This window comes from Apium graveolens, chromosome 5 (assembly GCF_009905375.1).
Source record: "Apium graveolens cultivar Ventura chromosome 5, ASM990537v1, whole genome shotgun sequence".
Lineage (NCBI taxonomy): Eukaryota > Viridiplantae > Streptophyta > Magnoliopsida > Apiales > Apiaceae > Apium > Apium graveolens.
In genome coordinates, this window is record NC_133651.1 from 243,390,419 (window position 1) to 243,462,507 (window position 72,089).

General features: G+C 36.9%; 1 non-coding gene across 1 annotated transcript; it reads left to right on the forward strand.

Annotated features, from left to right (window-relative positions):
• The first annotated feature begins 12,023 nt into the window (after positions 1 to 12,023).
• Positions 12,024 to 12,130, forward strand: LOC141662373 (small nucleolar RNA R71). Its single transcript, XR_012550493.1, has one exon. It is a non-coding gene; the product is annotated as a small nucleolar RNA R71 (small nucleolar RNA).
• Positions 12,131 to 72,089: the final 59,959 nt, after the last annotated feature.

Sequence of the window (72,089 nt, forward strand, 5' to 3'; positions counted from 1 at the left end):
AGAAAGTTTAGAGTTGATTTTCTTCTCTTGAACAACTGATAAGGAGTCATGCCTTTAGCTTGATTGATCAAAGAAATATTCTGAGTGAAGCAGGCACAATTAACAGCTTCAGCCCAGAAATATGTTGGTAACTTTGATTCTTCAAGCATTGTTCTGGCAGCTTCAATTAAAGATCTGTTCTTTCTTTCAACAACCCCATTTTGCTGAGGTGTTCTTGGAGCTGAGAACTCATGCATGATTCCATTTTCTTCACAGAACAGCCTTAATGTCAAATTCTTGAATTCAGTTCCATTGTCACTCCTGATATTTCTAACCTTCAAGTCAGGATGATTGTTGACTTGCCTGATGTGATTGATAATGATTTCACTTGCTTCATCCTTTGATCCAAGAAAATAGACCCATGAGAACTTTGAGAAATCATCTACAATCACTAAGCAATATCTTTTTCTTGCAATAGACAATACATTGACTGGTCCAAACAAATCCATATGTAGCAGCTGTAATGGTTCATCAATTGTTGTTTCAAGCTTCTTTTTGAATGATGTTTTCCTTTGTTTGCCTTTCTGACAAGCATCACACAAACCATCCCTTGAGAATTCAACTAGAGGGATTCCTCTAACTAAGTCCTTTTTGACTAGATCATTCATTGTCTTGAAATTCAAGTGAGATAGCTTCTTGTGCCATAGCCAACTTTCAACTGTGCTTGCTTTGCTGAAGAGACAAGTAATGGATTCTGCATCTGTAGAGTTGAAGTCAGCTATGTACACATTTCCTTTTCTAACTCCAGTTAGAACCACTTTGTTGTCTTTCTTACTAGTGACAACACAGGCTTCAGAATTGAAGGAAACTGTATTCCCTCTATCACATAGTTGACTGATGCTCAGTAAATTGTGCTTGAGACCATCAACTAATGCAACTTCATTAATGATGACATTCCTTGTTGAAATCAAGCCATATCCCATAGTAAACCCTTTGCTGTCATCTCCAAAGGTTATGCTAGGGCCAGCTCTCTCCTTGAACTCTGTGAGCAGGGAGAAATCTCCTGTCATGTGTCTTGAACAACCACTGTCCAAGTACCATAGATTTCTTCCATTTCCCTGCACACCATAAAATCAATCAATTTGATTTTGGTACCCAAGTTTCCTTGGGTCCATTCTTGTTAGCCTTTCTCCTAGACTTCATTCCTCCTGCATCTTTAGACTTAGGTAAGTTTGAGTCAACCTTGGTCTTAGATGTAGTTGGTTGAGGTGTAGGGTTAGTCACAGAATCATTTAGCACATTTGTAAAATTATTAGGCATTGATTGTGCAAACATGTTATTCCATATGGGCATATTGTATGGCATTTGAGGCATACTAAATGCAGCAAGATAAGGATTGTTAAAATATGGCATGTTTACAAAATGTGCATAAGGATTTTGTTGAGACATAACAGGCATAGCATGCAGAGGTGATGCAGACATATTAGGCATAGAAGAGGGTACATTTATGGGAGTCTTCTTAATGGATTTACAACTAGCAGATAGATGATTAACACTACTACAATGCACACAGCTTTTTCTAGGAGCATACCTATCAGGTGTGTAATTGTTGTGTTTATTAACTCCTACCTTCCCATTTCTGTTGGATTTTCTTTTAGATTCCTTTTTATCCTCAACCATCTTGAGCCTATTATTTAACTGTTCTAAGGTCATGTGCCCTACATTCACCTTACTGACATCTTTGGATGTGCTTGCTTCTTCTTTGACAAAGTTCTTTGAAGTTGAACCAAACTTTTTGTTGAGTTTCTTTAGATTCTCTCTTTTAGAAACATCTGCCTGTTTTGATTGAGGAACCTTCAACGGATGCTCCTTTTCTTCCTTCAACGGATAACTTTCATCATCCGTTGATTCCACATCCGTTGACAGCCCATCAATTAATTCCAGTTTCTTTTTATTTTTATCCCAGGCAGTTTCACAGAATGATTCAATTCCTTGGACCTTAGCAATTTGAGCACTTACATCCCTAGATGTCTTCCAGGCTTTAATCACCTCTTGCTCTTTCTCTAATTGATTGGAAATTATTTCTACTTTCTTAACAGATTCAGCTAGTTCATTTTCAACAGATATACAATGCAACTTTGTTTTCTCTAGGTCAATCATCTTATCTTCTAACAAAGCATTTCTATTACTTAAAAACAGATTGTTCTCTCTAATCCTACTATTTTCTTTAGCAAGAGATTTAAGAGACACACGCAAATGATACAATTCGGTAGACATGTCATTAAAAGCATCATTGCACTCTTCTTTAGTAAGCTGTGTTAAGTCAGTAGTGATTACCTGATTGCTTGATGAACTAACTTCATTTTCTTCAGAATCAGCCATGAGAGCAAGGTTGACATACTCCACATCTTCATCCTCTTCATCTCCATTAGCTGCCCAGTCCCTTTCTTGAGTAATGAAAGCCCTCTCCTTTTGCTTGAGTAGATCAAAATATTTCTTTTTGTAATCTACTTGTTCAAATTTCTTCTTTTCAGAAGTTGGCTTTCTGCACTCACCTGCAAAGTGTCCACTTATACCACAATTGAAACACTTGAACTTGGATTTGTCCACAGTGTTTTTGTGAGGTTTAGTGGCTCTAGTGTTTTTCTTGAATTTCATCTTTGCAAATCTTCTGGACAGAAATGCAAGATGCTCATCAATACCATCTGAGTCATCTTGGCTGGAGTTGTCTTCATGTTCAGCAACTTGCTCTTTCCCCTTGCTTGATTCCTGATTTCTTATACCATCTTTGGAGTTTGATGTAGATCTCGCAGTTTCTTGTCTGCATTTCCTCTCATCTTCAGCTACCAATGCAACTGAACTTCCTTTCTTTCTCCCCTTCTCCAATACCTCATCCTGTTCCAGCTCTAGTTCATAAGTCTTCAAGATTCCATACAATCTTTCAAGAGTGAAGTCCTTATAATCTTGAGAGTTTCTTAAGGAGACAGTCATGGGTTTCCATTCCTTTGGCAAGGATCTTAAAAATTTAAGATTTGAATCCTTCACCTGGTACACTCTTCCATACAGCTTCAGTCCATTCAACAGCTTTTGGAACCTATTGAATGTTTCATTTAAAGATTCATTTTCTTCAAAATGAAAGTATTCATACTGTTGAATGAGAAGCTGCATTTTGTTTTCTTTCACTTGTTCTGTACCTTCACACAGTAGTTGAACTGTGTCCCAAACCTCTTTGGCAGTTGTGCAATTTATCACATTATCAAACATATCCATGTTAAGACCATTAAACAAAATGTTCATAGCCTTCTTATCCTTGTGGACTTCTTCTGTGTCTTCCATTGTCCATTCTGCTCTAGGTTTTGGAATGGATTGACCAACAGCAACTGTGGCTGTAGCAACTGTTGCTACTTTGTGGGGAATGTGAGGACCATTCTCAATGCAGTTTACATAACCTTCATCTTGGGAGAGTAGATGAAGGTGCATTTTCACCTTCCAATGGTGATAACTGTCTTTGTCAAGAACTGGGATCTTTACTCCAATATCCTTCTTACTCATCTTTGTTAGATTCCAAGATCTTTAAACTCTTTGTATGTCAAGAGCCTGCTCTGATACCAATTGTTATTCCTAGTGGACTAACAATGAGATTTACAGAAGGGGGGTTGAATGTAAATCTCAAAACTTTTTCAAGTTTTGAGCAGTTTATGAAAGTTGTGTGTTCAAGAAGAACAAGTGTGTGAATTGCTTTAAGCTAATACAGACAGATATATATTCAAGCACAAATGTAAAGAACACAACAGACCTTAAAAACTTTTCTGGTGGATTTGTTGTTCCACCAGAGATGGTATTTTTAGAAAATCTGTGATTAAACAATGTTGATCACAGCTGCATCCTAGTACAAACTAGATGAATTTTCTCTCAATATTTTTCTAAACAGCTCTGGAAAATCTCACATCTAATTACTAGCTTCTACTTGGTTTATATATTACCAAGTGTACAAGTGAAGAACAATATAAAATATAGTAATAAAATAAGATCTTCACTTGCTTCTTTTCCTGTTCACTCCAGTACTTTGTTGACTATTGCATCTTTGTACTAGAGAAGAACGACTGCTTTTTCTGTTGTTCCTGAAATTCGGCTACCACATCTCAGTTGTCTCTATCAACCCATGTGCCTCTGTTTGTAGGTACAACTACCCCTTATCAACGGCTAATCATCAGAACATCCGTTGAAGCTTTCATCCGTTGATGCACTCATCCGTTGAAGGATGTTATCCGTTGAAGCTTTCATCCGTTGATGCACTCATCCATTGAAGGATGTTATCCGTTGATGACTTTATCCGTTGAAGCTTTAGAGACATCCGTTGAAGCTTAGCTTCTCATCCGTTGAAGGTCTTTAAGTCATCCGTTGATACCACTTCACTTATACAAAATTACAAGGCATGAAGTATTTACAATTGGCCTTCCTATCTGCATATCATCTAGTAGTCAACATGACTCATAGTTTCTCTCAACTTCCAAGAATTACATTTTAAATACAGAGACTGAAATATGCTACAACACTAGACTTATTTCTAAGTAAAGCTACACCATCAACGGATAGCCAAAGTGGTCTTATCCGTTGAGGCTACAGACACTAAATTTCTACTTAAGTATTTTGTTAAACATATCATCAAACTAATGCACATACATTCCTAACAATCTCCCCCTATTTATGTCTATAAGAATTGTAGGCATAAATTCAGGGTTAACTTGATGATAACAAAACACTTAACAGATATATGAATTGAAACTAAGTAGAAATTTAAAAATGCTGCAAAAGTGTATGTACTAGGAGATAATTGAAGATTTACAGTGTTTCCAAGGACACTCCTTTAGTCTGAGCAAATCATCTTTTTCTTCTTTGTTCCCTGGTTTTCTTTCCTAGCCTTTTGTCATTTTCCTCAATTTGGAGTTGGAGTTGTCTGAAGAATTCAGCTTCATCTTCAACACTGACATCCAACTTAGATTGTATTTCTTTGAGAGTTTCATTGCTGGCAATCTTGAGTTGGTCTTCAAGTCTGAAAAATCTTCTGACTCCTTTATCATCTCTAAATTCCATCAACCAATGAGGTGATTTGAGAATTTTCATTTCCCTTTCTTGAATGAGTAAAGTCCTGGGTAAAGCATTGGGCTCCCTCCAAGTTTTCCTTATATTGGCTATCTTGTTGAGAATTTCAGTCTTGGCAGTTCTGGTAAAGCCAGAATCCTTTTGTATAGCTGAATAGACTCTAATCAAGGTAGAGTAGCCTTCATCCAGAATCCTGTGGAGAGGCCATGTTCTTTCCCCAGCTCCTTTATATCTGAACACTAATCTCTCTGGTAACTGTCTGTAGGCAGCTATTCCCCTTACATCCTCCAGCTCATCCAGATAGAGTTCAATGTCTGAAATTTCTTTTATGTCACAGATGTGAACATAATCATCTTTAGAAATGGGTGACTTAGGCTTAGGTTTTTGTTTTTGAGTGAATTTCTTAGAGGTTAAGGGAGGTGTAGATTTTGGTTTTCTTTTCTGTTTCTTTGGTAGTGGAAGAGTGGTTAGAAAGGTAGGCAATTTGATAGTGTCCCAATCAATAGGTTCCTCTTTTGGAATGATTGGTTCACCATGGATGTTTATTGTGGGATCAGCAACAAGGGGTTCAGGTATGGAAGGTAGTGGTTTAGATATAGATTTGGTTATTTCAGTGTTATCTCCACTCCTTTTATGTGCCTTGGCCTTTCTTCTGTTTCCCTTCTGCCATTCCTCTCTTTCTTCCACACTCTCACCAAATATACTCCCTAAAACCTCATCTAGGTTTGTAGTCTTGTCTTCACCCCTGACTTCAATCCCTTTTTCTTTTTCAACTAGACTTGACTTTAGCTGTTGTTCAAGCTTTGCTTGTGCTCTTTTGTCAGCCTTTAATTGCTTGTCTTCTTCCTTCTTGGCTATTGAGAATTTGGGATGTCCTTGCATCACACATATGCTCTTTCCCTCTCTAATGATAATAGCTCTATTTCTCCTTACAGCCTCATCCATGGTCTTTTTGAGATAAGCAATACTTCTGCCTAAAATCTTGTTCTCATCAGCTTTTGGAGGAGGAAAGTCCACTTCTTTTAAAGGATTCTTTGTTGAGTCCTTATTGGATCTTTCATTGGGCTTGAGAATTATAGCTTGTAGTTCTTTGGAAGAAGCTTCTCCATCCTTATGACTCCCTACTGGCATGAGCTCCATGTTGATTGGTTCAATTTTTGTGCTGTATTTCACAGATGTTGATTTGTCTTGTGTAGAACCAAACAACAGTTGCAACCTTTCATCAATTCTCCTCCTTTGCTCTTTCACTTGAATTTCAGCTGCTGCTAGCTGAATCAAATCAATTCCATCAGGCTTGCCCTTGATTTGAATGATTGGAGAAGTAGTGATATAGTGGATTGTGTTCTCTGTAAAATTTGCAATCCAGTCGTATAAGTTTCATGAATCAACGAGGTCTGTAGAGAAGGGAGTTGTGTTTTGAATATTTCTGAAGTTCGCCGGAAACTGGCAAACTTCACGGCCAAATTCCGGCCAACTCAGGGATTGTTAGATCAATTTGATTGCTTGGTTATGTTCCTGGTAATCCGTAGATGTGATCTGGAGCTTGTGGCAAGGTGAGGAGGCCGGAATCGTGTTCTCCGGCCACCCCTGTGTTTTCCGGCGACTGGACTGCAAAATTGCAGTTTAGTCCCTGTAGTTTTGTAGATGATGAAGTTTAGTCCCTGAAGTTTCCAGACTTTGCAAAAATTGGATTCCTGTTTTAAAAATGTTTAAAAATCATATTTCCTATTTATTTTTATTATAAAAATCCGTTTTTAATTTCGGAAAATTCTAAAAATTATTATTTTAATTCCGAAAATTATTTTTAATTCACAAATAAATCTGAATTAATTAGTTAATTAATTTTAGTTAATTTTTAATTGATTAATTAGTCAATTAATTCAAAAATTAATTGATTAATTGATTTAATTAATTATTAATTGATTTTTAATTAATTATTTAATTAGATTTAATTATTTAAAAATGATTTAAAAATTTCGAAAAATAGTTTCGAGCTTTAAAATATTATTCTAAATTATTTTCAAGGCTCGATAATTATTCTAAAATTGTTTCGGAGCCAGAATTGGCCAACCGAACCCTGTTTATTATTCCGAAATTGATCCAACGACCCGTTTTAATTCCGAAAAATGTTTTAAAAATCATTTAAATACCAGAAAGCCTATTTATGACTCGAAATGTCTTTATAAATGATATGTCATTGATTACGTGATGTATTATGTGTGACTTATTGATTGACTGTCGGTTTATATATTCGATGATTACTGTTTATGGCATAACTTTCAATCCGTTAATCGGATTTGGGTGAAACGAAGGGTAGATAGAAGTATGTGTTGAACAGAATCGTATGAGTGGAATATTGATAGATACTTATGATGCCTAGCAGAGTAAGCAAGGCGTAAGAAAGAGAAGTAGGTGATCAGAAAATAGAATTGACATGTAGAAAATACAGCAAGTGAGCAGAGATTAGAAGCGAGGCATAGGAGAAACAGATGAATGGTGGTTGAATAGAGTCGTAGACAAGTACAAGTGAGGTTGGAATCAATTATGATAAGGCAAGTACTTCTAAACCTTTCTCGAGATTTATTGCAAATATTTCTAAATTCTCTTGTGACCTATTGTTAATATTCAAAATAGCTCTCTTTTATATTGGAAATACTTTGAATCCTCCAGCCTTGAACCTGAGCCACATCATTTGATCTTTGAGCCGTAAGCCTTATTCTTTGTGAACCATTTCTTGTGGATTTACCAAATATTAAACCACACAAATACGATACTACTCCACAAATATATATCCATCATATACCAAACACTGGAACAAAATTGTTTATATATACAAAAACTTTTATACTTAACCATACCTTGTGATATCAAAGCTCTAAAACTTTGGAAAAACAATATTCATCTAATACCCGATTATCCTGCCGGCTGGAGGCCACTTCTTTTATGTATTTTGACATACCCTTTTTGGTAACTATGAACTTTTACCATGCTCTTGTACAAATGTTTTATGGTTATTGATTATGATCTGGTTTTATTAAACTCTATTGTTTATCATATTGAAATGCTTTAGAATTGGATAGTTTTCTTTGTATGGACCAGATTCGTGGTCAGACCATATCGATGGTCAAGTTAGGCCAATGTGTGCCTTGGATCCAGTAGTTAGAGCAGTGCTGTGTGCTTTGCTCGGGGTTAGTGCGTGACTGATCAGCAGCCTAACCTTGGTTTTAAAAACTTAAAATGAATATCCAATTCTATTGGTTGTTTAACAAGAAACTTGATTCCTTTGAATCATCTCATTTATTATTGTCTAACCTCAGTTATTGATAATATGACTTGCTGAGCTAGTTAGCTCACTCTTGCGAATCTTTTTATATATTCTACAGTTAAGAAGGATACGGTTGATAGCAAGGTTTTCTAGTTCAATGTTCGAGCTAGGATTCCCGATTATGATTGATCAAGCTAGCAGGAGCTTATGGCAGTAGTGAGATAGCAAGGTTGTAAGAATGATTTTATTATCAATTGTAAGTTAAATTAGTTGGGATTTGGTACGATGTAATAATTAAGATTGTGGCTTGTTTTCATACTTTAACCTGTTGCGATTCGTGGTTTTGTGAAGCAGGGTCATTATAAATAATATTTCTTATACAGGTTGATATATTGTGTTTATGTTGTGGACCCCAAACTTCTGACCCGGGTTTGGAGGGCGCCACAAAATGAATAAGCCAATGCCTCTAAAAATGCAATAACTTGAAACAGAGTTCGAATAAATCCCACAAACCAAATCACAAACCAGAAACGTGCGTGTGTGGATGCTTAACAGATATACTCTCGATACTAGATCAATAACCATAACTTATATATCATCGAAACAATCAAAGTTTATAAACAGAATAGACAATAAACGCATTATGACTCACAACACCTCCTTTCTACTAGAGTTATACAAGGATTCACACTATTATTGAACACATAGCAAAGATGCTTATTTGATCGTGCAATGAATGAGGTCCCAAAAGATTTATACAATAATACCCATGTAGCGAGCGTTAGGTTAGCGAATCCCAGACTATAAAAGCCTTAGGTCACTAGGCACAAAGTCCCCTAGAACTTAATAACTCGAGTATTAAAGAGCTCACTCTTGATCAATTGTGCATAAACACATACTTTTTTCTTTCTTTTTTTACTTTTTTTTTCTCTTTTCTTTTTTTCCTTTTTTTTCAACAATTTCTGAATGAGTGTGTTTCGCTCCATCTCATTCAACCCTATACTACTCATAAAAATATGAGCCGGCTACTAGCCATTTGACGCCTAGCCTTACAACAACTAGCAATGAAATCCAAGTTTTTCTCCAGATAAAAAAAATCAGTGTTTTTACGTCATTACGAGAATATCACAAATTCTAAATATAACCAAGTGATTAAATCTCAACAACAAACAAGTATGATCATGATCTAGATCAAAAGCAACCCTATAAGACTTTGTGAAAATATTTATTTCCGGCATGCAAATCAATTCATTAAGACTTAATCATCCCTCTATTCCTCATCACCACACTCAAATCAACATCAACTTATCCAATATCATAGTTCATCTTAAGGGATCATGTTAAATATGCATGCAAATGCAACTATATGAAATTACATAAAAACAAACAAATATGTCCTACATGAACAATCATGCAAAAATATGAATGAACTACAACTAAACATGCAACATAAATCTATATGAATCTATATGGACACACACTACTAATCCTTACATTATCACCCCCAAACTTAAAATTTTCAATGTCCTCATTGAAGGTAATAATAAGGATTTCAGGCATACCTAGTCGTCGGAAAGATCACCCTCTTCGGGTGGAGGATCAGGTGGCCAATCAACCTCGCCACCAGTGTCTCGAAAAATAGTACCGAAAGTGTGTGTCAAATCTTCAGCAAAATGACGGTGAATGTCGTGCATGGCCTCCATACGCCTAATTACTCGCCTGTACTGCTCGTCACCAACACCAGTCCTATCAACTACCTGCTGCACATGAGAAGAACCCTCTATAGGCACTGGAGGATCCGTTCGGCTACCCTCTACATCATCAAAGATATATCCCAACCCCTTGTCAGGGGGTGCACCTAAGAATGAATAACTCAAGTGATTTGGTAGTGGGTTGAGCTCAAGTGTAGGAGCATCTTCAATAGACGACTCGAGACGATCCTGAGAAATTTTCAGCTCTGCTAACCCAAGAGAATCGAATGGCACATCCAACTTCCTCTTCCACAGAGGTGCATTCAAAACCTGAATTTGCTCTACTTTAAAGCACTCCTCTTTAGCTGTGGGTAATTTTTTTTCCTTGAACACATTGAAAGTGACCTTCTGATCATGAACCTTCATCGTAAGCTCTCCTTTTTGCACATCGATCATAGTTCGGCCTGTAGCCAAGAATGGTCTTCCCAAGATAACGGGAATCTTCTTATCTTCCTCGAACAAAGTCAGCAGGGAAGAAGAGTTTATCCACCTTGACCAAGACATCCTCCACTATACCTCGTGGATAAGCGATGGAACGGTCAGCTAGTTGCAATGACATGTATGTTGGTTTCGGCTCAGGCAGACCAAGCTTTTTGAAGATAGATAAGGGCATCAGATTGATGCTAGCTCCTAAATCACATAAACACTTGTCGAACGACAAGTTTCCGATGGTGCAAGGAATAGTGAAGCTTCCAGGATCTTTAAGCTTCGGAGGCAACTTCTATTGCAGCACAGCACTGCATTCCTCCATTAGAGCAACGGTCTCTAAGTCATCGAGCTTCACTTTCCGAGAGAGAATACCTTTCATAAACCTCGCATAGCTAGGCATCTGTTCAAGAGCTTCAACGAAAGGTATGTTGATATGAAGTTTCTTGAACACCTCCAGAAACTTCTCAAACTGCTTATCCAGCTTTTTCTTCTGCAGCCTCTTAGGAAAAGGAGGTGGAGGATAAATCTGTTTCTCCCCTGTATTACTCTCAGGAGGAGTGTGTTCCACAGTAGTCTTCCTTGGTTCCACCTCTACTTCCTTCTGCACATCTTCTTCAGCCAAAACTTCAGATTTTGGAACTTGAGACTTTTCAGGCTCTTCGTCTTGCTGAACTTGGGGGCTTGCGACCTTTCCAGACCTTAAGGTGATGGCGTTCACTTGTTCTTCAACTTCCCTCTTGCCTGGATTTGTTTCTGTATCACTAGAAAGCGTTCCTGATGGTCGATTCAATAAGGCATTAGCAATTTTCCCTATTTGGTTCTCCAGATTCTGGATAGAAACAGCCTGGCTTTGGCATATAAGAGCCTGGTTTTTGCACATAAGCCTCAACTCCTCCAATTCAGATTTTTCATTCGAAGATAGACCTGCATCATTAGTTTGTTGTTGAAGTTGGAGTTGTTGTCTTGGTGTAAATTGTTGCTGAAAACCAGGAGGGTTAAATAGCTTATTTGCAAACTGCTGGAATGGCTGTTGCATCGCATTCTGATTGTTGCTCCAGCTGAAGTTAGGATGATTCCAGTTGTCAGGATGATAAGTGTCTGGAACTGGTTGTTGCGATCTCTGAAAGTTGCTCACAAACTGAGCTGAGTCGCTAGATATAGTGCATTGTTCTGTCGCATGCGGACCTGCACACAGCTCACAAACACTAATTATCTGCTTAACACCATAGTTAGACAGAGAATCGATCTTCATAGACAACGCCTTTAGTTGAGCAGTGATAGCTGTAGCTGTATCCACTTCAAGAACTCCTGCTACCTTGCCCTGTGGATATCTCTGGGTTGGATACTGATATTCATTAGCAGCCATCAGTTCAATTAGATCATAAGCTTCCTTATAGCTCTTTGCCCATAATGCTCCGCCTGATGCTGCATCGAGCATGGGTCTGGACTGTGCTCCCAACCCATTATAAAAACAAGTGATGATCATCCAATCAGGAATTCCATGATGAGGACACTTCCTAAGCATCTCCTTGTAGCGCTCCCAAGCTTCACTTAGCGATTCTCCCGTTTGCTGCGCAAATTGAGTAATAGCATTCCTGAGTGCAGCTGTCTTCGCCATAGGGAAGAATTTAGTAAGAAACTTCTGAGAAAGATCTTCCCAAGTAGTAATCGAACCAGCTGGTAGAGAGTGTAACCAGCTCTTAGCCTTGTCCTTCAGAGAGAATGGGAACAGTCTCAGCTTCACAGCATCTTCAGAAACACCGTTGAACTTGAAGGTGTCGCATATTTCAATGAAATCCCTAATGTGTGTATTGGGATCTTCCGTTGGAGAACCCCCAAACTGGACTGAAGTCTGTACCCATTGAATTATGCCAGGCTTGATCTCAAAGGTATTAGTTGTGATAGCTGGCCGGACAATACTAGATTGAATGTCATTGATCTTGGGTTAAGAAAAATCCATGAAGGCTTTTGTTCGTGCTGCTGGATCTCCCATTGTAATGAGTACCTGAAACACAAATAAATAAACTGTGAAAGTAAAAGAATCCGAGTCAGTGAACTTTAATGACCACTGATGATAAGCACATAAACTAAAAATTAACACCGAGTCCCCGGCAGCGGCGCCAAAAACTTGTTAGGGCGAAAACACGCGCTAATATTCACGCAAGTATACGCGTTCGCAAGTAGTATAAGATATAAATCAGATTCGTTCCCACAGAGACTGGTTTAGGTTAAGTTCAATTTATGCACCTATGCAATAATGTATGGTTATCGCTCAATGCTAAGACAAATAACAAATTGGGTTTTTATTAAACTAAGAGATTATACTAAATAACATTAACTAAGAGAATTGAAGTTGAATTACTATATATGACAAACATGGGATTCTAACTTCATTACATACTTCATTCAATAGCCTTCTCGTTCTTAACCTTAGCATGTGATGGTGATGACACTAATCAGATAACACGAAACTGATAAACGCCAACTTTCATTGCACGAGTACCATTCTACCAGACATCCACAAAAGAGATAGAAGCTGAATAGGCACCAATTATATTGAGACCCTATATGTCTATAGAATTTGACAACATAACGGTTTAAGCACAAGTTATCTATCTTGATTACATAGGGCAAGTAAAACGGTTAGAGTTACCTACGAGTCATGCATACACATACATGAACCTATGCTAGCATGGCAAGTTCTAAACCTCTATATTCACTGTCGCTTCAATAGAGATTAACACGCTATCTTATATGTTAGCTACGCACATAAGACAAATAAGCACAACCAATACTAGGATATCATACAATCACCACACACCAAGATATCGAAACAATTAATTATTGAAATCCATAAGTAAATCCGCCAGAATCCCATGACAACGATTAGCCCATAATCGAACTCATCGTCACCATGGGTTCTAATGAAAGCATGGTATAAACAAGGTCTTAATAAACTAAATAATAATCAAAGTACGAATAAACGAGATCTAGGTTCAACAAGAACGAAAACGAGCATCCAAAGTTACAACTAATTCAAAGAATCACAAGTTAAAAACAAGATCTTCTTTTTCGGAGTTGTTCTGTGCTTCTAGGTCTTCTCCTTGGTATCCCAATCTTCCCGGATGATGAAAACCTTTTTTTTTAAGTATATATACGCCCCTAGTGGACCTGGACCCTTAAAATCGTCAAATTCTACTCAAAAAAGGTTTTTTCAGCGAAATCAGCGACCAGCCGCGCCCTGAGCGGCCGCTCAGCTCTCTGAGCGGCCGCTCAGCTCTCTGAGCGGGCGCTCAGCTCTGCTGAGCGGGCGCTCAGCTACTGACTGGGAAAAATATTCTGATGAATCTTGTTTTGGCCATAACTTGAGTTCTACTCGTCAGAATTAGGCGATTCAACTGCCCACGCGAAGCTATTGAGATTCTCTACAACTTGACAATGGCCTTGGCTTCCAATTCTGATCACTTTTCATCATATTTCCTTTAAAAGCTCTTTTCTTCATTTAACTGATACCTGAAATATAATAACACAAAAACACATCAGAATACCAACAACTTGAGTCCAAAACACCAATTTAAGCTTGTAATAAAGCATTCCAAGTGGATATAAAATCCACTTATCATTTAGACCAGTCAATGTGTTGTCCATCTCAAGAAAAAGATTTTTCCTAGTAATTGTAGATGATTTCTCAAAGTTCTCTTGGACATATTTCCTAAAGTCTAAGGATGAGGCTAGTGAAATCATCATTAATCACATAAGGCAAGTCAATAATCATCCTGATTTCAAGGTTAGAAGAATCAGGAGTGACAATGGAACTGAGTTCAAGAATTCTATCATGAGAGCATTTTGTGAGGAAAATGGGATTCTGCATGAGTTTTCAGCAGCAAGGACTCCACAACAGAATGGAGTCGTGGAAAGGAAGAACAGATCACTTATTGAAGCTGCAAGGACAATGCTTGAAGAATCTAAACTGCCAACCTATTTATGGGCTGAAGCTGTAAATACTGCATGCTACACTCAGAATATTTATCTGGTTAATCAAGCTAGATGCATGACTCCCTATCAATTGTTCAAGAACAAGAAACCAACTCTAAATTTTCTTCATGTCTTTGGCTGCAAGTGCTATATTTTGAGAAATCAAACTGATCAAAATGGGAAGTTTGATGCCAAAGCAGATGAAGGAATTTTTGTTGGGTATGCTGTTGGGAAAGCATATAGAGTCTACAATCTAAGAACCAACATTTTTGTGGAATCAATACATGTTGTGTTTGATGATAAAAAGATTGAAGGACTGAAAGATGGAGATTACCATGAGAGCCTCAAATTCGATAATGTGGAGATGGTTAGTGATGACAGTGATGATGAAAGTGATCAAGAAACAGTGTCTAAGGATAATGCAGATAAATCTACAACCAATGAAGCACAAAACTCAACATCTGTCGAGTTGCATAATGCTTCATCCGTCGGGAGGCAATCTGCGTTATCCGTCGGGAGACAACCAGCTTCATCCATCGGTACTCAAAATTCACCATCCGTCGGGTTATCAAAAGGAGCAGGAAGTCAAGATAGATCACCTATAGAAAGTTCCCCTTTCTCAAATCAAAGATCCACAAACTCAGGGGGAGTTTCTAACAATCAAAACTCAATCACACATCAAGACAACAATGAGGTTTCTTCATCTAGAGCTAATCTACCTCAATAAAGGACATGGACAAAAGATCACCCCTTTGAGCTTATCATTGGTGATGTTTCTTCTAGAGTTCAAACAAGAAGAGCAACTCAGGAAGAATGTCTATACAGCAACTTTCTTTCCAAGGAAGAACCAAAGAAGGTAGAAGAAGCTTTATTGGATCCTGATTGGATTTTAGCTATGCAGGAGGAGCTAAACCAATTTGAAAGGAATAATATATGGAAGCTGGTACCCAAGCCTAAAGGAAAGAATCCAATAGATACCAAATGGGTATTCAGAAACAAGATGGATGAAAATGGCATAGTAGTCAGGAACAAAGCTAGATTGGTTGTTAAGGGCTATTGTCAGCAAGAAGGAATAGATTTTGATGAAACATTTGCTCCTATTGCAAGACTTGAAGCCATCAGAATCTTCTTAGCCTATGCAGCCCATGCCAATTTCAAGGTCTATCAAATGGATGTCAAAAGTGCCTTTCTGAATGGAGATTTGGAGGAAGAAGTCTATGTCAGTCAACCTCCTGGCTTTGAAGATCCAAATTTTCCAGAACATGTCTATTATCTTTTGAAAGCACTTTATGGACTGAAGCAAGCACCTAGAGCCTGGTATGACACTTTATCAAAGTTCCTTTTGGAAAATCACTTCACTGGAGATACTGTAGATAAAACTTTATTTTTCAGAAATGTTAATGGCTCTAGTATACTTGTTCAAATTTATGTAGATGATATTATTTTTGGCTCTATAGATAAGAAACTTTGCAAAAAGTTTGCCAAATTGATGTAAAGTAAGTATGAAATGAGTATGATGGGAGAACTAACTTACCTTCTTGGCTTACATAAGCAAGTTAGTGATGGAATATTCATTAGTCAAACTAAATATATTTTTGATCTTTTAAAGAAGTTTGATCTAATGGATTGCACATCTGCAAAAACTCCCATGGCCACTACAACTAAGCTTGAATTAAACATTACTGAAAAGTCTATGGATATTTCAAGTTATAGAGGCATGGTTGGCTCACTTCTGTACTTAACAGCTAGTAGGTCAGATATAGTGTTTACTACATGTTTATGTGCTAGATTTCAGGTTGATCCTAGAGAATCTCACTTAATAGCTATTAAGAGAATTTTCAGATATCTCAAGGGAACACCAAATATTGGCATTTGGTACCCTAGAGATTCTGGTTTTGATCTAACTGGTTATTCAGATGCAGATTATGCAGGTTGTAGAATTGATAGAAAAAGTACAACAGGAACTTGTCAATTTCTAGGAAACAAGCTTGTGTCCTGATTCAGTAAAAAGCAAAATTCAGTTTCTACTTCTACAGCTGAAGCTGAATATATTGCTGCTTGTAGTTGTTGTGCACAGATATTATGGATGAAAAATCAATTGCTAGACTATGGTTTGGAAGTTGAAAGGATTCCTATTTTCTGTGATAACACAAGTGCAATTGCCATCACTGAAAATCCAGTACAACATTCGAGGACAAAGCATATAGATATCAAGTACCATTTCATAAGGGAACATGTAATGAATGGTACTGTGGAACTACATTTTTTCCAAGTGAGAAGCAGCTTGCAGATATCTTTACCAAGCCACTGGATGAATCCACCTTCTCAAGGTTGGTAAGTGAGTTAGGTATGCTTAATTACTCTTAAATCTATCTGAGTTAATTTGCAAGTTGAAATGCAGCCAGAAACTTAATTGATTTTTCAGTCTTGGATGAAATTTTGGCTAAGTCAAAATTTACATCTCGACGGATGATCTTTATCCATCGAGTTTGATCATCTATCGATATATTATTTTCTAACAATAATCAATTATGTTTTTGGAATATTTTATGTCTCAACTGATAACAGTTTATCCTCATCCGTCGAATTGTCCTAATCTCAACCGTTAATTCCATATACATTATCCATCGAGTATACTTACAGTTTGTAAGCATAACACGACGGATAATGGGTGGAATTTTTTACAATTTATTTTTAAACGGCTATTTTAGGCAATTTCTATTGGTTACTTTATTTTACTTTATTATTTTTATCAGTTATTTTTGAGATAGTATAAAATCTTATTTTATTGTAATTGCTTTTCTTTTATCATTCTCAATTCAACTGCTCTAATTTCATTCTCTCTCAAAGCACTTACTCTCTTTCTCTTCAAGCTCTTATTCTCTAACAATGGCACCTGTTGTAAAGATTATGTCTCAAACTGGGTTCATTTATGAGAAGAACAATTTCACCGCACTAGTGAACAAGGGTATTCAGCAGTCTGGAGACTATCACAAGATGATGGACTTTGTGAAGAGTTGCAAGCTCAACTATGCCATGCTGGAATCACCCACAATCTTCTGTGAAGTTGTTGAAGAGATGTGGACCACTGCTACCTACAACTCTACAGATAAGACCATTACTCTAACCATTAAAGGTAAAGAATTCTGTATCAATAGTGATGTGATAAAAGCATGTTTCAAAATTCCTGATAACAGTGTGACTTCACCACACACTGACACTGATATAATCAATATGCTTAATTCCATGTACTATGCACTTCCTACTTCTAAACTGAGTGATATTAGGAGAATGGGTCTTAGGAAAGAGTGGAGTTTCTTGTGTGATGTAGTTACAAAGGTTTTCTCAGGAAAGATCAGTAATTTTGATTCAGTGAATATTTTCATGCTTAACATGCTCTACATGCTAGTTACAGATAAATTCTACAATTTCAGTGACCTTGTCTTGTTTGAATTAGGTTTTAAATTAGGAGAGTTAAATAAAAGAGGTAAGAATGTGTATTATGCTAGATTTCTTATGTTATTAGCTAACCACCTCTGTGAAGAGATTGTGCTTGAGAACCCTAACAACAAACTAGATTGCTGGGTTCAAGAGAGAAGGCTCATTGCAGATTTGAACAGGGCCAATCATCACAAGGATGTGCCAATGCTCTATTTTCTTGTAATGCAAGCACCTCAGGTAAGTGAGGTAAGTTCACATATCCCTACAACTATTCCAACCTCCATAATTTCTTTGAGTTCAAGTGTGGCTATGGCAACTGTGTCAATGACTAAATAGTTTCCTACCAAAGCTGCCAAAGCTATAATTATTTCAAAATCCAAATCAAAGAAAGCCCCCTCTGGTATCTCCCAAAAGATGCCAGTTGAAAAATCCAGTAAAGCCAAATAGGGGAGTGTGAAGGAGGGTAAGTTAAGTGAGGGAAGGGGTGAATATAAAAGAAACCCCAAGAATAAGGTTGGAGAGTTGAGTGAGTCCCAGCCGAGCCACACTGCAGTTTCCCAACAAACTGCAGTGCTTAAAAAGGATAAAAGCTCACTTCTAGCTGCATCCTCCTAAAAGGATGTAGTTATTGAACAAAGCTCTCAACCAAGAGCACAGGCCAAGAGGGTTAGGGACACAAGCTCACCCCAAACTTATGCCAGAAAGAAGAAATCTAAAACCTTTGGGGATGTACAGGGTACACACACTGTGCAAACTGGTGCTAAAGACACAGTCACTGCACCTTCACAAATTCAGTTTGATGTGGCTCCAATAAATATGGAGTCACTGCCAAAATCTCTAGTTATAGAAGCACCTCAAACACCAAACTCACCAACAAATTCTCTGGATGTGGATATGATAAACACATTAATTCCTGATTCCCCTTCTTTAACTCTGTTGGGGAAGCCAAAATCTAGTGCAAGTGAGCATCATCTTTTAGATGATTTGTTGGCTCACTTGCCAATTCTTTCAGGAACTATTGTGTCATCTATGCCTAAAATATCTTCAATCAGCACAGAGTCAACAATAGTTTCAATTCCCAGCTCATTCATTTCTAGTCTCTCGACGGATATTGCTCATCCGTCGAGTAGTGATTGTATCCCGACGGATAAGCCTAACAGCAGTTATCCGTTGGATAGCAAAACCACTCACTCGATGGATATCACTCATCCGTTGAGTATCTCTGCACAACTTCAAACTTCAATTATTTCCAGTGCAGAAGATTTAGTAGTTGTACAGTCACTCTTAGGATTGAGAGAGAAGAGTGTTTTAAGTGAGAGTCTGGGTTGCTCCCAGGAAAAAGGAGAGGAAATGAGTGAAAATCTGCAATCCATTACTTCAGGATTGGCAAAAGAGAGTGAGAGGAGTCCCACCTTAGTAGGTGAAGGTGAGGGTGTGAGGGTGGGGAGCCAGGGTGAGACCCTGATGCAACAAAAGAGAGAAAATGAGAGAAATACAGGTACTGGAGCAATAAGGATGGATGTCATTGCTAGTGAGTCAATGAATGTCCAGGATGCAGACAGGGAAGGACTATCTCAGCATCCTAAAGCTGTTATAGATTTCACTTCCCTTGATGTTGAGGCATTTACTCACCCTGTTCCAGCTTATCAACTTCTAGCTGAACAGGGCAATGACAATGCAGAAAGGATGCTGAATTTGGTGCATACCACACAGTCTATAATGAGAGCTAAGGATGCCATCACAGCTTTGCCTTCTACAGCTGGTGATGTGGACTATGAGACTGGTGGTTCAGCTGATTTCTTTGGAGATGGGAGTGGGGATAGTGAAGATGAAGCAATGGACATAGGGGGAGAAGTAGGCTCAAGTTCAAGGTCAGGTATGCCATCATGGGCATTCTCAAAGCACTGTGATGAGCATTACTTCAAGACAACCCTGATCCGGTTAATCAATCAGACAAATACTGCTCTTCAAACCACTACCAATGCTAGCACCAAGAAGCTCCTTCAGGAACATCTAGCCTCCCTGCAACTTCAACAAATTCAGGACTTCCAGCATGCTAGGGATGTGAACACCATGAAGGATGATATTGAGGAGATGAAGAAGGCCCTTTCAGACAGGATAGATTCTAAACTTCCAGAAGTTACAATGCTTGACATCAAGAGGCAATTAAGGAAAAATTCTGATCTGTCAACCAAGATAGATGCCTTGGACACAAGAATGTCAGCCATGGAAGCATCTTTAACTACCATTCATCTCCATCAAGCTAAATAGACTGATCTACTTCAAAAACTGGTGGATGCTCAAACCCCCTCCTCTACTCTACTTGATGATAACAAAAAGGGGGAGAAATGATCAAGTGAGGGGGAGAGGCTTCAAATTCAAATCAGTAAAGTAATTGTAACTTTAATTATTATCTCAAAGCCATCAGTTATAAATAGTAGAGATCTGATCAATACAACAGCAGCCAACTTAAGAGTAGCTGATAAGGAAAAGTTGAGTTTAGTCAACTGGGAGAAGATTGATGAGGATATACAGAAGAAGTTTGAACTTGTCAAGGAGCCAGTTAAATCAGCCATCCATCACTCTCAAGTCAAGAAAATTAGTGTGAATGAGATGAGCATGAACTATCTGGAAAGAGGACAGTCTTCCGGCATCAAATCTCCAAAGGCTGAAATAATTCTTAAACCAAGGGTAAACTACTCAAAATCATCATTGAAGAACCCTTTGGACACTGTGTATGAGACACCTAAGCCTGATGAGAAGAAGCTTCTGTCAAGGTCAATTGTTTTTTACAAAGATCCAGCTGATTCAGCTTCCAAAAGGAGAATTGCCAAGATTTTCAAAAATGGGAAAGAAATTTGTGTGGTGGCTGGACATCCTCAATTTGCTCAAGCAAAGAGAGAAGAAAAGACTAGATTGAAGCAGAAAAAGAAGCAAGCTGCTCTGGATGCTAAAAAGACTAAACAAAAGAAAGAGTAGATTGTTATCTTGGCCAAGCTACATGCTGTAAATTCATCACAACAAATTCCTTCTCAACCATCTGAAGCTATTGAATCAAAGAAGCAAGTTGAACAACAGAAGAAATCTCCAAGAAATAAGGAATTGGCTAAAAGAACTAAAATGAAACTGGATATTGTTGACAAGGAATTGGAAGATAAATTTCCTAAGGAATCCACACCATCTACAACTCAAGCATCAAAGCCCTCTGTGGTATTTGAAGATATCAGGGTGGTGGATCCCTACAGGAATATTCATGGTGAACCTATTGTGCCCAAGGATGAGCCAATAGAATGGGAGAACATACGAATTCCTGACTTCAATCTACCAATCTTTAGTAAGCCAAAAAGAACAAAGTCAAGAGCAGTCAAGAAAGTGAAGCTGTCACCTCTCAAATCCAAATCTCAAGTCAAAGCTCAATCTAACGTCAGTAAGGGAGACTATCTGTACTTGTGTGACATCAAAGAATTTTCTGATCTAAACCTCTATCTGGATGAACTAGATGAAGTAAGAGGAATTGATGCATACAGAAACCTACCTGAAAGGTTAGTGTTCAAGTACAAAGAAGGAAAGGAGATTCAGTGGCCTCTTCACAGGATCCTTCAAGAAAGCCAAGATGTACTGATTAAAGTTTATTCATCCTTCAAAAAGAACTTTGGGTTCAACATTACTGCAAGAAGATTGGTATTGAAGAAGATTGAAGAACTAAGGAGTGTTAGAGCTAAAGATGCACTCCCAAAAACTCTAATCATCCCTTACACATGGAGAAGAGTGCATCTAAGGCCCTACAGGCTGATGGAGTTCATAGATGACAAAGGTGTGAGAAGATTCTTCAGATTCGAAGACCAATTGAGCATCTCTAGAAATGAGACTCTTTTGGAAATGTAAGGAAAGCTAAATCTCTCAGAATCTGATGAACTGGAATTCCACAGGCAGCTCCAAAATCAGATTGAGGAAAATAACAGAAAGCTTGGAAAGAGATCCAGACCTTCAAGAAACTAGACAAATCTGCTCAGGCTAGAGGAGCATCTTGAAAAATGACTGTGAGCAAAACTTTGTACATTTTTGTTAATTGAAGCACTTTTTAGTAATATCTACTTTCTCTTAAAGTTATATGTTTAGGGTGTTTTGTTATCATCAAGTATCTCTTAATTTATGGCTACAATTCCAGTAGACATAAATTGGGGGAGATTGTTGTGTATATGTTGTGTACTTGATGATTCCATGAACAAAACACCTTAGTAGATCTTACTTAGTGAAATAATGTAGCACTCGACGAATAAGATTTATAGTCCCGACGGATGACTCATTATAGTCCCGACGGATGATGACTTATTATCCATCGAGTGAGTAGCTTATGTAACAATAAGTCTGTAGCACATTTCTACATTCACCATTGTATAGATTCTGTAAGTAGTATTCAAGTCATGTTGACTTTAACTAGATATGCAGAATAGGTTGATTAATTGTACATAAATGATGTCTTGTAATTCTGCATAAATGAAATGAAGTCAAGTGCCAGTTTGCTACCCGACGGATAACCTATAATGAAGTCGATGGATGTTCAAATAGATAACCTGAAGGATGATCAATAACTCGACGGATGATCATGAACCCGATGGATAAAGAATTCAAATATCTGTTGACAGTGACAACACAGTCACATGCGTCGAGTGGATGCAAATGGAGTGTAGTAGCCTATTCAACTGGGTTTTCGAGAACAAAGAAGCATTGCCATTTCCATGCTATTATGAAGATATTCAAAGATGCTTGAATAGAGTAATGAAGTAGCATTGTAATAGACTAGATAGTTTTTTTTATTATCTTGTCTTATTACTTTGTAATCTTGGTGATATATATAAACCAAGTAGTAGCAACTAAGACACTATCGATCTAAGCAAGAAAGCAGAGAAACATTTGTAAGCAGGATTCTTAGCATTTCTCTGTAGTCTTAGACGTTCAATTGTTGTAAGCAGCTGTGAGCATTTTTGCACACAGGGTTCTCTCGATATATAATATATATCTCTGGTGGAATCATTCAAATCCACCAGAAAGTTTTTAAAGACTCTTGTTTTTAATTACTTGTGTTTTGATTTACTTAAGTTTTTATTCGGCATTGTGCTAATCAATACACTTATATTTATATTTGAGTTAGAACATTTTATTTCAAGAAAAAGTTTCAAGAATTCCGTTCAACCCCCCCCCCTTCTGTAATTCTTGTCATATTGTTAAGGGACTAACAACAACCATATCGGCATTACTATTTGTATTATAAAATATTCAAATCAACGTAAAGCATAAAATCCACTACAAGTCACTATTGCCAAATCTGTATACTAAAATCAATAAAATCATCTATAACAGAATCTACGATATGAATTGTAACACATCAAAATCAACTTAGAATATAAAATCAACTCCAAGTCAGTTTCTCCAAGTCTGCTACTAAAATCATTTATAACAGCCTCTACACTATGGATCGTAACATGTCAAAATAAAATTAAACCAGAAAATCAACCACGAGTCACAATAGACAAATGTGCCTATTAAAATCAACTGAATTGTACGATATAGTTCGTAAAACCTCAAAATCAAAATAAAACAGAAAATCAACTACAACTCACTATCGATAAATCTGCTACTAAAATCAACTAAAATCATATATAACATCCTCTATGCTATGGATCGTAACACATCTAAATAAAATTAAAACATAAAATCAACCACGAGCCACTATAGACAAATATGTATTGTGATGCTCTCAATCTCGGGGTTAGGAAATGAGGACTCGCACACCTTTAATCTAATAATTAAATAAGCGTAAACCCCAATTAACTACTAACAGGATCAACAGGATAAAGTATGAGACAAGATTACAACTACCAATCATAAGATATAACTTACAACCCCAAAATATTATTAAATAAACAATATCGATTCCGGCTGGGAACCGACAGATAACCCATTGTATCCTTAAACATTTCCTTCTAGGCGCGTGCTCACTCAAAAATACCACTACCTGCTCTGGCAACTGGAAGCCCTCAACACGGTAGGGACCACCAGGTACGCTCTTACGAGCAGTGCGCCTAAGCCTAGCCATCTTCTTGCTTAACTGCCATGGTTAGATTAAAACAAAACATATGAGTATAAAACTCAGCAAGTAACTATAAAGCAGTTCTACGATATCAAATCACAATATACTTTACCAAACTCAGGGCATTCTACTTTATTAGTTCTAGGTGGCAGATTTCCAGCTTTTGGGTTAAGGAAAGGTTTTGAAGGATAATGTGGGGCTTTCAAGAAACAAGGCTCAATGCAGGACGAAAGCCGACAATCATCACAAATCATTAAAGGATCAAAATAGATCTTTGAAGAAGGAGGAAAGCAACAGTATTTCATTATATGGAATCAATCATATGATCAACTGTTAGGAATATGTGTATTAGTTTGATGATAAGTTAAACAAAACACTTAAGTAGAAATCTAGTGTTTGTAGCCTCAACGGATAAGACCATTTTGGCTATCCGTTAAAGGAGTAGCTTTACTTAGAAATAAGTTTAGTATTGTAGCACATTTCATTCTCTGTATTTAAGTTGTAATTCTTAGATGTTGTGGGAAATTATCAGTCATGTTGACTACTAGTGGATATGCAAATAGGAGGGCTAATTGTAAATATTTTTATGCCTTGTAATTTTGTATAAATGAAGTTGTATCAACTGATATTAAAGGCCTTCAACAGATGAGAAGCAAAGCTTCAATGGATGTCTCTAAAGCTTCTACGGATAACATCCATCAACGGATGAGTGCTTCAACGGATAAAGCTTCAACTGCTAATGCATCAACGGATAAAGCTTCAACGGATAAAGCTTCAATGGATAAAGCATCAACAGATGAAAGCTTCAACGGATGCTTAGTTCAAATAGCAGTTGATAGTGACAATTCATAAGCTGACAGAGGCACATGGGTTGACAGAGACAAACTGGAATGTGGCAGCCTCTAGAAGGAATCAAGAAAATGCAGCATTTCCATTCTGGTGCAAACAAGGAAGTATTCAAAGATTCACAGCTAAACCTAAATTGCATTGGATAGAGAAATGAAGAAGAAACATGTGAAGAATCTTTTAATTGTATTTTACAGTTTTGTCTTCACTTGTAAACTTGGTGATATATAAACCAAGTAGAAGCTAGTAATTAGATTGTGAATTTTCCAGAGCTGTTTAGAAAAATCTAGAGAGAAAATCATCTAGTTTGTACTAGGACGCATCTGTGATTTAATTCTTTGAATCACAGATTTTCTGAAATAACACATCTCTGGTGGAACAACAAATCCACTAGAAAAGTTTTTAAGTCTGTTGTGTTCTTTACATTTGTGTTTAAATATATATCTGTCTGCATTAGCTAAAAGCAATTCACACACACACTTGTTCATCAAAACACAATAGCCCAGAAACTGCTCAAAACTTGAAAAAGTTTTGAGATTTACATTCAACCCCCCTTCTGTAAATCTCATTGTTAGTTCACTGGGAATAACAATTGGTATCAGAGCAAGCTCTTAACATACAAAGAATTTAAAGATCTATTCTGCTAACATCATGAGTAAGAAGGATATTGGTGTAAAGATTCCAATCCTGGAAAGAGATAACTATCATCACTGGAAAGTGAAGATGCATTTACATCTTCCCTCTCAAGATGAAAGCTACATCAACTGCATTGAAAATGGTCCTCACATCCCTCACAAGGTGGCCACAGCTGCTACTGCAACAGTTACTGTTGGACAGTCTATTCCCAAGCCAAAAGCAGAATGGACTGTTGAAGATATTGAAGAGGTTCACAAGGACAAGAAAGCTATGAACATTTTGTTTAATGGCCTAGATCAAGATATGTTTGACAATGTCATTAACAGCCAAACTGCTAAGGAAATTTGGGATACTGTGCAACTTATCTGTGAAGGTACTGAGCAAGTTAGAGAAAACAAAATGCAGCTTCTCATTCAACAGTATGAATATTTTCATTTTGAAGAAGGAGAATCATTGAATGATACCTTCAACATATTTCAGAAACTGTTGAATGGATTGAAGCTGTATGGCAGAGTGTACCAAGTCAAGGACTCCAATTTAAAATTTCTGAGGTCTCTACCAAACGAATGGAAGCCTATGACTGTTTCTCTAAGAAATTCTCAAGATTATAAGGACTTCACACTTGAAAGATTATATGGAATTTTGAAGACATATGAACTAGAGATGGAGAAAGATGAGCTGTTGGAAAAGGGAAAGAGAAAAGGAGGATCAGTTGCACTTGTAGCTGACAATGAGAAGATTGAAGCCAGGAATGAGGAAAAGACAATGCCAAGTCTCCAAATTGGCACAAGCAAATCAGAATCAAGCAAGGGAAAGGAGCAAGTAGCTGAGGATGAAGATAATTGCAGTCAAGATGACTCTAATGATGTTGATGAACATCTGGCCTTTCTGTCCAGGAGGTTTGCAAAGATGAAATTCAGGAAAAATACAAAATTCACTAAGCCAAACAAAAACATGGTGGACAAATCTAAGTTCAAATGTTATAACTGTGGCATTAGTGGACACTTTGCAAATGAGTGCAGGAAGCCAACCTCTGATAAGAAGAAATTTGAGCAAGTTGATTACAAAAAGAAGTATTTGATTTGCTCAAACAAAAGGAAAGAGCTTTTCCGACTCAAGAGGATTGGGCAGCAGATGGAGCCAATGAAGATGATAATATGGAATATGTCAACCTAGCCTTGATGGCTAATTCTGATGAAAATGAAACTAGTTCATCAAGCAACCAGGTAATTACTACTGATCTCTCTCAACTTTCTAAGATTGAATGTAATGAAGCCATAAATGATATGTCCAATGAATTATATCATTTGCGTGTTTCCCTTAAATCACTAGATAAAGAAAACACAAGAATAAAAGAGAATAACTTGTTTTTAAGTGATAGGAATGCTGTGTTAGAGAATCAGGTAATTGAGCTTGAAAAGATTAAAATTAAATGCTTGACTGTTGAAAGTGAACTAGAAGAAGCTGTTAAGAAAGTAGAAATTCTTTCTAAACAGTTAGAAAGTGAGCAAGATGTAATCAAGGCCTGGAAAACATCTAGGGATGTTAGTGCTCAGATTGTCAAGGTTCAGGGAATTGAATCATTCTGTGAGAATGCCTGAAAGAAAAACAAAAAGGAGTTAGAATTAATTGATGGATTGTCAACGGATGTGGAATCAACGGATGATGAAAGTTATCCGTTGAAGGAAGAAAAAGAGCATCCGTTGAAGGCTCATCAATTAAAACAGGCAAGTGATTCTAAAAAGAAAAATCTCAATAAGAAGGATGGTTCAACTTTCAAGAACTTTGTCAAAGAAGGAGCTAGCACATCCAGAGATGCCAGTAAGGTGAATATAGGACACATGACTTTAGATCAGCTGAAAAATAGGCTTGAATTGGTTAAGGATAAAAAGGAAACTAAAATAAAATCTAATAGAAATGGGAAGGTAGGGATTGATAAACACAACAATTACACACCTGATAAGTATGCTCCTAGAAAAAGCTGTGTGCATTGTAAACGTGTTAATCATCTATCTGATAACTGTAAATCTGTTAAGAATGCTCCCATGCCTTTAACTCCCTCCATGCCTAACATGTCTATGTCACCTCTGCATGTTATGCCTGTTATGTCTCATCAGAATCCTCATGCACATTTTGCAAACATGCCATATGTTAATAATCCTTATTTTACTGCATTCAGTATGCCTCAGATGCCATACAACATGCCTATGTGGAATAATATGTTTGCACAATCCATGCCTTATCAAATTCAATCAAATGTGCTAAATGATTCTGTGACTAACCCTACACTTCAACCAACTACATCTGAGATCAAGGTTGACCCAAAGTTACCTACGTCAAAAGATGCAGGAGGAATGAAGTCTAGGAAAAAGACTAACAGGGCTGGACCCAAGGAAACTTGGTACCAAAATCAACTTGATTGATTTTGTTGTGTGCAGGGAAAAAGAAGGAATCTATGGTACTTGGACAGTGGCTGTTCAAGACACATGACAGGAGATTTCACCCTGCTCACAGAGTTCAAAGAGAGAGCTGACCCTAGCATAACCTTTGGAGATGACAGCAAAGGGTTCACTATGGGATATGGCTTGATTTCAAAAGAAAATGTCATCATTGATGAAGTTGCATTAGTTGATGGTCTCAAACACAATCTATTGAGCATCAGTCAACTATGTGACAGAGGGAATACTGTTTCCTTCAATTCTGAAGCCTGTGTTGTCATAAGTAAGAAGGATAACAAAGTGGTTCTAACTAGAGTTAGAAAAGGGAATGTGTACTTAGCTGACTTCAACTCTACAGATTCAGAATTAATCACTTGTCTTCTCATCAAAGCAAGTCCAGATGAAAGTTGGCTATGGCACAAGAAGCTATCCCATTTGAATTTCAAGACAATGAATGATCTAGTAAAAAAGGACTTAGTTAGAGGAATTCCTCTAGTGGAATTCACAAGGGATGGACTGTGTGATGCCTGTCAGAAAGGAAAGCAAAAGAAAGCATCATTCAGTAAGAAGCTTGAATCTGCAATTGATGAACCATTTCAACTGCTACACATGGATCTTTTTGGACCAGTCAATGTATTGTCAATTTCAAGGAAAAGATATTGCCTAGTAATTGTAGATGATTTCTCAAAGTTTTCATGGGTTTATTTCCTTGGATCAAAGGATGAAGCTAGTGAAATCATTATCAATCATATCAAGCAAGTCAACAATCATCCAGATTTCAAAGTAAGGAATATCAGGAGTGACAATGGAACTGAGTTCAAGAATACAACCATGAAGTTGTTATGTGAAGAATATGGGATCATGCATGAGTTCTCAGCTCCAAGGACTCCACAACAAAATGGTGTGGTGGAAAGGAAGAACAGATCACTAATTGAAGCTGCAAGAACAATGCTTGAAGAGTCAAAACTCCCAACATACTTTTGGGCTGAGGCTGTTAACTATGCATGTTACACTCAGAATATTTCTCTAATTAATCAGGCAAAAGGCATGACTCCCTATCAATTGTTCAAGAGAAGAAAACCAACTTTAAACTTTCTGCATGTCTTTGGTTGCAAATGTTATATTCTAAGGAATCAACCTGATCACAAAGGGAAGTTTGATGCAAAGGCTGATGAAGGAATATTTGTTGGTTATTCTGCTGGAAAATCATATAGAGTCTACAATCTAAGAAACAACATTGTCATGGAATCTGTGCATGTTGTGTTTGATGATAAAAAGATTGATGGACTAACAGATGAGGGACATCATGAAGGACTCAAATTTGACAATATTGAGATATATTGTGATGATAGTGAAGATGAGAATGATGGAGAAGGCACCTCGAAAAGAATTCAAAATCTGCCTTTGGATAATGCACAGAATGATGCATCCGTTGAAAGTCATAATTCAGCTTCCGTTGATAAAAGCAATACAGCATCCGTTGAAAGATAAAGTGCATCATCCGTTGAAGTTCATAATGAAGCATCTGTTGATCACAGTCTGTCAACGGATAATCATCTCACTTCATCAGTTGATAGAACTCCCAATTCCTTTCAAAGGATCAGTAACTCAGGGGGAGTTTCAACCATTCAACATTCTATCTCACATCATGACAATACTGAGGCAACCTCATCTAGAGCTAATCTACCACCTCAAAGGAAATGGACCAAGAATCACCCTTTTGAGCTAATCATTGGTGATGCTACATCTAAAGTGCAAACTAGAAGGGCTACTCAAGATGAATGTCTGTATAGTAGCTTTCTATCACAAGAGGAACCTAAGAGAGTGGAAGAAGCTCTATTGGATCCAGATTGGATTTTAGCAATGCAAGAGGAGCTAAACCAATTTGAAAGAAATAAAGTATGGAAGCTGGTACCCAAGCCAAAGAACAAGAGTTCTATTGACACAAAATGGGTATTCAGAAACAAGATGGATGAAAATGGCATTGTCATAAGGAATAAAGTCAGATTGGTTGCTAAAGGCTATTCTCAACAAGAGGGAATAGATTTTAATGAGACATTTGCTCCAGTTGCCAGACTTGAAGCCATCAGAATCTTTCTAGCCTATGCAGCCCATGCCAACTTCAGGGTCTATCAAATGGATGTCAAGAGTGCATTTCTGAATGGGGAATTGGAGGAAGAAGTTTATGTAAGCCAACCTCCAGGATTTGAAGATCCAATTTTTTCAGACTATGTGTATTATCTGTTGAAAGCACTCTATGGACTAAAGCAAGCACCTAGAGCCTGGTATGAGACTTTGTCAAAATTTCTTCTAGATAATCACTTCACAAGAGGTACTGTTGACGAAACTCTTTTCTTTAGAAATGTTAATGGCTCTACAATACTTGTTCAAATTTATGTAGATGATATTATATTTGGATCTACAAATGATAAGCTTTGTAAAAAGTTTTCTAAGTTAATGCAAAGTAAATATGAAATGAGCATGATGGGAGAACTAACTTATTTTCTTGGTTTACAAGTTAAACAAGTTAGTGGTGGAATTTTCATTAGTCAAACTAAATATATTTATGATCTTTTAAAGAAGTTTGACTTAATGGATTGTTCATCTGCAAAAACTCCCATGGCCACTGCCACCAAGCTTGAATTAAACAAGGCTGAAAAGTCTGTAGACATTTCATGTTATAGAGGCATGGTTAGTTCACTTTTATATTTAACTGCAAGTAGACCTGATATAATGTTTTCTACATGTCTCTGTGCTAGATTTCAAGTTGACCCTAAAGAGTCTCACTTAGTGGCTATTAAAAGGATTTTCAGATATCTCAAGGGGACTCCAAATCCAGGAATTTGATACCCTAGAGAGTCTGGCTTTGATCTAATTGTCTACTCAGATGCAGATTATGCAGGTTGCAAAATAGACAGGAAAAGCACAACTGGCACCTGTCAATTTCTAGGAAATAAGCTTGTGTCATGGTTCAACAAGAAGCAAAATTTTGTTTAAACATCAACAGCTGAAGTTGAGTACACAGCTGCTGGTAGTTGCTGTGCACAGATACTGTGGATGAGAAATCAACTATTTGACTATGGACTAACTGTTGACAAAATTCCCATATTCTGTGACAACACAAGTGCCATTGCCATTACTGAAAATCCAGTGTAGCACTCAAGAACCAAGCACATTGACATCAAGTACCACTTCATAAGGGAACATGTGATGAAAGGTACAGTGGAACTTCATTTTGTTCAAAGTGAAAAGCAGATTGCAGACATATTTACCAAGCCACTTGATGAATCAACATTCACAAGATTAGTAAGTGAGCTAGGTATGCTTAATTATTCATAAATTCATGTCCTCATTAAAATCTGCTTTGAAGCCTGAAATGAATTTGTGGCAAGAACAAAATTGGCTTTAAGTAAAGATTATTCTATCAATGGATATTCCCTATCCGTTGAAAGCCAAAATTGCTCTATCAATGGATGTTCATTATCCGTTGAAAGATAAATACATTTCTGGTAATTTTATCCTTCAACGGATAAAAACTGTGTTTATCTTCAATGGATAACTATTTACCTCATCCGTTGAAGTGTCACATCAGTTACTTTAAGTAAGTCACAGCCGTTGATTTGTTTACTTAACCGTTGATACAGATATACACTGTTGTATGTATCTGTATTAAAGACAGTTTTCAGAATTTCTACAGTTTTCTTTATTCTCAAACGGTTGTAATTTGTTTAAAAGTATCATTTAATCATTTTATTTACGTTTTAATTCGAGAAAGTATAAAAGCCCATTGAATTCTTATTTTCACTTTACGCTTTCTTGCAATTTTTACTCTCTTTCTCTCCCAAAACTCTCAGTCTTTTCTCTGCAACCTCTACTCACAACAATGGCACCAGTAGTCAAGATTATGTCACAGTCTGGCTTTGTTTATGAAAAGAACAATTTTGTAGCCTTGGTGGAAAAGAATGAAGCCCATTCAGATTATCACAAGATGATGGACTTCATCAAGAACTGCAAACTAAGCTATGCAATGCTGGAAGCCCCAACTATCTATTGTGAGGTAATTGAGGAGATTTGGACAACTGCAGAGTTCAACTCCATAGATATGACCATTGCTTTCTGTTAGATATATTTGATAATGTCATGGCTAATATGTTTTATGTTTAGATTTCAGATCTTATTTGAACAGAACAAATCAGTACTTAACTGATCAGTACTTATACTGGAAGTCAGAACTTAAGGTACTGGAAGTCAGAACTTAAGGGATATCAGTACTTAAGTTATCAGGAGATAGATATCAGAACTTAAGTGCTGAAGGACGATCAGATAAGGACAGTAGCTGATTAAAGTTAAGAAGATCAAGATAAACATAAGAAGAGATATGCATGAAGAAGGAATTCCGTGAAGAATGGAATACTTGGAATAGAAGATATCTGATTGATATATTTTAGGAAGCAGAATTATATTCTATATCAATTAGCGAATATCTTGTAACTGTGTAGTATATAAACACAGAAATAGAGTTTACACTAGAGGTGTTATCATTATCGAGAATATTATTTATTATAACTCTAGAAGCTCTCGTGATATTTTGTTCATCACTGAGAGATAACAGTTCCAGATTGTAACAGAGTTTATTTTTTAAATAAAGTTTGTTTTCTGTTACATAAGTTCTTGAAGTTTAATTTGATTGTAATAAACACTGTATTCACCCCCTCTACAGTGAAAGTGTGACCTAACAAGTGGTATCAGAGCAATCTGTTAACACACATACAGTTAAAGATCCAAACACAATCATGTCTGACACAGAAACTCCAACTAAGCCTACCAAAACTGAGGAATCATCAAAGATATCAACTCAGAGTCGATATGAGACTATCAGAGTTCCCATATTGAGACCATCTGAATATCCCATATGGAAGGTAAGGATGACCATGTTTCTGGAAGCAACAGATCCAGAATACCTTGATAGAATCAGGGAAGGGCCTCACAAACCTACCAAGCTCGCTGTTGTAGTTGCAGGTGAAGCAGCAATGACCGTACCAAAGGAAAAGACTGATTACACTGCTGAAGATATAGCATCTATTGCTAAGGATGCCAAGGTACGTCACTTATTGCATAGTGCCATTGATAATGTAATGTCAAACAGGGTAATCAACTGCAAGACTGCTAAGGAGATATGGGATGCACTGGAGACAAGGTGTCAAGGAACTGAAACAGTTAAGAAGAACAGGAAGACAATACTCACTCAAGAGTATGAACACTTTGACTCTAGGACTAATGAGTCATTGACTGATGTATATGATAGATTTGTCAAACTCTTGAATGACTTGTCATTAGTAAATAAGGAGTATGATCTTGAAGATACAAACCTCAAATTCCTGTTAGCTCTTCCTGAATGTTGGGATTTGAAGGCAACAACAATAAGAGACAACTACAATCTTGATGAAACAACTCTTGATGAAATCTATGGAATGCTCAAGACCCATGAACTTGAGATGGAACAAAGAAGCAAGAGAAAAGGAGGAAAGTCAAGGACAGTTGCTCTCAAGGTTGAAGAGGAATCCCCCAAACCACCTTCCTCAAAGAAAGATAAGGGTAAAGCTCTTATCATAAAATCTGATACTGAGTCATCAAGTTCTGAGAGTGATGATGACTCAGATTCTGAAAGCTTGCCTGAAACTGATGCTGATGAGGAGATGATGAAGCTGTGTGCTCTTATGGTGAAAGGAATCACAAAGATTGCATACAGGAAGTTCAGGAAGGGAAAGATGTTTTCCAGGAAAGGCATAAGTTCTGATAAGAAGAATTTCAGAAGATCTGAAGGAAAAGGAGGAAAGTCTGACAGAGGAGATTACGCTAATGTTAAATGTTATAATTGTGGTGAGAAAGGCCACATATCTCCTGATTGCAAGAAGACCAAGAATGACAAAGGCAAAGCTCTTGTCACAAAGCAGAAAAGCTGGACAGACACCTCAGACTCTGAAAGTGAGGAGAACTATGCATTGATGGCAAATGCTGATAAATCAAGTTCTGAGAGCAGTTCTGAAGCTGCTGAAACAAAGGTACCTCAGACTACTTATGCTTTTCATACTGATGATATTGATGAGTTGAGAAGATATCTTAAAACCATGTTTGTTAGTTATAGAGATCAAACTTTAACATGTGAAAGATTAACTTCTGAAAATCTTGCTTTTAAGAAAAGAAATGATTTCTTAGAAAAAGAGTTAGTCATGTTTCATCAAACTCAGCAGGATAGAGATAATGCTTTTTATATTAGGGATGAAGTGCTAAAAATGAATGAATCTATAAAAACTGAGTTAGAAAAGGAGAGAGAGATTATCAGAACTTGGACTAACTCTGGCAAAACAACTCAAAATTTGCTAAGCAGTGGAAACTGGAAAGAGGGTTTAGGCTATGGAGTAAATGAAAAAGGAACTGTAGAAATTAAGCCTGTTGATAAGCAAAAGCCGAAGTTAAAACCTGTTAAGTTTGTAACTGAAAAATCCGAAAATGAGAAATCAGAAGTTAAAAAGGAATTAGCTTCTGACAAACTAAAACAGGAAAAGACAGCTGAAGTTAACATAGGCTTAATGACTAAGAAGCAGCTTAAGCATAAGCTGAAAGATGTTAAGGATGCAAACAAGGTAAAATCACCTAGGAAAAACAGGAATGGAAAGGAAGGTGTGAATAAAAGCAATAACTATAAATCTGTTCCTGATGCTCCTAGGAAAGCATGTCATAACTGTGGAAGTTCTAACCATCTGGCTTCTTTTTGCAGGAAGAATAAGAATATTAACTCCTTATATACAAAGTCAGGAGTTAAGAGTCAGTCTGTTAGATACAAACCACAAAATCCTTGTTTTCATTGTGGTAGTTTATGGCATTCCATTTATACTTGTAAGGAATATCATAGTTTGTACTATGATTATTATCAAATAAAACCTTCTTTAAAGAAAGTTTCTGTTGTTCCTTCTAGTATAAGGTCTGATAAGAAAACTGTTAGCATAAAATCTGATGTTAAATCCGCTGCAAATGTTAACAAACCTAAAAAGGCCAAAGGATCCAAGCAAGTCTGGGTCCTTAAAACTAATAATTAGTGGTCTTTTTGATTGCAGGGCAACAGGAAAAATATTCTAGTTCTGGACAGTGGATGTTCAGGACATATGACTGGAAATAAGGCCCTGCTATCAGACTTTGTGGAGAAAGCTGGCCCAAGTGTTTCTTATGGAGATGGCAACATTGGAAAAACCTTGGGATATGGCAATATCAATCTTGGGAATGTCATTATTAAAGATGTAGCTCTGGTCTCAGGACTTAAACACAACTTACTGAGTATAAGTCAAATCTGTGACAGAGGTTATCATGTTGATTTCTTTGCAGAACATTGTGAAATAGTTAGTAAATCTAAAGGAAAAATTGTTCTGAAGGGATTCAGGCGTGGTAACATTTATGAAGCTAAGCTTTCAACAAGTTCTGATGGTTCTGCAATCTGTTTAGTGAGTAGAGCCTCAACTGAAGAAAGCTGGAATTGGCACAAGAAACTCTCTCATTTAAAATTCAACAAGATAAATGAACTGATCAAGAAAGATCTTGTGAGAGGACTGCCAAAATCAGTGTTTGTTCCTGATGGTCTTTGTGACTCATGTCAGAAGGCTAAACAAAGAAAATCTTCGTTCAAGAGCAAGACTGAATCATCAATTCTTGAGCCTTACTATCTACTTCATGTTGATCTATTTGGTCCAGTGAATGTCATGTCTATTGCAAAGAAGAAATATGCGTTGGTCATAGTAGATGAGTTCACCAGATACACATGGGTGTATTTCTTGCACACAAAAAGTGAAACTGCATCTATCCTGATTGATCATGTCAAACATCTGGATAAATTGATCAAAGATTCTGTGAAAATTTTGAGGAGTGATAATGGCACTGAATTCAAGAATTTAATAATGGAAGAGTTCTGCAAAAATCATGGAATAAAGCAGGAATTTTCTGCTCCTGGAACTCCACAGCAAAATGGAGTTGTTGAAAGGAAGAATAGAACTCTAATTGAAGCTGCACGAACAATGCTTGAAGAAGCAAAGCTTCCAACCTATTTCTGGGCTGAAGCTGTGCAGACTGCTTGTTTTACTCAAAATGCAACACTCATTAACAAGCATGGAAAAACACCATATGAGATGGTGAAGAACAAGAAGCCAAATCTCAAATACTTTCATGTATTTGGATGTAAGTGTTTTGTTCTCAAGACTCATCCTGAACAGCTATCCAAGTTTGATCTAAAAGCTGATGAGGGAATCTTTGTAGGATATCCACTTTCTACAAAAGCCTTCAGAGTCTATAATTTGAGAACAAAAGTGGTCATGGAATCTATCAATGTCTCTTTTGATGACAAGAAGATCACTGGACTTGAAGATTGCATTGATCATGATAAGCTGAGATTTGAAAATGAAGATTCATATTCTGATACCTCAAGTCCTGACAGTCTAAGTCCTGATACTGTAAATTCTGATGGATTAAACTCTGATGTTATTGAAACTGTGGTGACTACGTCAAAGGAAGATGCACCATTGCAGGGGGAGCATACTCAAGATTTTATCACATCTCAAGAAGCATCAGAACATACATCTGGCTCGTCAAATTCTGATAAGCCAAGTACTGACAGTGCTGAAAATCTAAATACTGAAGGATCCAACTCAGAGAGCATAGTTTCAGGGGGAGCATCAGAAAATGAAATCGAAGACAGCATGAATTATGGGGGAGCATCCAGTTCTAGAGAAAATCTTCCATCTGCAAGGAAGTGGACAAAATCACATACACCTGATTTAATAATTGGAAATCCTGAGGCAGGTGTCAGAACTAGAACAGGTACTTCGAATGAATGTCTTTACAATTCTTTTCTCTCTCAGTCTGAGCCAAAGAAAGTGGAAGAAGCTCTTCAAGATGCTGATTGGGTGCAAGCAATGCAGGAAGAGTTGAATGAATTTGAAAGAAACAAAGTCTGGACCTTAGTGCCAAGACCCAAGAATAGATCGGTTGTTGGTACAAAGTGGGTATTCAGAAACAAAACTGACAGTGATGGCATAATTGTAAGGAACAAGGCAAGGCTGGTTGCAAAAGGATATTCTCAACAGGAGGGAATTGACTATGATGAAACATTTGCTCCAGTTGCTAGGTTAGAAGCCATAAGGATATTCATGGCTTATGCTGCTCACAAAAAGTTTACTGTCTTTCAAATGGATGTGAAAAGTGCTTTTCTCAATGGAGAATTGGAAGAGGAAGTATATGTTGAACAACCTCCAGGCTTTGTAGATTCCAAACATCCAGATTATGTCTACAGGCTTGATAAAGCACTTTATGGACTTAAGCAAGCTCCTAGAGCATGGTATGAGACTTTAGCTCAGTTTCTTCTGGAAAGTGGATTCAACAGAGGAACTATTGACAAAACATTGTTCTATCTCAACCATGGCAAGGACTTACTTTTGATCCAGATTTATGTTGATGATATCATTTTTGGGTCTCCAAATGACAAACTTTGCAAAAAGTTTGCCAATCTAATGCAGTCAAGATATCAGATGAGTATGATGGGAGAACTTAGTTATTTTCTGGGCCTTCAAGTCAAGCAGAGTGAAGAAGGAACTTTTATTTGTCAATCTAAGTACACCAGAAACTTGCTGAAAAAATTTGGAATGCAAGACTGTTCAAGTGCATCCACTCCCATGGCCACTGCAACAAAACTGGATAAGGATACTGGTAATTCAGTAGATATTACTGATTACAGAGGTATGATTGGCTCACTTCTCTATCTAACTGCTAGTAGACCAGATATCATGTTTGCTACCTGTCTTTGTGCAAGATTTCAAGCAGATCCAAGAGAACCTCACTTAACAGCTGTAAAAAGAATCTTTAAGTATCTTAAAGGAACAGCTGATCTAGGATTATGGTATCCTAGAGAATCAGATTTTAAATTAATAGGTTACTCAGATGCAGATTTTGCAGGTTGCAAAATTGACAGGAAAAGCACAAGTGGAAGCTGCCAATTTCTTGGAGGCAGATTGGTTTCTTGGTATAGCAAGAAACAAAAGTCAATTTCCACATCAACTGCAGAAGCAGAGTATATTGCTGCAGGAAGCTGCTGTGCACAGATTCTCTGGATGAAGAATCAGTTACTGGATTATGGGTTAACATATTTCAAAATCCCTATTTACTGTGATAATCAAAGTGCTATTGCTATGACAGGTAATCCAGTTCAACACTCTATGACAAAGCACATCAGCATCAGGTACCATTTCATCAGGGAACATGTGGATGAAGGTACAGTGGAATTGCATTTTGTTCCCACAGATCAACAAGTAGCAGATATCTTCACAAAACCACTGTGTGAAGCTACCTTTTCAAAATTGGTAAATGAACTTGGAATGATTTCAGGTTCTTTCTCTAAATCTGCTTAAACTTGTTCTATGTTATCAGACTTTATGATCAGTATTTACAGAATTAATCTCTTTGTATATTCTGTGCATTAATTGATAAATGTCTTCAAGTACTGACTGTTGTCTGATATATGTGTCTAAACTCTGATAAGTGATATGTCTGTTTCAGTAACTCTTCTATCCTATGAGGATAACTGTGCTAGATACTGACCTACTAGTCTTCAATAAACAAATGATCCCATGAAAGAAGTAGTTATTTCTGTGGAAATCTTATGACACAAGCAAATTCTGATAACTGAGCTTAGTTAAGTTTACTTTGTATATCTTATTACTAAGTCACAAATTAGAATAATGCTACTCATCTGTTTAAGTTCTGATTCTAGTAAAACTGCTGAATGTACTAAGTGCTGATAAACCTCACTTATCAAAAGAAGAAGAACAATAATCAAAGAATAATATCAGGTACTCTTTTGAGATCTAGAGTAAAAATGTGAAAGGGACGACCCAAGTGCATTGCTGGTATTAAGTAAATATGCATTAGAAAAGCAAAATATTTTCTTGGTGACTTTTCACACTCTATGATTACTGGAGAAATACTCTGATAATAGCATAAATTCTAATAAACAGTCGTGACTCACTTACACTGAGAAGCCTCTGTAAAATAGAATTTCAAAAGATGCATAAAATTAGCACAAAAACAGTAGAGGTGAACTCATGCATGAACTCATTTATCAGTAGGTTTCAGGATAATGACAGATCTTTAGCAAAATTTTAATTATGACTTACTTCTAAGATGTACTGAAGTAGATCAGACTTTACTCTTTTTCTGTTATTTAGCTTAATGCACACACACATCACTCCATATGAATGATGAAATTTCTGTGGTGGTCTATGTTATTTTAGATAAACAGTCATTGTGTCACTTCTGCACAAATTCTGAGGACAAGTTCTAGTTACACGTTCTGATGATTAATTTCTGACGTTCATAACTAAGAACTTGTATGAGTATTTACTAAGATAGATATTCCTTGTTCGAGTTAAGACATTATGTTCTGATGACTGTTAAGTTCTGGTATAGGTCTAAGTTCTGATTTTTCAGTTTAACCCTTTACTTAACTTATCTGTGAGTAAAATTTGGTAACAGTCTCAGATTAATTTCGAAATGTTGAAGTGGAAGATTAATAGTCTATGGTTAAAACATAATGGCACTCGTTCTTGAACAGTTCACTCTTGTTCCATGTGCACATTCCTTTTCCAATGACTGTTATTCTTTTTCAAAGTCTAGGGAGACGAGGTAGATTTAATTCTACCTGTCTGCATTCAATATCTTCGCGTCTCCTGGCATTCTCTTGCCTATATCATCAGCCACTTCACTTTAGCCCTTTCATCAATTTTTCTCACAATCTTAACTTCATATTCTTTTTCAAAACCATCATGGTTCGATACAACATGTTTTTGAATTACCAAAATTTTCATATGGAGCTAAGCTGCGCCGACTGGCAGCAGGAGTGGCATGTAACTGCCATTCCTGAAGAGATATGGGGCTCTGTCCCACAGGCGGTGCTGAACCAACTTCTGTTCTTCGAGATGGACTACCAGCTTCATCTTGATCGATTGGAGGCGGAACGCCGGGAAGCTATCCGTCAGCAAGAGCGAATCATTCGACTCGCCATCTTGTTTGTCGAAGATAGGAAGAGGAAGATGACTTAATCTCGTCTTCTTCCTGTTCTTCTTCATCCTCAGCTTTGTCAGGCTTCTTAGCTAGGACTAAAGCTGTTGACGTTAGGATTAGAAGCTTAGGGAAAATCTTGTATTGATGTAATTTCTATTTCATTTATGTATTGACTTGATATATTAATGAAAATTGTTTTTACTTCAAGATTTTGTCTCTGAGTTATTTTATCTTGTGTTGTTAAATCCTGCTTGATATTCTGATGACCATTTAAATTTTGTCTTAAGTTCTGATTTAAGTTCTGATTCTTTGTCAGCACTTATTCATCGAAATTATCTCGGTCATTTTTAACATGATTCATTTTCAGAATATTAATGTTGCAGTGCAAAATAACCAATCAGTGATAACGGGTTAAAATTTGAATTGTTTCCATTGATAAATGGAACAGTTTTTCCTTGAAACTCGGCAAATGGGTAAGTATTGATTACTGTTTTCTCGAGCCCAGTAACTATCCGTTATTACTGCATGTCTGACAGGTGTCCAACGGTAATATTTCTTTTGTATAAGTACAGCAGAGAGAAGATTTCTTTAATCTTTTTAATTTCTTCATCTTCTATCTCTCTTCTTACTTTTACTCTCCTTCACTTTACTATTTCCGTTGTTTTCATACAGATATTATCTCAAACACCTAACAGGCATACTTGAATTTCAATATTTTTCACATGGCACCAAAGGATTTAATCATTGATGGAGCAAAGTTTGTTCCAAACAACTATGCTGCAATTCTTGATCATGCTGACGCTCCATCTGAATTGCATTTTGTGCAAGATCTTCTTGCACATAGTGAGGTTGGGTACGCCTTAACTCAGCCTGAATTATTTTCAAGTCAACAAGTTCTGCGGTTCTGGAGGACTGGAATTTTTGATGATGGTGGTAAACGAGGAACTCCCAGTATTATCTTCCAAGTGGGTGATTCTTCCTATGTAGTCACTCCTGGTACAGTACGAAGAGCATTACATCTTCCAGAAGATTGTACCTTCTCTATACCAGAGGAATCAGAACTTCGGGGGTTAATGACTGATTTGGGATATGAACAGAGTCTGACGAAACTTGGACAGTTGAAACGGGCTCATATCAGAAGAGAATGGAGTTTCTTCTTCGATTGCATCACCAAGGCTTTTGGGAACAAATGTTCTAATTATGATGCTATCCCAATTCTGAGTCAGCACATCGGGTATGCTATTATCCATCAAACTCATTTTGATTTTGCAACTGGAATAATTGGTTTTATTGGGGATAGGATGACAGAGGATCGAGATGTTGTTTATTTTGCTAGATTCTGTCAACTTATTTATACGTATTGTACTGCTGAACCCCAGTTAGTCAGCACTCAAACCCCACCTTTTAAGGTTGCAAAAAGGTACTTTAACGACCTGATAAATGCTGACACAAAGAAATCAATGGTGAGACAATTACAGATTCCTCAGTCTGTGAAACAGATTCTGGTAAATGCTGATCCAGCTACTTACAAATCTGTTTACTCAAATGTTCAACCAACTCACCATAACCAAAATCCATCAACCTCAGTCCCTACCTCTCATTCTACTCAACCTACCCTCAGAACTTATCTCAAATCATATCTCTCCACTTCACAGACTGCTCAATCTTCTTCTTCAGCACCTACTGTGAAGCCTACATCCTCTAAGCCAAAGAGAACAAAGACTGTTCCTCAAACATCTCAGAAGAAGAGGAGGATTACTTTGAGAGATGAAACAGATTCTGAAGATCAGGTTCCTTCTTCAGAACCTATGATTTATGCAGCTGAGAAGGCAACTTCTCAGAAGGATTCTGCAATTGGGGGTTCTAGGCTTCTCAAGAGGCTTAGACGTATGACTGTTCCTGTAACTCCCAAGGAATCCAAATCAACAAGGAAGTACAAGAAACAGAGGGCACAGAGGCCAGTTTCAGATGATGAGGAGGAAGCAGCTAAGGAAGGGGATCAGGAATCTCTGATCTCACAAGACAAGGAATTTGCTCCAGTCACTTCTTCTCCATCAACTCCATTTCAGGAACCTGTATCTGACAAGGCTAATTTACCTTCTTTATCTCTTGTTGATCCAGGCACAAGTGCTGAAATTGATATTCAGAACTTGGTTGTGCCTGAAATACTTTTCTTAGAAGCTCCAACAGCAAATAATCCTTCCACAACACCTGTTACTGATGCTGTTCAAACTCCTGAGTTATCACTAACACCTTCTCTGCATCAAGATGATGATCAGATTTTAGGTGAGCATCAGGATATGGCTGTTGATCAGAACTTAGTATCAGATCAGCAATTAGAGGATGTTGAAGCCTCCATTGCTACTCATACAGTTGTCTTATCAGAAGATACTGATTCTTTAAGTTCTGATGCTGCAAATGTTGGAGATACTGGTGATGCTGCAAATGTTGGAGATACTGGTGAAGCTGCTACAACTGTAGATGCTGATGCAGCAGGTCCTTCAGGACATACTCCTCCACTGACTCTTCCTAAGTCTGAACTGCTAAAGGAGTTTGTTATCAGGGATGCACCAGTACCTTGGAGTGAAACTCCTGCAGGACAGGAGTGGACTAAGGAATGGAACTCAGTTTCATGTGTTCCAAATGCTTTACATCTTGCTGAGCACTTGACTAAAGCTGATGAAATGTTAAATTCTGATGATTTTAAAACCCAGCTTAGAGTCACTGCATTGAGTACTAAACATCTACAAGGTCTTCATTCCAACACTCATGCAGAGCTACACAAGATTCAGGAGAACTTTATTAAACAGGAACAAGTTTGGAAACTTGATAAGAAAAAGTTCTTCCAACCTACCATTGACAGGGTTGCTTATATTGAGAAAACTCAAGAGAAGCAACAAGCTCAGATTGATCAAATTCTGACAAATCAAGCTTCTCAGCAATCGCAACTTACTGAAATCCAGACCTCAGTGGAACTACTTATCTCTCTTTTATTACCTGCTGATGCCAAAAAGGGGGAGAAGGTAATTAAGTCCAAATGCAAAACCAACAAGTCACTGCAAGGACAGGATGATGGAAAAGATGACCAAGGAAACTCTGGAATGGGTAGTGGTCATAGTCAAGGTAGAAGACTTACATCAAGACAAGCTAGTCACAGAACAAGTTCTGATACTGGGAAAAGAATAAGTTCTGCTGCTGGTAAAAGGATAAGTTCTGATGAACTTCTAGATCTTGATGAGGAAATGTCAAGACAGTTATTTCTTCAAGAAAATCCAGGGATGGACTTGGAAAGTTTAAAGGAAGAAGAAGCCAGACTTAAATCAGAGAAAGTCACATTTAAATCTGAAGCTTCTGGTAAAAAGTTACTTCCAAAACCTAAAGGCATTGTGATCAAAGAGAGGATACATACTGAAGAAACTTTGGCTAGATCACAACCACAGATAGATCCAAGATCCAAGGGTAAAGAAAAGGTTGGTGAACCTATCAAGCCTTATGTACCTCCTGAGGAAGAGGAAATTACTGATGGAAAACATAATCTTGCTCTGACTTCAAGAAAAATTCTTAAAACAACCTCTGACATGGCTCAAGTTGTTCAGAGTCAAGAAATTGTAAGTTCTGGTATTCAGAAGAAGCAAGTAACCTCTGACAGTGCTCAAGTTAACTTGATATCAGAAGATAAATCTAAAACACTCCTACCAGGATTCACTAAAGCAAAACAGACTCAATCTTTGAAGACTACTTTAAGTGGTTTTGAAGCAAGAGTAGTTACTGGAAAGGAAGCTAGAGATAAAACTGGATTGGGAAGTGCTGATGAAAGAAGAGTACACAACACTACTGATGATCCAACTTCCTTGAGTGAACCAGGTATTGGAGCAACTCCTGAGAGATTGAATCAACTAGAATCTGTACAGATGGTTTACCATACCTACTTGAAAGAATACATCATGTTGTATTTCATGACAGATGGTAGGGTTTATCATATAAGACAAAATGCCATTCCATTGAAGTATTTTGAAGAATTGGAGCATGTATTATTCTTACTTCAAGTGGATGACAGAATAACAGAGACTGCTGCAAACTACTTAAAGGAACAGATTCAGAGACAGAAAAGACTTTATTCTGTTAAGTCTGACAGCAGATATGTTCCAAAGTACAGAAATCACAATGGTGATATTGTTGATATGAAGCCTAATACTGCACAGATCAGAACATATCTTGGTATTAAGGGGCTTGAATTCAATCTAGAGTCTAACAAAGCTTATGTCATAAGACTAGATCGGGAGTTGAGAAAAGCAAAGATTAATGATCTCAGAGCTGCAATATTTCAAACTGGTGAAGATACTGCAGAGCTTAAAGATGTCAAACGGAGAATGATTGATGAACTCAGATATGCTGAGAAATGTTTGTTGAAGAATTATCTCAGAACAACTCCTGACATCAGAGAGATTGGAAAATGATGAAGCCAAGTCGAAGATCTACAACTGCTTAAATTCTGATATTTATACAGGTTGAAGTTGTTATCAGAAGTTGAATTGGTAAAAACTTTAAGGACTGTAAGTTGTAGTTATCTTGTCTATTTCTCATGCATTTGTACTTAATGTTTTTGACATCATCAAATATCTGTTAAACTTGTATATTTTGTTAATTTACAAGTTGGGGGAGATTGTTAGATATATTTGATAATGTCATGGCTAATATGTTTTATGTTTAGATTTCAGATCTTATTTGAACAGAACAAATCAGTACTTAACTGATCAGTACTTATACTGGAAGTCAGAACTTAAGGTACTGGAAGTCAGAACTTAAGGGATATCAGTACTTATGTTATCAGGAGATAGATATCAGAACTTAAGTGCTGAAGGACGATCAGATAAGGACAATAGCTGATTAAAGTTAAGAAGATCAAGATAAACATAAGAAGAGATATGCATGAAGAAGGAATTCCGTGAAGAATGGAATACTTGGAATAGAAGATATCTGATTGATATATTTTAGGAAGCAGAATTATATTCCATATCAATTAGCGAATATCTTGTAACTGTGTAGTATATAAACACAGAAATAGAGTTTACACTAGAGGTGTTATCATTATCGAGAATATTATTTATTATAACTCTAGAAGCTCTCGTGATATTTTGTTCATCACTGAGAGATAACAGTTCCAGATTGTAACAGAGTTTATTGTTTAAATAAAGTTTGTTTTCTGTTACATAAGTTCTTGAAGTTTGATTTGATTGTAATAAACACTGTATTCACCCCCTCTACAGTGAAAGTGTGACCTAACACTTTCTCTCTCAAAGGTAAGGATTATTGTATTAACTGTGATGATATACAGTCATGCTTTAAGTTACCTGAGAATAATGCCATGACACCACACACTGATAATGATGTATCTGCTATGTTAGATTCCATAGGCTATTCTTTTGATTCTGCTAGTTTAGGGAGCATTAGAAGAAAGGGCCTTAGGAAAGAATGGAGTTTTCTTGGAGATGCCTTTATCCAGGTTTTCTCTGGGAAGATTAGCAATTTTGATGCCATAACTTCATCTCTTGTTAATATGCTCTATATGCTAGTTTCTGATATGTACTTTAATTTTAGCAACTATGTCATGCTAGAATTAGGTTCCAGGTTAGGTAACAAAGCTAATAGACCTCATAACATCTACTATGCTAGATTATTTATGTTATTGGCTAACCATGTTGCTGAAGATTTGGTCATAACTAATGAGAGCAATAAACTCAAATGCTGGGTACAAGAGAAAAGGGTCCTTGCAGACCTTTTGAGAATTAACCTCAACAGCCAGGTGCCATTGGTATATTTACCAATAATGAATGCACCTCAGGTAAGTGAGGTAAATACTTCTGCAACTCCTACATCTTCCACCCCCATTGTTTCTTTGCCTTCTAGTGTGGAAATGGAATCTGTGTCTTTGTCCCAACAGATTCCTACCAAAGCCACCAAAACTAAAATTCCAAAACACAAGTCAAAGAAAACCACCTCTGTTGTCTCTCAAAAGACAACAGTTGTAACAACTACCATAAACCCTGAAGGGAGTGAACAGGGTGTGAGTGGTGAGGGGAGGGGTGAACATCAAGGAACCCCCAGGATAAGGTGAGTGGTACCCTAGCCAGCCAAGCCACAGTTTCTCAAAAGACTGTGGTGGTTCAAAAGGAGTCAAACACATCCCTATTTGCATCCTCCCAAAAGGATGCAGCTATTGAAAATAGTCCCCAACCAGGGACACAGAACAAAAGAGGGAGGGACACTGAAGCCACACATTCACCTGTCAAAGCTTTTTCAAGAAGAAAGAAGGCTAAAACCCAAGTTTCCACACAGGGGGCATACACTGCACAGATACATCCACCTGTATCTTTGCCTTCTCAAATTCAGCTTGATATGACTCCAGTAAATGTGGAGTCACAGCCCCATTCTCTCATAATAGACACACAACAATTACCAAATTCTTCATCACCATCTCTGGATGTGGATATGATATTCACATCAATTCCTGATTCTCCCTCTTTAAAACTCAGGGAGGAGCCCCACTCAAATCCTGGTGATCATCATCTGTTAGATGACTTGTTGGATCATCAGCCAATTCTTTCAGACTTAGTTGAAGAATCTGTGTCACCTCACTTAAAATCAATTCACACAGATTCAACAATTAGGTAACTTTCAATATCTACATCTTTTCCTTCTTCAACGGATATCTCTCATCCGTTGACAAGTGGTTGTTCTTCGACGGATAAGCTTAACAGCAGTTATCCGTTGATATCATCAGTTTCCACTTCAACGGATACTCCCTATCCGTTGATGGTCTCTACACATATAACTGATTCAATTCCAAGTGTAGAAGACATGGTTACTGTACAATCACTTCTAGGATTGAGAAAAGGGAGTGATAATTTGAGTGAGAGGCTGGGTTGCTCCCAGGCAAAAGGAGAGGTTGAGAGTCAAAATATGCATGCTATTTCTTCCAGCATGGCAAAAGTAAGTGAGGGGAGTGCCACCTTAGTAGGTGAGGGTGAGGGTGTGAGGGTGTGTGTGAGCCAGGGGGAGCCCCTGATGCAAGAATATAGAGAAAATGAGAGAAAAGTAGGTACAGAAGCTATAAGGGTGGATCCAGCCATTGCTAGTGAGTCAATGATTGTGGATGATGCTGAAAAGGAAAGACAATGTCAGCAACATTACAAAGCTGAAATTGATAACATTTCCTTGGATGCTGACACTTTTACTCATCTTGTTTCAGCCTATCAACTGTTGGCTGCTCAGGGCAATGTGGACGCAGAGCAGACTTTGAACATAGTGCACACTTCAGAATCTCTTCAAAGAGATAAAGCTGTTGTTAATAGGATGCCTTCTCAAGCTGGTGAGCCATCTGAAGAATTTGAAGTAAATTCTAATGATGATGACTCTAATTCTTTGGATGGGAGCATGAACTTAGGGGAGATGCAGGCCCAAGTTCTGTTCCAGATTTACCTGAATGGGCATGGACAAAGAAATCTACACCAGGACAGTTTAGTGTAGCTTTGGTCAAGCAAGTAATGGCTATTCAAAAGGCCCTTCAGGAGACTACAGATGCTGGTACAAAGGCTATTCTTCAAGCTCATCTAGACTATCTGCATCTCTTGTAGTTGCAGCATATCAGACAGAATTTAAGTGTGGATGAACTCAAAAAGGATATTGCTGATCTGAAATCCTACAATTCTGAGAAGTTGGATTCAGTTATGTCTTATGATACTATACAAGATTTGTTGCTGAGATTGAGGAGAGAATCTGATGCTGACAAGAGGCTGGCCAAGTTGGAAAACAGAGTTCAAATCATTGAAGACTCTGTGGTCACCATTCTTCAAAATCAACAATCTCAGACAAATCTACTATTGCAGCTGGCAAAAGCACAAGGCTTGACCCCTGTCCTTGATGATAACAAAAAGGGGAGAATAAAAGGGAAGGGGAAGGAGAGCCATCAACAACATTTCAAATATCTAAAGCGCTAGTTCCTGCCATCACCACTTCTCCAACTCTTCAAATCAAAGGAAAGCTTGATGGAATTGATCTAATCCAGATAGCAGCAGCTGAGATGAAAGTCAAAGAGCAAAGGAAGAAAATTGATGAAAGGATGCAACAAATCTCTGTTTCTACAACTTCTAAATCACAATCTGTGAAGCATAGCACAAAGGTGGAGCCAATCATTATGGAGCTCAAGCCAGTAAGGAGGAATAAGGTTGGAGAGACTTCTTCCAAGAATCTGAAACCTATGGTTCTCAAGCCCAACAACAGATCCAATAAGGACTCTACAAAGAACCCTCTAAGCCTTGCTCAGTTGAAAGAAGTGGACTTTCCTCTTCCAAAGCCTGATGAAGACAAGGTTTTGGGTGTTAATATCATGAAGCACAAGGAGACCAAGGATGTGGTTGAAAGGATGAACATGGCCATTATCTTTAGAGAGGGAAAGAGTATCTGTGTGATACAAGGACATCCCAAATTCTCAATAGCCAAGAGGGAAGAAGCCAGAAGGTTAAAGGAAGAAGCTAAAAAGCTAAAGGCTGACAAAAGAGCACAAACAAAGCTTGAAAAACAGCTAAAGTCAAGTCAAGCTGAAGAAAAGAAAGAAATTGAAGACAAGAGTGAAGATGTAGGTATGGGGGATATGATTAGTGATGATTTGGAAGAAAGAAGTAAGGAAAGAAAGGAATGGCAGAAAGGGAACAGAAAGAAGGTCAATGCAAAAAGAAAGATGGTAGATGAAACTGAAGAAACCCAATCAAAATCCAAACCACTACCTTATATTCCTGAACTCATTGTGCCTAACCCCTTCATAAACATCCATGGTGAAACAATCACTCCTAAGGAGGAACCAATTGATTGGGACACCATCAAATTGCCCACCTTCTTAACCACTTCTCCACCATCAAAGAAACAGAAAAGGAAAATCAAATCAACACCTCCTCTAACCTCAATCAAATTCACTCAGAAGCCTAAGCCTAAGCCACAAGCCTCAAAGGATGATTATGTTCACATTTGTGACATAAAGGAATTTTCAGACATTGAACTCTATTTGGATGAGCTGGAGGAAGTAAGGGGAATAGATGCCTACAGACAGCTTCCAGAAAGACTAGTGTTCAAATATAAAGGAAGTGGGGAAAGGACTTGGCCTCTCTACAGGATTCTGAATGAAGGCTATTCTACCTTGGTTAGAGTCTACTCAGCCATAAAAATGGATTATGTCTTTACCAGGACTGCCAAAACTGAGATTCTCGACAAGATTGCCAGCATAAGGAAAACTTGGTGGGAGCCCAATGCCTTGCCTAGAACATTACTCATCCAAGAGAGAAGAATTAAAATTCATAAATCACCTCATTGGTTGATGGAGTTCAGAGACAATAAAGGAGTCAGAAGATTTTTTAGACTTGAAGATCAACTCAAGATTGCCAGTAATGAAACTCTTAAGGATATGCAATCTAAGTTGGACATCAATGAAGAAGATGAAGCTGAATTCTACAGACAACTCCAACCCCAAATAGAGGAGAATGACAGGAGGCTAGGGAAGAAAACAAGGGATCAATGGAAAAGAAATTAATCTGCTCAGGCTAAAGGAGCACCCTTGGAAATAATGTAATTCTTCAATTCTATCTCAGTATACACACTTTTGCAGCACTTTTAAATTTCTACTTTATTTCAGTTCATATGTTTGTTAAGTGTTTTGTTATCATCAAGTTAAACCCAAATTTATGCCTACAGTTCTAGTAGACATAAATAGGGGGAGATTGTTAGGAATATGTGTATTAGTTTGATGATAAGTTAAATAAAACACTTAAGTAGAAATCTATAGTTTGTAGCCTCAACGGATAAGACCATTTTGGCTATCCGTTGAAGGAGTAGCTTTACTTAGAAATAAGTTTAGTATTGTAGCACATTTCATTCTCTGTATTTAAGTTGTAATTCTTAGATGTTGTGGGAAATTATCAGTCATGTTGACTACTAGTGGATATGCAAATAGGAGGGCTAATTGTAAGTATTTCATGCCTTATAATTTTGTATAAATGAAGTTGTATCAACTGATATTAAAGGCCTTCAACGGATGAGAAGTAAAGCTTTAACGGATGTCTCTAAAGCTTCAACGGATAACATCCATCAACGGATGAGTGCTTCAACGGATAAAGCTTCAACTGCTAATTCATCAACGGATAAAGCTTCAACGGATAAAGCTTCAATGGATAAAGCATCAACGGATGAAAGCTCCAACGGATGCTTAGTTCAAATAGCAGTTGATAGTGACAATTCATAAGCTGACAAAGGCACATGGGTTGACAGAGACAAACTGGAATGTGGCAGCCTCTAGAAGGAATCAAGAAAATGCAGCATTTCCATTCTGGTGCAAATAAGGAAGTATTCAAAGATTCACAGCTAAACCTAAATTGCATTGGATAGAGAAATGAAGAAGAAACATGTGAAGAATCTTTTAATTGTATTTTACAGTTTTATCTTCACTTGTAAACTTGGTGATATATAAACCAAGTAGCAGCTAGTAATTAGATTGTGAATTTTCCAGAGCTGTTTAGAAAAATCCACAGAGAAAATCATCTAGTTTGTACTAGGACGCATCTGTGATTTAATTCTTTGAACCACAGATTTTCTGAAATAACACATCTCTGGTGGAACAACAAATCCACCAGAAAAGTTTTTAAGTCTGTTGTGTTCTTTACATTTGTGTTTGAATATATATATGTCTGCATTAGCTAAAAGCAATTCACACACACTTGTTCATCAAAACACAATAGCCTAGAAACTGCTCAAAACATGAAAAAGTTTTGAGATTTACATTCAACCCCCCTTCTGTAAATCTCATTGTTAGTTCACTGGGAATAACATCAACAAATTTAAAAATCAGGGTTCTCGAGCTTTAAGCTTCACATCAATATAATCAACTCTTTTCAAAACAATATAAACCATTTTCATTTTCAAGAATCAATTTACTGAACAGGAAGTTTCAGTTCCCTTTTAAATAATCATTTAGAACCCTTGATTGGATCACTTTATCTTTCCATTTCATTATAATACGGGTGATCATCCCGTACCGACCTCCATCCGGTCTTTAAGGTACCAATCGGCATAATTTCATCCTTAAGTTGGACTAGCCCCGCTAGCCTCTTACCATGATTGGACTAGTCCCACTAGCCTCTTACGTCCCAATCCAATCCATCAGGAATTCGTTTGGAAAACCTTGAGTTGGAAAAACAAATAGGTTTTCTAAAATCCATTTTATCATTACCAAGAATATGAAATCATTCAGACTCTTTCGAGTCGAAACTCATTCTTAAGTCTGATTTTAATGAAAAAATAAGTTCAGGGAGTGATTCAAGGATAAACACGGAACAATTCTTAAGGATTCTGTATCAAGGATAATAAGGCATTTAAGTTAAAAGGATCAACATCTGTCTAGGGATCAATAGGGTGATCAGGAAATAAAGTATCATTAAACAGGGTTCACAAGGATAATTATAGGGTTCAATACGATTCATGGCTTAATAAATAACTTGAACAGAAAGGACAGATTATCAAAGGGTTGAATCAGTGAGCTTATCAATAACAGTTTATCAAGATCAAGGGCAAGGTCTCTCAAATCAATATCAGAGTTTCACAAATTAAATAGTTCAATACTCTACATGGTATGAACAACATTCTCTTTATAATCATTTACACAAGTAATCAGAGTTACTTGCCTGAATTTGCTTTCCTGAAGGTTGAACTACTGCCACCTGGTATATCATTTCCTTTCCTAGCCTGAATGCCCTCACGCTCCGAATCTATAATAAAACCAAAACCTTAATCAGTTTCTCAACTCTCGTTCCGAGAACGATCACTCAATACGATAACTCGATCATATCCTTGACTCGGGTATACGAATACAGCTTATACGCATAGGCACATAGCACATTCTTTACTCATAGCCTTATATCACTTTGCATATACTCGCTAATCCTTGACTATTTTCCCAGATCAAATATTTATAACTCGCACAAACACACAATGACATGCACGACAATTACTTATAGCTTTTAACCTTAATTAACTCAATTCCCTTTTCTTTTATCCATAATTCGAACCAAAAACATAATCCAGCAAGCAAAATTCAAAGATTTTCACACATAAACACTCAATCATTCTATCATCTACCAAAAATCAGATTTTTAATTTTAAATTTCTTGGGCCAATTCGGCCTTAACCACAAACATAATCAAATCAAAACATGCATTAACAATTCCTCTTTTAAGTCAACATACAATCTTATTGCTTTCTAGTTAAACCTTAATTATACCAAAAATCAAGTCACAAAAATCAATTTCTTCTTTTTATTAACACAACGTCAAACCATAACCTTCACCATGCATTCCCAAGTTTCGCATCTAAACAAATGTACAAGTCCAATTATCATAGAATCTTAGTTAGCATACTTAATACACAAAAGAACTTAGCCCTTTTTGATACATGCAAACATTAAGAAATTTTATTGTTATAACCGGCATTTTCGTGTAATATTAATTGTAAATTTGGTGTAATTATAAAGCCGAATGCCAATATATTCAACTATTGTATGCTTGTGTGAATGAGAATTTCTGCGTCTTAAATTTTCGTTATGTGGTATATGATTTTTCAAATCAAAAATTTATTTATTTCTTTCATTTTTGATTTATAAGGAATATTTAAAACCTTGAATAAGTTTCTTTCTAAAAGATATTTTGTTCACAAATTTCAAAAGTAGTTTTATAAAATTCCTAAAAATCCAAGTTATTATATGGTATAAATTTTATAATTTTTGAACTGGTATTTTATTTTATAAAAATAAATCTTTATAAATGTTAATTGTCATAATTAGCAAATTACATAGTTGTCCTTGCATGCAAATCCTTTCTATTCAATCCAAAAGGGTTAAAGAGACAATTACCACCCCACTAACTCTTATTTTTCTAGCCAAATTCCTTCTTTACCCTTGCATGCAAAATGATCCAAGTATAAGTGGAGGGATAGTCTTGTCAATTCCTATTTCCACTCACATTTGTCAAAACAAAAACCATAAAACAAGTAAAAGACATGATCATTTCACACTCCACTCACCACCACACTCTTTCTTCTCTCCCTCCTCTCCCTCACTCTCGGCTTCTACCCCCCCTCACTCTCGGGTTTTGCCGAGATCAACCCCCTCCCCATTTTCTTCATTCCTCAACCAAGCTTCCACGTTCTACTCAAGTAAATGTTACTTCCCATACCATGATCATATATATTCCAAAGAGTTTTGAGTAAAAAGTTTAAGTTTTAAAGTTGCATGTTAAGGTTTTAGTTGAAACTCAAAGTACAACCTTGATTCTTGTGGATTTAATGTTGTTTTTTAGAGGACTACAAGGAATGGTGAAGTGCCAAGTCTTGAGAAGGAAACTCTTGATGTTAAATGGTCATTCCCTTCTATTTCATTCGGCCATGACCTTAAGGGAGCCGAATGAATGGTCCTTGAGATCATTCATGTTACTTTGTTCAATTTTAGTATGTTTGTGTAATGATGGCTTGAATTTTGTAGTGAAAATTTGATGAAACTCCTTGCATGCTAAGTGATCATCTAGGTATAGCTTATTCTATGCTTGCATGTCAATTTTATGGTAGAATATATTTAGAAAATATGTTGTTTTGGTTTGCAAAACTCAAAGGCATGCATGCATGTGGATTTCCCTTAGAATGTTATAAGATTTTGATCATTCGTAAAGATTTTATTAGTAAGCTTTAATTTCAGTAGGAATAATGTGTTAATATTGATTAATGCTCCTTGATGCATGGTAATAATTCGTGTTTATCTTTTATAAAAATGCATATCTTGTTGTTTCAAAAACTTGATGATTTGTGAATTGTGAAATGTGGTTTCTTTTGTTTTGCCATGATTGCACCTTAGGTAAGGATGATCTCCACCAAGATTATTTTGAGTATAAGGGAGTTAGTTCAGTAGATCACCATGTTTAAGTCTTGGTTTGGGTATTGGGTTGTTGGTAGTTGAGTTTGTCAAGTCAAAACCTTGGAGAAAGGAGAGTCATAGTTTCTGCAGAAAATCAGTTTAGTACCCTGAGGTTTAGAGTGAGTTTTGCCATGTCATTGATGTGCACTTTGAGGCCCAAGCCACCAGAAGTTAGTATTTGGAGTATATAAAAGGTTTTAGGTGTTAATTGGAGGTTTGAATGTCATTTGGTTAGGTGCACAAGTAGAATAACAAAATCTGTCCAGCAGGGGACAGTTTTGTTGCAACTTAGAAATAAAGAGATTTGACCATGTCATGGGTAGGCCCTCATTAGGCCATGTTGGGCCTTAGTTAGAGGGAGTGTCAGAGAAGTGTTTTCAACCATAGTTCATAGGATATGAGTTAGAACCATGTGTCACAAGTTAATTCAAGTCAGGGTGTTTTCTGCCCAGAAAATTAGGGGAACCATGGACTTTAAGCTTAGGCCCAAGAAGGCCCAAGCCAGGCCCTTGAGCCATATCAAGTTTGGGAGATGCCCTTAGGTCAGGAGAGTCTTGTGTAAAAGTTTTGAAGGAAAACTTGTAGTTTAAGAGTGTCTAATGCACTCAAGAAACCATAGTTGTCATTCTGAAATTTGCACCAGTGAGCACTTTCACTTAGCACATAGTTTTAGAACACTTAGGAGTGAGATTTAGGTTGACCTCCATAGTTGTAAGATAGTATAAGGTCAGTAGAGAAAAAGTCACAAGTGAGGATCAATAGGTCTCGGATAGTTTAGAAAAGGCACATCGAGTTAGGAAACCAAAATTTGAAGACTTTGTCTAGTTTAGCGATCAAGTGACTTAAGTTGGGGGGAACGAGATCATCCAAGCCTAGTGTTGCATTATGGTTTATATGGTGTTATTTGGTATTAATATATGATATATGATTATGTGGCTATTGTTGGAAACCACGGAATTAGGGTGTTACTACGTTTTACGATAAAGATTACGAAGAGAGGATTACCTTGTTAATGGTTGATTCCATGCTCTTCTATTGTATTCCCAAATTCCCTTGAGCGAAGTGTGGCCTCCGTCTTCTCAAGTTATCCTCTCTTCTTGCTCCTTGGTGGCTACAATATATTTTCACACAATTCCAAGCAAGAAGAGAATAAGAATATATATAGGCTACAATAGGGACCATGGATAATTAGGTTGGGCCTTCTAATTACATCTTGAGCCTAGCCCAATGTAATTAAATATTAATTCAATCCACTAAAGAATTAATATTTGCACTACCTTTCCTAATACCGTAATTTAATTAATTCGGTTCCAATATTATTTGCTTATTAAATTCCCCATGTTTAAAATATCATATGTCCATTGATTAAATAAATTACTGATAATTTATTTAATTAATATCTTTTATCCTTGATCATCCACTCAACCTTTATTTAATTATGCCAGAATAAATTCCACCTGCAGGGTTTCACATAATTAAATCTTTTTGAGCTTTCAAGGGGACATCATTAACCCGAATATTATCAGGACATGGATTCCTTCAATAAATAATTTCCACCATGTATATAATTCCATCACCCAAAATATAATGATATAATTCAAAAGAATTATTTCATATATAAATCAAAGCATGTAAATAATATACACGTGTCAATTACTATTTCCGGATTAAGAACCTAAGCATTAATAATAACATAGAATCTTAGTTCTCCTTCTTAATCAGTATTAAGGGAACAATTCTAAATTTGATCATGTTCAATATACACAAAGTATACTATCATTATTTATTAGTCAATATAAACTAATCTAAATAATACTACAGCCATACCAGTGGATTGTCCAACACCACCTGTGCTGTGAACCTTATTATATTATATAACCGTATTTAACAATCTAATATTCTGTATCCCATTTGATACTAGATTGTTCACAATATATAATATTAGACAACATGTAAACATTCAAATGATTCTCAAATAAACTGGCCAGAAATAAATGAACATACTTCAAATAAATATTTTCAGTATACACTAACAATCTCCCACTTATACTCAAAATATTCTATGTGTACATCAGTGTTTATTTAATCCACTATTACATAAAAATCTATGTGTCCATCCATCTGACTCCTATCGCTTCTACATACTTGTCAAAAACCTTGGTTGGCAAGCTCTTTGTGAAAGGATCTGCTCGGTTGTCTTCTGATGATATGTGAGCCACAACTATGTCCCCTCGCTTTACGATTCCTCGTATGAGATGATACTTACGTTCAATATGTTTAGCTGCTTTGTGGTCTCGCGGTTCCTTTGAATTTGCCACAGCACCAGTGTTATCACAATACACCGTCAAGCTCCTAGGCAAATTAGGTACCACATCTAAGTCCAAAAGGAAGTTCCTGAACCATACAGCCTCCTTGGCAGCCTCAGAGGCCGCCACGTACTCAGCCTCCATGATGGAGTCTGCAATGCATTTCTGCTTTACACTCCTCCATATAACGGCTCCACCTCCCAAAGTAAAAACATATCCCGAGGTTGATTTCCTCTTATCCCTATCTGATTGGAAATCTGAATCAGTATATCCCAAAGGAAATAGATCTGAGGCCTTGTAAATTAACATATACTCCTTAGTCCTTCTCAGGTACTTGAGTATAGTTTTTACTGCACTCCAATGTTCCTGACCTGGGTTCGACTGATATCTACTAACCATGCCTACAGCAAAGCAGATGTCAGGCCTCGTACATAACATAGCATACATTAAGCTTCCACATGCTGAAGCCTAAGGAACTGCTTTTATGCTCTCTATATCCTTAGGTGTCGAAGGACACTGCTTCTTAGATAGAGCAACTCCATGCTTAAAAGGTAAAAAACCTTTCTTGGAGTTCTGCATGTTAAAACGAGCTAATACTTCATCAATGTAGGGCTCTTGAGATATAGCCAACATCCTTTTCTTGCGATCCCTTATAACTTTGATCCCAAGGATGTATGTCGCTTCACCTAAGTCCTTCATGTCAAATTGTTTGAACAACCATGCCTTTACTAATGACAACATCTCAACATTGTTTCCAATGAGTAAAATATCATCTACATATAGTACTAGAAAAACCACTGCATTACCTTCACTTCTCTTATACACGCACGATTCGCTTGGACTTTGATCAAATCCATATGACTGGACTGCCTGATCAAAACGAATATTCCAGTCTCTAGAAGCTTGTTTAAGTCCATAAATAGACCTCTTAAGCTTACATACCAGATGCTCTTGGCCTTCCTTAATGAATCCTTTTGGTTGCTACATATAGATGGTTTCTTCAAGACTTCCATTAAGAAAAGCTGTCTTGACATCCATTTGCCAAATCTCATAATCGAGATGAGCTGCTATAGATAAAAGAATACGGATTGACTTAAGCATGACTACCGGTGAAAAGGTTTCCTCATAATCGATACCTTCTTTCTGAGTATACCCTTTCGCAACAAGTCTTGTTTTCCAGGCTTTCACCTTTTTATTTAAAATCCCTCTTTTTCTTGTAGATCCACTTACATCCAATAGGTTTTATACCTTTGGGTGGTTCCACGAGCTCCCAGACCTAATTAGAATACATTGATTCTATCTCAGATTCCATCGCCTTTTGCCAAAGATCTGCATCTTTGTCTTGTACTGCTTCTTCGTATGTACGGATCATCATCATGTTCACCAGGGACCAATTCTGAAGACTCTCCCAAAAACATGAATCTATCAGGCTGTTGAACAACCCTCCCACTACGACGAGGCACTGGTGCGGTATTAGTGACAGGTTGTACATTATGTTGTGGTTGTTCTACTTATACTACAGCTCCATGAGTATTATTTGTCCCTCCCACTAGTTCCTCTAAAACGACACTACTCATGGGTTTGTGATTCATTATATAGTCCTCATCCAAGAATCTTGCATTGGTGCTAACAATGACATCCCGATTCTTCAGACTATAAAATAAATATCCTTTCGTTCCCATGGAGTAGCCTACAAACAACCTTACTTCTGTACGAGATTCTAACTTAGTCGCGTTCTTGTTCAGCACATGTGCTGGACAACCCCATATTCGAATATGTCTTAGACTCGGTTTATCCCCGGTCCACAATTCTAAGGGGGTTTTAGGAACCGACTTAGAAGGTACTAAGTTCAGAAGATAAGCTGTTGTCTCTAAGGCATGTCCCCAAAATGACTTGGGTAAATCCGAATAACTCATCATCGATCTAACACTCTCTAAAAGAGTCCGGTTCCTTCTCTCTGCTACACCGTTCTGCTGGAGTGTGCCTGGTGCAGTTAACTGGGATTCTATCCCATTTTCTGATAAATATTCCCTAAATTCTCCAAGCAAGTATTTGCCACCACGATCTGATCGTAGTGACTTGATACTTTTATTAAGTCGCTTCTCCTTTTTAGCTTTGTACTCTTTGAACTTATCAAAGCACTCAGACTTACGATGCAACAAATAAACATACCCATATCTAGAATAATAATCAATGAAAGTGACGAAATATTCATAACCACCTCTTGCTTGGATATTCATGGGTCCACATAAATCAGAGTGAACCAATTCTAACAGTTGTTTGGCTCTATTCCCTTTTGCCTTGAAAGGCCTATTAGTCATTTTACCTTCCAAGCAGGATTCACAAACTGGAAATGGCTCCACTGCCAATGAGCTTAAAGGCCCGTCTACTACCAGTCTTTGAATCCTCCTCAAGTTAATATGACCTAATCTCAAGTGCCAAAGATATGTTTAGTTCAAACTAGAAGGTTCCTTTCTTTTAGTAGAGTTAGATAATATGTTGTTCAATTCCCTAAATTGCAGTTGCAGTGCAGGTTGACTAGGATTAATTATATACAAATTGTCTTGCAATATTCCAGAACATATCATTCGTTTATTCATCATAATAGAAACATTACGATCCAAACAAACATTATAACCATCCAAAGCAAGTTTAGAAACCGAAATTAAATTCCTTCTAAAAGAAGGTACATAAAGACAATTGTTCAAAACCAAAATCCTATCAGAACCAAAAGATAAATGAATAACTCCTACTGCAACTACTGCTACTTTCGTAGCATCTCCCATGAACACGTATATCTCACCATCTCTAAGCATTCTGGATAGTTGGAACCCCTGCATAGAATTACAAACATGATCAGTGGCTCCTGTATCTACACACCAAGTGCTCGTAGATATAGTCGCTATAAATGTTTCTGTAACTAGAGAAAGAGACATACTAGTATTGTTTGTCTTCTTAGGAAGAGGACAATCCTGTTTCCAGTGACCTGACTGTTTGCATCTGAAGCACTTTCCCTTAGGCTTTTTCACACCACCCTGAACTCCCACTGCCTTCACAGCTTTCTGTGTCTGAGCCTTTTTCTTCTTCTTAATACCTTTAGGTTTAGAGGAAGAACCTTTCTCAGCCACATTCACTTGAACACTCTGCCGAAATAATCCTTCAGCTGCCTTAAGTTCTGTCAGCAGTTCCGCGAGACTATACTGCCTCTTGTTCATGTTGTAATTCAAGCGGAACTGCTCAAAACTCTTGGACAAGCTCATAAGGATAATGTCAATCTGGGTTTCCCCATCAAGTTCAGCACCAAGGATCTCTATCTCATTCAGATGCGACATCATCTTGAGAACATGATCCCTTACAGGTGTGCCTTCAGCCATCTGAGTGTTCATTAAAGCCTTATGGCTACTTGCCTAGCAGCCCTATTCTGATCTCCAAAAAGTTCCTTGAGATTAAAGAGCATATCCGAAGCAGTGGCCATAGACTGATGCTGATGCTGCAAAACACCCGACAGTGCTGCCAGAATGTAACATCGCGACATCTCATCAGCCTTAATCCACCGTTTATAATACTCTTTCTCATCTTCAGGAGCATCAGCAGCAGGCTGTTCAGGCTTGGGTTCATAAATACAAAACTTGTACTCCTCAGCAGTCAACACAATGTCCAAATTTCGTTTCCATTCAATATAGTTAGGTCCGGTAAGTTTGTTATCCTTAAGTATGGTGAATAGTGGATTAAAGCCCATTTTATCCTGAGAATCATGCATAAAAACATCACATAAATAAGGGTGCATTAATTATTAAGATCTATTGATTCCTCTAACAATTATTAAAATTTAATGCACTAACATATAAACATCATAAGCTTCTGGTACGCCACGATGTGTGACATGTATACCACCTAATTTTGTTTAAATGTTACTTCGGTCCTATTACTAAATAATATGCCACGTTGGGATGGACTATATTATTTTTCATAGCTAAGTGTATACCATCATCAAATCTTAAATTATTCGAAATCTATGGAACTTGGTACGCCACGATGGGTGGCGTGTATACCTTCCAATATTCGTAATTTTGCCTTGAATAGAATACTTCAATTCAATATTCATCAATGGTTTGATTTCCAGGTAGTGGAGGAGTCACATCGGTCTCACTTAAAACCCACAACCTTACAAGTTCGATGAACCCGTTTTTGACAAAATCGCCCCAAATCAAAAATAAAGAAAATCCGTATTTATTCCTTTCAAAATTTATTAATTTAAGAAGTTTGTTCTAGTAATTTCTATAACATTCTAGACACCATAAATTACATGCCACGATGGGTGACGTATATATAATTTATATTCGTCTTTATGTTAAATTACCTACAACCAATAATGGAGACCATGGGATTTAATTTCATATTAATTCCCTCTCCCACTTAGAATTTTTTTTTTATTAAAATTGAGGAATTTTAAAATTAAATGGGGCCCTATGTTGTTATAATTATGTCTAATCATGCATTCAAAATACACACATAATTTTAGCAACATATAACATTTAATTAAAGCAATAAATAAATTTTATGTCCATGTCGTCCTAATTAAGTTAAACATGCAATTTTAAAAGAATTACACACATAATTAACGACACACATAATCAATAAATTAAAGCAATAATTAAAATTTAATGGAAAAAATTAAAATAAATTTTCCACTATTATGGCCCTTGAAAAAAAACCAGCTCTCAAAAAAAATCTGCCCCAAGCGCGCCCCGACGCCCCCAGCAGCCCCAGCAGCCCCAGCAGGCCCAGCTGCCGCAGCGGCCCCATCAGCCCCTTATAATCGCACAGCGGAATAAAAAACTACCGGAATTGATTTCCTATCGCACATAACTTGTACAAAATACCCGGAACAATTACAAAAAAAATAGATCTAATACAAAACTAATTTTGTAAAATCTATTCTAACACGATCAACCCTCGTGTAAATTACAACCACGATTAAACCACGTGGAAACCAAAACAATAATTAACCACGATTAAACCACGTGGGATCCAAACATATAATTAAAATATACATGGACATAATAGTGGATTAACAACCTGCATCAAAACCAATACAAGCAAAACACTATATACACGCATATATAATTACGACATGGACATTATATCATAAAACGTAGAACCCATTACCAGGCTCTTGATACCAATTGTTGGGAACCACGGACTTAGGGTGTTACTACATTTTACGATAAAGATTATGAAAAGAGGATTACCTTGTTAATGGTTGATTCCATGCTCTTCTATTGTATTCCCAAATTCCCTTGAGCGAAGTGTGGCCTCCGTCTTCTCAAGTTATCCTCTCTTCTTGCTCCTTGGTGGCTACAATATGTTTTCACACAATTCCAAGCAAGAAGAGAATAAGAATATATATAGTGTAATAACCCCAATTTTTGGAAATCTTATGTGGGATAATTTACAGATGTGGACTCGACGAATGATGAAAATCTTATGTGGGATAATCAAAAGGACTATCCGTCGAGTTTCAAGGAGCCACATCCGTCGGCTATGAGTAAACTAGTTAGCAAAGCTAAGTTAGCTAAATTGTAATAACCCCAATTTTTGGAATTTTTGAAACCCTTATGAATAGTGTTTTGTTGATTATGTCGAATAAGAAAACTTTTCATGCCACACTATGTAGGGGTTCTGTTATGGATATTCTGAGATTTTATTAGTACTCTATATGGTATATAAGTGTATGTAAAGATCGTCATAATCCAATTCCGAACACTTTAACTTTTCCCGGAAATCCATTAGATACGGAAAGAATTGAGTATAAGGTAACAGGATAAAAAGGATTTAAATAAAAGGATTATAAGAGAGGATCATGAAAGGAATATATTGTATTGAGAAAGGTTAAAGAAACCTAAGTAATAAGATCCCGGGTATGGTCCCTCAAACGATAAACGAAAACGAAAGTTAAGCGAACCGTATAACAGATCAGCGGTCATTAGGCAAACAATTAGGAAGTTAATCAAATAGATTAGAGGGGATGATGTCATCCAACCAATGAGAAGAGGACAAAGAGGGGAGGATGACATCACATGATGACATAAGCATGACATAGGGAGGAAGGAGATGTGGTTTATAACCACACAAAGTCAAGGTTAGAAAGGTAATTACCCAAAAACAAATCAAAAACAACCAACCAAGGAATCAAATCAAAGCAAAAACACAAAAATCTCTCTTTCTTCCAAGCTTGCTCTCGGCTTTTCTTCTTTTTCAAAGAAGAAATTTCCAAAAATCAAGTTCCAAGCATTGTTAAATCACAAGGTAATTATCTAAGGTTCCTTGTACATAGATATGGATATGCTATAAGTTTAAGCTCCTAATTCCTTCACAACCTCTTCCAATAAATCAAGGAAGAAGATGGTGAATAGTAACCTTCAAGAAATAATTTTAGTTTTCTTGAATTTTTATGAAAGATTAAGGTTATGCAAGCAAGGATCAAGGTTCTTTAGGCATTCAAAGCTCTTGTGTTGTGTTAGGAAGCTTCAAGGAAGGTATAATCTCTTAAACAAGCTTTGTTATTGAATGTTAAGAGCATAATATGAGTATTATAGTTCATGAGAGGCTTGATGGTTGTGTATGTAGAGATTAGTTGGTTTTGGGATGTTTTTGGAGTTGTAAATCTTGGTTGTTGATTAATGAACTTAAGTGTAGTTTAAATTCATGATAAAGAATAGTATTAATTGTTAATGTTGAGTTGTTGGGGCTGTTATGATAAATTATGGATGGATTTTGGATTGGGTTGTGATTGTGGGTTGATTGTGAGATGATTTGGAGTGGTTTAAAATTAGGTAATCGCGTAAACATAGCCGTCGTAATGCCCGATTTACCGTAGACTGTTTTTGTTCTTAAGATCAGAACCCTTGAACTCACTGTTAGGTTTTGACCATTGCCATGTTTAGATAGTTCATGTTACGAGCTTCGTTTTGATATGTGGTTCGTTTGATTCCGATGAACGGTTTATGAGAAACGGCCGTTTTAAGTAACGACGCTTCGCGAACGAACCCTTACCCCTCGCCTTACTTTGAAACATAGGTTAAAGACCTTAAAGGACTAATTGAAGTATGAAACATTTATGTAAGGTGTAATAGGAAGATGGTAAGACACTCGCGAAGGAATCGCCTTAAAACTCATAATGGTTAAATTATTAAAAATGGTGGAGCCGAGGGTACTCGAGTGACTTAAGAGAATCAGTAAGCGCAAAGCAAGCGTTAGAGTCTAAGTTAGTTAAAGTATAGATTTACAAGTGACTTTGGTTTAATTCCAACTTACTTGTTGTTTATAGGTTACCAGACTCGTCCCGAGCCTTTTATCACCCCCAGTCACTCAGGCAAGTTTTCTACCCGTTATACTGTTGTTGTGATGTATATGTGTATATGCATGATCTTGCGATAAATGCATATTTCTTATTAACAAATTCTTGCGATATATTGTAGCATGTGATATGGTATATATGCATGCCTGTTTCATATTCTTGGATTATATATCTGTTGGTTAAAATGCTTACAGTTGCATAATACCTATGCTAGAGATAAGCGGTATTGAGTTTACCCTTAGTGTAGGGGATCAAAAGGTGAACATATTTCTAAACCGAGAGTCGATGTTCTCGAGTATAATATATATATTTATATATATATATATATATGGTTATAGTTTTCAAAACTATTAATCGAATAAGGTTTATTCGATAACTTTAACTTTATTTTATTATTGAATATTATTTCGAATATTCATCCGAGGACTTATGACTCCTTTATTTTATTATTGAATATTATTTCGAATATTCATCCGAGGACTTATGACTCCTTTATTTTATTATTGAATATTATTTCGAATATTCATTCGAGGGCTTATGACTCAGTTATATTATTAATGCTTATTAATTGAATATTCATTTGAGGATGTATAACTCCGTTATTTTATTTAATGAATATTATTTATAATATTCATTCGAGGTATTATGACTCCGCTTATTATTTAATAATATTCTTTATTTTATTAAAGAATAATGTTTCGATAATCAAACTTATTTTCGATTATTCAAATAAAGATAGTACTTTTATATAAGTATATCTTTGGTTATTTAATACTCATTTCAAATATAAGTCTTACAACTTCTACTTCAATTATTTGTATAAAGATTATTCTTTATGGGAATATTATTTAAATAATAATATTCAGACATTTTCTAAATACATTGGGACTGATTTATCTTATTAAATCAGCATTACTCCAAACACTCTTTAAAGTGTTTTCTAGTCTTCAAAATATTTTTTAAAAGTTAGAGCGGATCCCAAAACTCATTTTTATATTTAAGATCTTCCTTTTAAAAAGGGGATTTAAATACTCGCTCAAAACCTGGGGGATCCAGCTCTGTGGTGCATTTTATATTCGCAACAAGGTTGCAGTTTTGGTAAATGAATTGATTACTTACCCAACGTTCGGGAAGTAAGTCCATCTATCGAGTCGGCATAAGCAACATGGGCTCAGTGGGCGTCCATGATAGTGTAAGTGGCTCAGTGGGAGTCCATCAAATGCATAAGTGGCTGAGTGGCAGTCCAACATAAGGTCCTATTGCGACCAGGGTGATGACCAGTGGGGAATTCGTCCATCTACTAGTAGAAAAGGTTACTTATTGGTATCTTTGCCTGATCAGCAAGATATCAGGTTTATGCCAAAATTCTTTCCTTTCCAAATTTATTGGATATTGCAATTCTGTTCATGCTTTACATGACAGAGGTTTTCAGGAAACGTATGTATATATATAGGTGTATATATATATCGGGACTTAATGAAGTATATCATAACTTCATTTCCTTCAAAATATTTCAAAGATTGAATCTATTTAAGTCTATCTTGTAGTCTCATCAGTGTGATGAACTTTTGAAACTAATTATAACTTGAACGGTGGTAGTTCAAGTAGTATTTGGAAAAGATATAAGTATATTGGAGTATCTTGTAACTTCATCTTTTAAACTTATATCTAGTAAATGATTATCTTATGCATGACAAAGATTTTCAGAAAAACGTTGAGACAAGGTTAGATATATGAGATCACCTTGAAACGATATTTTTATACAGTTATACACTGGAACTCTGCGTGTATTATGCATGGAAGAGGACTTCCAATATTTTGAAAAGTATATATGTATATATATATACTGAATATTTTGCGACTTCATCGCATTAAGATATCAACTTGGTTCATTTCTTTTGACGAAGACTTTCATGAGTACTATGAGAAGGCTCATATATTGTTAATCATTATACATATTATTTTGGTGGGCTTGCTGCTCACCCTTGCTTTCTTCTTTCATCACACAACATCAGATAGAAAAGATGAACAGGACCAAGCTCCCGATTCGCGAGCGATTAGGAAACGTTCCGCAGTTTCCTATAGGCGTTGATGTCGTTGTAGTTGAGGTAGGAACTACCAATAGGCTAGGCTTTCAACTTATGATGTACCCGACTTATGTATAATTATGAATTGTAATAATGGCAAAGAAATGTAAATTTATTCAGAAACCTTTTTAAGGTGTATTGACATATAATTGTGGAATAAAACGACTTGTGATTATTTTTGGATATTCATCTCTGAGACTATAACTTGTGGTGTGTGTGTTTATTGTGGGGTTACAGTACAGAGTAGTTGATTATTTATTAAAATTGGGTGTTATTAAGGGAAATGGAACTCGTGACAACCCGGATCCCCGACCCCGGATTTGGGGGTGTTACAGAAGTGGTATCAGAGCTAAGCGTTATAAACCTCAGAGATGATGTGACGTTAAGATAATAAGTTCACTAAATAATAAGAACTCTTGCCAAGTTCATAGTCGGACTACCTAATGTAGTACTGACAGTTATAACCCTTATGGGAACCATTATAAATATCGTGATAGAAGCGTAGTTCGTTATCGTATATGGTAGCGGGACACCGAACCCTGAGGTTGAGGAGTAACAACGCGATGATGTTTTATTACTAATTGGAGATCGGATTGTGGATCTGATAGAGCGTCCTAACGCAGGACCGGATGATGTAGCGATTGAGGATGTTATCCTAGAAGGGATAGTTGCTGAGGAGGATCCCATGGAGGATCCTGACAAGAATGCATAAAGGACCACTGATCAATTGATGACCATAGTTAGGTCGACTACCAGAGGTAGGATTGGCCGGTCACTACCATAGGTTCGTTCAAGTTTGTAAAGATAGTAGCCCCTTTAACGCGGCTTACTCGTAAGACTGAGAAGTTCGAATGGACAGAGAAATGCGAGAACAACTTTTAAGAACCGAAGCAAAGGTTGGTGACGTTCCCTATGTTGGCGTTACCAGATGGAAAATGAGATTTTGTGAAGTGTAGTGACGCTTCGCATAAGGAATTAGGGTGCTTCTTATACAGCACAGCAAGGTAATCGCGTACGTGTCAAGACAATTAAGGGAATATAAAATTCGATATCCCCACCTATGAGCTTGGGCTCATGGCAATAGTTTTGCCCTAAAGATTGGAGGCACTACTTGTATGGAGAGAAGTGCGAGATTCACAAACCATAGGAGCTCTAGTACATTTTTACGTAGAAAGAGCTCAACATACGCCAGAGGAGGCGGTTAGAGCTAATCAAGAATTATGATTGGGAGATTCTTTATCATTCGGGGAAAGCCAATATGGTGGCTGATGCCCTTAGTAAAAAGGAGAGACTCAAGATGATAATGTCTTTTGGAGAGTTTATAAGAGATTTTGAGAAAATGGAAATAGAAGTGAAGGTAACCGGAGCCGATACCGAAAAGCTGTTTGAGATTGCAATACAGTCCGAATTATCGGAAAAGAACATATTGTGCCAGAAAAAGTGATGAAGGAAGGAAGAGAGCCAACAAATAAATATGAGATTAATACCGAGAAAGATGATAAGGGAATAATGAGGTATTCCTATAGAATTTGGGTTCCGAAAGTTCAAGAGCTTAAGGATGAGAACTTAGATGAGAGCCATAGTTTGAGGAATAAGATTTAGGGCAAACCCTGAATGTGATAGTCAGGGAGGTTGCCATCAAGAAAGAAAGAACCCATAACATAATAGAGTGGAAAACAAGGTTTTTAATGTATAAGATAACCCCGATTATGGGAGAAGGTTGAAACATTTCATATTAAGGAAACAGAAAGTCGAGTAAGGAAAGGAGACCCGAGACGGTACTCCTATACGGCAATTTATGGACCTGTCTAGACAGAACTTAGACTATTATCCCCAACCACCACCTTAAGGAAACAATGTGATAGGAAATTCTTTCAGGACCTTTAAGTCTCTAAGCTCTCAGAGTTCCAAGGAACAGGTTGACCTAGTCGAGGCAAGAGCCTGGCTAAAGGAAATAGAGGAATCATTTGAGATTCTGAATGATTGACGAACCATAAAAGACTGTTTTTGTCACTTACCCTCCTAAGAGAGAGACCACCCGCTGGTGAAAGGCCAAGGAAGGCACGAAGCAAGAGATTATAATAAACTGATTTAAGTTCAGTCAATTGTTTTCGGGAAAGTAATTCCCAAAGATAAGGAGATAGTGTAAAAGCTTTAGAGCCAGAACAAAGGTAGACGAGTATGATGAATTATGAATCTAAGTTGTAAAAGTTATCAAGATTCGTTCTGAGGACACGAATCCAGAATGACGGGATGTATGAAATCAATGCTTATGTTGTGTTGGTTCATGAAATAATGATAAGAGAAAGGAAAATAAAAAGAAACTGGAGTGGAAAGGAATATAAAGGCAATAGAGTTTGAGGAATGATAAGGGAGTTGGGTATGAGGAAACCCTAAAGACTCGTAGTAATAGAAATAGAAAAGTATGTAATCGTCAGGATGAGGGTGATTCACCATGAGTTAAATTGATGGTTGAAGGTATAAGAGATACATATATTTTATCCCCTGTAAGTTGGGAGGATTCGAGGAAACCTTGAGATAGTTCGAAGGATAAATAATGAGACGAGGATAGACTGAGGAGACAAGAAAGTAAGACATTAGGAAAAATTGGATGAAGGAAGTGACCTTCAAGAATGTGAAGTGTAAGACCGGTGGCTTGATACCCAGAAAGGGAGACGCCATGTATGAAAGATATCCCAACATTGAGGTGACTATTGAGATAAACAACAAAAGTAAATAAGGAATTATTAAGAAGAGGTTCACGTTGAACACGACCAATATCTTCCAGAACATCCTTGTTATCGTTACCAAATTAGGCAAGAAAAGCGGATAACCGTTGTTATCTTTTGGAGGCCATATTGATTGACCTCATTTTGAATACAGATGTTATTGTGAAATTAGGCATATACTATCGAGGTGGGAATGATTGAATAAGACACCCTTATCAGGGATATATGACTTGATTTATCCATGGAAGGATGCATGTACCTTTTTAAAGGTGGAATTAAGGATAGAACATCGGTAACTTAAAACGAATCCTAGGGGAATGCATAAAGGTTGGCATTTCACCCTTAATAGGGATAGTATGAGTTTTGACAGTATGAATTGGAAAGGATTAAGGTAATAACAACCTTTAAGAATCAGTGGAGAAATTTTTTCAGAAGTATATAGGCAATGATTCTGATATTAATAAATGGTATCTTGATATGCCCTGTATCTAGGGAATACAGGAGGAACGATTCAAGGATAACCTTAGAGATTTTACAAGGAGAAAGGTAATATTCAAAATTCTCAAGAATAGACATGTTGATAAAGGAAATATGACGTAATTATAATGATGCCAAGTGGGGCACGTGTTAAACCACGAGAAAGTATGGATCGAACCAGTAATGGTCGAAATTGTTCAGGGCAATTAGGACTTAAGATAAAAGATGTTCTAAGTATGATTGAGAGTCAGTCGTGACAGTGATTAACCTCTAAAGACTGAGGCAATAACTTATGGAAAAATGGTGATTTTTTTTTACTCATCAGATTTAAGGAAAACATCTTCACATAAGCTGTGATTGAAATGAGGTAGAAAATTTATTTGGAGGTGGTTAAAATGACATTGACTGTAAGGAAATTTTACTATCAGGAAAGGCCAAAGAGGTGGCCGACACTTTAAAGGTAAGAGGATAATTATAGGCGCTTGTGCCAAAGGAATACAGTGATGATGGTTAAAGCTATGAAGGTTGTATTATGGTTTGGAAGATTGACATTCCTTCTGATGACTGTGCAATACCCAACCGTAATAGTAGTTGGTAAAAGTTTAATTCGTGTAATCGCCATGAGCGGGCTATCTATCTCAGAAGATACTATCTTGAGATAAGCCAGGACCATGTTTCAAAAAGGACTAGACGAACCCTTGAGTAAGTCTTCTATTTAAGGCATATGATTTAGAATGGTATTAACCTGCTATCGCTGCTTTGATTGAAACTCTTCTGCAATTTTATCTGCTTCATGTCATGTATGTATGTCAGGATCAGGAGTGTTCTTCATGAATCAGGAATGGTGATTATGTTACCTCCTTAGAAGGATTTGATACGACATGTATGGACTCCGTATGGTTAGATATTAAGATTTCATGGAACGTGAATGACGACAGTAGGTCAGTAGTGGACCATAGTAATGCAGCAATGATTCTGCGAGTAATGAGTTGGTTACAACCGTGAGAGTTGTATTGGAATGGATGTTGAGATTGAGTACCACTAAGCGGGTCGTGGTAGTGTATAAGTTATCATTGATAGACTAATTAAGTAGAGTATCTACCTATTGAATATTTATTCTTTCTTATCAATAGAGAGTCGTATTATTATACGAGGAAGGTTACGGTGCAAGCATAGAATTCAAGTAACGATGATGTCTAGAATGAGATCCCAGGTTCGATTTTCGATATCGAAGGAGTTTCAAAGGTGATTGTGTATAAGCTCGAGGAAGAGCATGGGTCCATAGAATGATGGACGGAATAGCAAAAATATTTAAGCATGTGAAATGCGAGGCGATAATACTTGATGTTGATATATATACGTATATGATTTGTTCTCCTATGACAAACCTCTATAATTCAGAGGTAGGTTCCAAGCCAGATATTTTGTGGCAGTATATTTTTTTTCATATATACAATTCTCTTCAGTTCGTTCTTTTCTCTTCTTTTCATTTCATGTAAGCTGAGAAGAACAACCCTTCCAGAAGGGGAGGTATTGCCGAATGACTATCTATCTGTGTGATAGAAGCCTAGTAGGATACCATCTATTGTTTAATTGCTTGTCAAGTACTAAAGGCTGGCCACCTTCTGTACTAACTATGCGATATAACAAGTGTTCATGATCATAGTGATCTCTCAACAAATTCCTTTACTTCTATATGATTGATCAAACTTTGGGAAATAGAAACAGCTGAAAAAGGAGTAATAAAGTTGTGGTAGTATTCGGAATGGAAACACCTTCGTGATACTAAGGTTGACGTGGTTATTAAAAGGTTATAGAACGCTAACGAGCAAAAGTATAACCAGTATAATATTAGGAACGGAAGGTAGTAGCGATTACGAACTGGAAAAGAATGGGTATTGAGAAGCAAAAGCTCTAATGCTAAAAGCTATAATGAGAGTTTGTGCAATAAACTTGAAAGAATTTGGAATGATCACTTAACACGGATTGAGTTTTCTTACGACAATAGATCATATGTCATTATCGAGATGTCTCCTTATGAGATCCTTGGGGGAAGACAATGTCGATCTCCCTTATGTTAGGATGAAGTTGTAGAGCGCAAGATGCTCGGACCCGTAGTAGTCCAAAGGACCAAGGATTTAATAGATCTAATCAGAGGACTGCTGGTAGTAGCCCAAGATAGACATAAAAAGTATGTTGATTTGACACGAAAGGACAAGGAATGGGAAGTAGGGGACCTAGTGTTGTTATAGGTATTCCCTTGGAAGGGGTTAATGAGATTCGGAAAGAAAGGAAAGCTAAGTCCACCAATTGTTGGACCCTTGGATATATTAAGAAGTATTGGGAGGTTAGCATATGAGCTAGCCTTACCCCCGAACATGTAGCAAGTTCATAACATGTTCGACATATCAATGTTAAGGAAGTGTAATTCAGATGCCAGATAAATAGGGGCATATGAGCGAATAGACATGCAACCCGACGTAACCTATATGGAGCAACCAGGAAGGGTTATAGAGTGAAAAGGAACAAGTGCTTAGGAGAAGGGTTGACAAACTAAGCAGAGTTGGTGGTAGGACCACAATGTGGAAAAATTACGTAAGAGTTAGAAAGTGCAATGCTAAGAAAGTATCCCTACTCATTTTCTATTTGATTCCGGGACGGAATTCCTTTAAGGAGGGGAGACTGTAATAACCCCAATTTTTGGAAATCTTATGTGGGATAATTTATAGATGTGGACTCGACGAATGATGAAAATCTTATGTGGGATAATCAAAAGGACTATCCGTCGAGTTTCAAGGAGCCACATCCGTCGGCTATGAGTAAACTAGTTAGCAAAGCTAAGCTAGCTAAATTGTAATAACCCCAATTTTTGGAATTTTTGAAACCCTTATGAATAGTGTTTTGCTGATTATGCTGAATAAGAAAACTTTTCATGCCACACTATGTAGGGGTTCTGTTATGGATATTCTGAGATTTTATTAGTACTCTATATGGTATATAAGTGTATGTAAAGATCGTCAGAATCCAATTCCGAACACTTTGATTTTTCCCGAAAATCCATTAGATACGGAAAGAATTGAG